We start from the raw sequence: 72089 nt of genomic DNA on the forward strand, positions 1-72089 counted from the left end.
TTTTGAGACAATCTTCGAATTTTTTTGAGGCAATCTTCATTCCTTCATTTCTACTCTCTTCCACCCTTATCATTCATTCCATTCCGTTTCATTTCATCATTTTTCTTGTCTTGACGTAATTCTTATGCTTTATCTTGCTAGTCAAACCTGGTCAAACTGGGGCATATCTTCACTGCTTGGTGATCAACCTTTGGTCTTAATCTCTTTTCTATCATCATGGACTTTACCTTATCCCAATTTGATCAAATCTATCTCATTTCTACATCTCGTCTACCTCATTTTGATCTCGATCTTGAGGGGGTAGGAATACTTTATCATTGCTTTTCATCATTGCAAATTGATTATGCTCTATATATTTCTTAGGAACATATGTGCGACCTTTTCATTTGTTCTTGATCTATCTATTTCTCAGGAGCATATGCCTGACCTTTCCATTTATTCTCGGTCTATCTATTTCTTAGGAGCACATGCTTGAACTTTCTATTTGCTCTTGATTTGTCTATCTTTCTAGGGTATATGCTTGACCTTTCCATTTTCTTTGGATCTATATTTCTCCTATTGTTTAGTCTCGTTGCTTATCAACTGCACATTCAAGGTTAGTCATCTCTTTGTGCTTCGTTCGATCAGGTTCGAAATCAAATCTATCTACTACATAGGCTTCTTCATTCTTTCACTTAATGTGTTCCTAGACCAATCACACATTGGTTAAAGAGGAGCAAATGTAATCACCCAAAAATGTCATCTAGAGTATGAGCCCCCTTTCTAGCATTTTTCGCGTAATTTATCCATTTCTTATTCTTGATCAAATCATCACTTTTCTATTTATTCAATTATAACCTTGAACACCTTATCCTAAGTCTTTTATTTAATTGAAATAACTTGCTCCCTTTTAATTAAATAAAATCCCCAATGTCCCACTTATCCTAAGTATGCACATAAAAACATTATTCCTATTTAAAAACAAAACAAAAGATATTTTTTTTCTCAAATGAGGGGCACACTTTCCAAGGTGGGTGGAATCTTTATTCTCCTCCACACATCTTTTGTCTCTTAAACACCACTATTGATCTTTCTTAGATGATATTCTTGTGAAGATGGATAACTCAAAAATCATTCTCCACCCTTGGTTTTGCCTTTTAATCTCTATCGTCCATTTTTCTTTATAAGGAGGCTCTATCCTCACTCTCTCATTCATTCTATTTTATGCTAATGTTATGTTGTAGGTTTTCTTATAGCTTCAGGAGCACTCATTTTGTATTAACATTCTCTTGCTTGCATTAGCTTAGTTTCCTTTTATGTATGGTGTAGCTCATTGAGTTTAACTAGGTAGTATTGTAACTCTTGATATTTGTTAAATTACTCTTGCATTTCATTTAGAATAGATTGCATTGCATTACATACTTGATTCTTGGATATTGACATTCTAATCTTTTAATCTTCCATTTTATGGTGCACCTTGCAAGGATTTCTTTAGATAGGTTCATTTGAGAGCCACCATCTCATAGCTCTTGCATGTCATAAATAGGAAGCTATAAGCCACTTCTTGAGATTAATGTCTTCCATGGGTTATCTCAAGTGCAATGGTTTATAGAAGTGTATCCTATTTTTGGTATACAATGTAGAACTACATAATGTGTACGAGTTATGTAGAAATTGGAGCCACTCTTTTTGCATTTTGTAACACAAACAAGCTATTTAGTGCATAGAAACCTAAGCTTGTGATGGCTTGTTAAGAGGGTTGGGAAATGACCCAAAGGCTCGAATATATCCATTTTCCCTCCTTTTTTTTTCTTCTCTTTATACTTTTTATAAAAAAAATTCAAAATGATTTCTCGACTTCATTGTTATCAAGTTTTCAAATGATCAAGTAGGTATCTCTAAAATTACCGCCATAATCTCATGTGTTTTCTCATCTTTCTAACTATATAAGTTTTTTAATTTTTGAACATTAACATGATGAACTTTAATGTTCTTTACTAGTGTCTTAACATTTCTCACAAACATATGTCTACCATTTAATACATTTTGATCTATTTGATCAAATACAAAACACGTTACATATTACTATTCTATACTTGAATCTATACACTTTAAAAAAAATTACATTTTTTTAAAAAATCATTTTGATGCAAATTATGCCTAGTGCATAAATAGGTACCAGATTTTTAGGATGTAGTCACTTCAAAAACTCATTAAAAAAATACTCAATAGAAAATAGCAAACAAATACAGAACTTCTAGATCTCACTCTAAACTACCATCCTTGGTTTTTGAAAATACTAGATCTAGCTATATCTTTTGTTGAGCACACAAAAATTGTTACATTATATTTTTCTAAAAAATTAGGAACCTTTTTTTTTGTGCATAGAGGGTTTAACTCTCTTAATATTATCCATTTAAAAAAGATTAGTAGTTTAGATACTAGATTTAGAGTACTATAATTCTTATTCTTTGTTCAACTCCAAGATTTGAGTGCACGACCTACAAATATCCCTTTGAAGTTTAGGTTTACTTGATTTCAGAAATAAAATAAAAAAGTGGCTACTTATACCCGTTTTTTACACAACATCTTGGTGCACTTACCCAAATATGCATATTAAAAAAGATAACTATCTAAAATGGCATACTCTGCCACCCCCTAACAATCCTAAACATCATAATTAGTAACCAAAGACCAACATCACTTATAAAGCATCCCTACCCAATTTCATTTCCACTCTTAACCCTCTACCTATTTGGGCATTGAATACCCAATACTATTCTATTTGTATACAAAATGACATTTCAATGAAATTGTGTGTGTGTGTGTGTGTGTGTGTGTGTGTGTGTGTGTGTGTGTGTGTGTGTGAATCATTATTAAGATACCATATTGCCATTTATTTCAAAGCCTTAAAGAAGGCCCAATGTAACCTACATAAATTAAAAAACAACTCATTTTCAGAAATATTCAAAAAATTGTATCATTGACAATTTGAAGCTTATTTTATCTCAATTGAAGATAGTAGAAATAATTTGTTCACTAATTGAATCTTGTATGTTAGTCAGTTCATATGAACTGAAAAAGAGAGAATGATAAAATATTTTTTAACTTAGGAATTAGCTTTTTAATAGTAAAATAATTCCTTATATAAATGTGGGTAATAAACACATACTATATCAAAATAATTATTTATACATTATTTCAAAATATTAGTTTACCTAGGGGCATTCATTTTTAGATATACACATATTATGTGAAATATAAAATTTAAATGCAAATAAAAAAAAAAAAAAATTGTATGACTAATCTACTGACAATAAATGTTCCAAAATGTTCAAATAACCATTTCACAACTTCCAAAAATCAATAGAAAATGAGATTGTTCAAATACCAAATCAACATTCTTAACATCATTACAAACTCTCTAGTGAATTGGGTGGCCTTATATTTTGTTGTCAATTATTTGATTAATGCATGTAGTGCATATTATTTTTGACATATGTATAATAGTAGAGGGCCATATTTGACAAACATAATGATACTTTCTAATTGATATAATCTCTCCCCCTCCCTCCCCCCCACCAACTCTCTCACAAACACATACCCACGCGCACACACATATGCATAATAACGAAGAGTCATATTTGACAAATATAATTATAAATCCCATTCCCTACCCATTGTCCCTCATCCCCATCCCTCTCTCTCCCTCATCCCTTTCCTAGAATTAGACACTGGAATCAACATTTGCAAACACTGGATTTGGAAAATTTTGCATTTGTGTCCAAAATTTCAAAATGGAATTAGAATTGTAGAAATCTATTTTTACCTTGAAATCATGTTATCAGACTTTCTACTAGCTACTTTGAATTGAAAATCAAAATCTGGTTACACTTTTTTGAGTGTCAGAAATCACATTTTATTATTTTTTCATGTCTATTTGTATAAGCTCAATTTGACAACACATAATGTCAGCCATTCTTTGACCAATGGCATCGAGTCCATTATGAGCCAACAATTAGTTACCTTACCCTTCAAAACCCTCATTTTACCCCTTATTCACATAGAACGCTCTAATCTTTGAACTTCGAGTGTTGGACTTCTGCAAGGGAGATGTCTCCATTCTTAGCTTTGAACATGGATGGAAGGACAAATGAATAAAAAATGAATCTAAAAAGGATTTGAAGAATTTGATGAGAGATGTTGCTTTGGCCCTAAGCCCTGCCCTAGCCTGCAATGCATGTAATATCCCTTGCCCAAATTGATTGATTTTAGCTCAAGGAATATTGTGAAAAACTTGTATGTTGTCTTTCAATGCTAAGAAATTAAGAATGTTTTCAAGTGATATTACAATGCTTCTTACAATGAACTAATATGCTAGGGCAGTTCTTTTGGTATTTTCAATGCATATACATGCAAATTAGATATGGAATGCATACCTACAACCAACTGACATTTTGACAAACAATTGACATACAACTATTATGCTGATCATATATGCTATTAGATGGACATTTCGTCAAACAAATGGTATGCAACATGTATCTTCTTTATTGAATTCACTCTCATGTACAATGTTGCTATGAGTTTGCCAAGACAAATGGGCTTACAATAACGATTACAGTAATGCCAAATTCTGATTCTGAATTATCATAGCAAAATCATATGCCTAAAAATTACAAAGTTAGCTACTAGTTGCACGAGGAACTTGATAATAGTAATGCCCAAGAATGGAGATGAATCAAACATAAATATTGTAACACGACATTGTTCTTGCGTACTATAGCAGCCAAAAATAAATGTATTCTTTAATTTAACCACAAATAGAACTCCTGAATTGAAGCTCTCTTGAATACCAAATTTAGTGGATATTTCACCACCTCAAATGGATGCAACACTGAAAAATTGACGTTCTCCAATGACTAACTGAAATTAGAAACCTTAGTTTCTTCTCCCAAGTTCTTATCAAATGCAATTCACAATAATCGGATGACTAACAATGAAGCTCTCACCTCTATTTATTCTTTTCCTTCACCCTTCTAAAAGGAAATAAAATACTATTTAATTGCATGCTCTAGAAACTTCCCCCTTTTCAATACAATAATTAGCTGTATTTCTAAAAAATGCACTCTTGAGAAGCTTCTCCCTTGCAATGCAATAATTAATTGTACCACTAGAAAATTAAATTAATTAAATATAAAGTAACCTTTTAATTTTAATTTATTTAATGACTTTATAAGAAATTAATTTAATCAATTTCTTCACTTAGCCTTCAGAGAATGTAAAGGCTAAGAACTCCACTGAGATGCTAAAAACATGGGGACATTACAATCTGCCCTCCTTGAAATTGCTTGTCCTGAAGCAACTTCAAGTCTGAATGCTACAAAATCTCCTCATTCTCCTATGTCTCATCCTCTATTGGCAGGTCCTTCCATTTCACCAAATACTCCCTTATAGTATGTCGCCTCAAGTTCCTTTCCCTTAAATCAATGATACCCTCTGGCACCAATACCAATTTTCCCTCATCATCCAAGGGTGGAAGCACTGTAGAAGGAACAATATGATGTCCTAGCGCCTTCTTGAGGCATGACACATGAAAAACATTGTGCACCTTGCTCTTCGCTGGCAAATCTAACTCATAAGCCACCTCTCCCACTTTCTTGATAATCTTGAATGGACCATAGTACTGTGGCTTAAGTTTCTCGACACCACTCTTCTTAAGAGTGAATTGACTGTAAGGCTACAACATAAGATACACCATATCTTCAACCTCAAAAGTCTGCTCAGTCCTCTTCAGGTTTGCATACTACTTCTATTGATCATGTGCCTTGGTTATATTATCCTTGAGAGACTTAACAATGTCTTGATTCTCTTGTAGCAAATCACATACACTAGGCACTCTATTGTCACTCAAAGGCAGGTCCATAAAATGGGTGCCTAATACCCATATAGGGCCATAAAGGGTGACATTTGAATAGACATGTGATAAGTGGTATTCTAGCAATACTCATAGAGATAAATCCACTTTACCTATGCCTTATGTTGCCCTCCTATATAATTTCTAAGATATCCCTCTACCCATTTATTCACTATCTTTGTCTGAGGGTGGTAGCTAGTACTCAGAGTGAGCTCTGTCACACACAACCTGAATAGCTACTATCATAAGTGATTCATAAAGTTGTTGTCTCTATTACTCACAATGCTTTGAGGTAAGCCATGTGATCTAAATATCTCCTTGAAGAACAACTTTGCCACCTATGTAGCAGTGACAGAAAAAAGTGTGCAAAATTCGTAAGGCGATCCACAACCACATATATGCAGTCCCTGCCTTGGGTTGTAGGAAATCCTATGATGAAGTCCATAGATAAAGACTTGCACTTCCTATTAGGAATTAGAAATAGTTGAAGTAAACTGGTTGGATAGGAGTGTTCTTGCTTATTTAGCTGGCAGGTGGGACACTCCCTAACATATTGAAGTACCTCTGCTTTGAGCCCTTTCCATGTGAAGTGCTCTCTAATCTATCAATATTTCTTGTAGAAACCAAGATGTCTTGCCATAGGTAAATCATGAAAAGATTTCAGAACCATCATCCTCACTGTTGAGCTTGGAACCAAAAATATTTGTCCTTTGTAAATGATGAGCTCATTCACAAGGGTGTATATGTTGTCTTGAATAGTTTCATCTATGAATTTGACTGCCCACACATCCTTTGCATACTCTACAAGAATCAAGTCTCTCCATTCCTCTGATATATCTGTCAATAAGCTCAAATGGGGCCTACATGATAAAGCATCAGCAACTACATTATGTCTCCCCTTAAAATATGTAATATCAAAGTCATAGGATTGTAACTTGCTCACCCACTTCTACTACCTATCATTGAGATCTCGTTGCCCCAAAAAGTGTTTTAGGCTATTATGGTTGGTTTTGATACAAAATTTTCTACCTACCAAATATTGCCTGAATTTAGCCCAAGCATGCATAATGGCTAACATCTCCTTATCATATATGTTGAAACTCCACTTTGGCCCTCTTAATTTCCTGTTTTCATAAGCAATAGGGTGCTTCTCCTGCATAAGCAACACTCCAATGTCCTCTCCGAAAGCATCACAGTGTAGCTCAAAAGGTTTGTTGAAATCTGGTAATGCTAACACTAGACACGAAGTCATCAACTCCTTAAATTTCTCAAAACACTCCTGTGCCTTAGGAGTCAACAAGAAAGCTCCATTTCTCATCAAATATGTCAAGGGTGTTGCATGACTAGAATATCCATCCAAAAACTTCCTATAGAAACCACATAATCCCAAAAAGTCCCTCAATTGTGTAAGGTTCACTGTTGAAGGCCACTCCACAATGGCACAAATCTTTTTAAGATCCATGGGTACACCTTCTATACTGATGATGTGACCCAAATACAACTCTGACATACCCAAATCACATTTTGACTCCTTTGCATATAAGGACTCTTTGCCCAATATATCCAACACTGTGTCAAGGTGAAAAAAGTGCTCCTCCCAAGATCTACTATACACCAAGATATCATCAAAGAAGACAAGTACATATTTCTGCAACTGAGGATTGAAAACCCTATTCATTGTTGCCTGAAAAGTAGCAAGTGCATTAGTTAGCCCAAATGGCATAACTACAAACTCAAAATGGCCACAATGACATCTAAAGGCTATCTTCTAGATGTCCTACTCTTTAACTTTGATCTGGTGATAACTTGATCTCAAATCTATTTTTGAGAAGAAGCAAGCTCCATGAAGCTCATCTATCAACTCATCAATCCTGGGAATGGGGTGCCTATTTTTAATTGTCTTCCAATTAAGCACCCTACAATCAATGCACATCCTCAATGTCCCATCCTTCTTCACCAACACCACTGAAGAAGTGAAAGGAGACTTACTTGATCTAATGTGGCTCATAGCAAGTAACTCCTTTATGGTTTTTTCAATTTCATCCTTCAACTTCTTCAGATGCCTATAGGGTGTAATCATGATGGGCTTAGCCCCCTCCTCTAACTCAATGATATGCTCAATACCCCTATCTGGTGGTCTACCTGGTGGAATGTCACTAAACACCTTAGAGTGTTTAACTCTTAGCACCTGAATATCATGAGTATATTCAGTCTTCTATTGTCTCTCCTATGATGGCATTAACATGCACTCTGCTACCCACTCTACCTGATCATGTCGAATAAATCTAGCCATCTTCTGGAAAGAGACCATTTTGAAATCATGTCCTTGATTGCCTTAAGAATTTGTGTCTTCCCATTCACTTTAAACGTCATCTCCATCTCCTTGAGATTAAGAGTGAACTCACCAATATCATGCAACCAACTCATCGCAAGGACTATATCTATATCTCCCATAGGCACAACATAAAAATCTGCCTTAAAGGCATAATTATTAACTTCCAAAGGGAGTCTAGTAATCTTACGATCACTATTAAGGACATAGCCATCAGCTACCCTCACTCTAATTCCCCCAAACTCCTCTATTTGTATGCCACGCTTCTCCACCAACCTAGCATCAATGAAATTATGGGTGGCACAACTATCAACTAAAGTTTTAACTCGTTGTCCAGCAAGTAATCCTCTCATTCGAAATGATCCTTCCTGCTTAATACTAGTGAGACAAGCTTCCCTAAGTTGCTCATCTCCTTCCTCATCCGTGGACTCCATTTTAGAGAAGTTTTCAGCCTTGTCTTCCTTTTTTTCACCATCTATTTCCTCTATATTAGACCACTGGTTTGAATTATCTGATTATGATTCTTCATAGTACGCCCACATAACTTTGTTAGCTCTGCGCTTTGGTCTAAGAGGATGGCCGTGGTTGCATCATAGGGTCCCTTACAATAGAAACATAATTTTTTCTTCCTTAAATCATTTAATGTTTCCCTGTCAAAAGGTGCTGAAGTTTTATCTTTAGAATTATTTTTAAAATTAGTCCCCTCTGGTGTTTTATAAAATTGTTTGTTATCCTTACTAGAAGATGCTCCTTTCGATTGAAATTTGTTTGTTGGGACTGCATGTTCCATACTTCTTGCTTTTTTCATAACTTCCTATAAAGACATGGGATCAAATGCCTTTATCAACCCTCTCAGTGGTTCGGATAGGCCCTCAATGAAAAGAACTATCAATCTACAATCTAAAATGTTTGGCACCATGACTATCAACTGCTGAAATTCACCAATGAAATACTCCAAGTTGCCTGTTTGTTTCAACTATGCTAATTCCTGGAAGTAAACCTCTAGATCTTTCTTGTCAAATCTTTCAACCAACCAATCCACGAAGTCCTAGCACTCTGTCACCTAATTATGCTGAAGTGTTACCATACCATGGTACCACCAATCATGTGCTACTCCCTCCAAATGCAATGTGACATATTTGATAGCTTCAATCTTTATCATTGGCCTCAGTATTAAGAATGTGTCAAGCTTATGAATCCAAGCTTGAGTTGTCATCTTACCACTCCCATCAAATGTAGGCATAGTAAGCTTTCCTGTAGCCCTCTTCAGATCACTATTTTGACCCCTAGGCCTCCTATCTTGTTTGAGTGACCTGTAATATTCTCTCCTCTGATTTACAAAGTGTCCAAAGGTCATCCTCTCTTGAACCTACGGTGCCAACAATTCACATTCATCATTTGCAGCCATAAGGATATCTGCAAATATCTCATCCCTAACTTCCTTTGTTGGTTCCTGTACAGGTTCCTCTTTAACAAAAGTAGGATGTGTAATATCCCTTGACCGAACTGACCGATTTTAGCTCAAGGAATATTGTCAAACACTTGTATTGTTGCCTTTCAATACTAAGAAATTTAGAATGTTCGCAAATGATATTACAATGCCTCTTACAATGAACTAATATGCAAGTGTAGTTCTTTTGATATTTTCAATGCATATACATGGAAACTAGATATGGAATGCATACCTACAACCAACTAACATTTTGACAAACAATTGACATACAACTATTATGCTGATCATATATGCTATTAGATTGACATTTCATGAAACAAATGATATGCAACATGTATCTCCTTTATTGAATTCATTCTCATGTACAATGTTGCTATGAGTTTTCCAAGACAAATGGCTTAGAATAATGACTACAGTAATGCCAAAATTTGATTTTGAATTATCACAACAAAATCATATGCCCAAAAAAATTACAATGTTAACTACTAATAGCTACAAGAGGAACCTAATAATAGTGATGCCCAAGGATGGAGATGAATCAAGCATAAGTACTATAGCATGGCATCATTTTTGCATACTATAGCAGCCAACAATAAATGTATACTCCAATTTAAGCACAAATAGAACTCCTCAATTGAAGCTCTCCTGAATACCAAATTCAGTGGATATTTCACCACCTCAAATGGTTGCAATACTAAAGAGTTGGCATTCTTCAATGGCTAACTGAAATTGGAAACCTTAGTTTCTTCTCCCAATTTTATATCAAATGCAATTCACAATAATTAGATGATTAACAACAAAGCTCTCACCTTTATTTATCCTTTTCCTTCACCCTTCTAGAAGGAAATAAAATATTATTTAATTGCATTCTCTAGAAGCTTCTGATGTAAGAGCATCAAGCTTGGATTTTGGTGGAGTTTTGTTTTTCATGGTTACAGATGTGTTTGAGACACATTGGAGAACCTTTCCTCATGATTGCATAGAGATTGGATAGATTGAGTTGAAGTTTGAGTCTTTTTTACCTTGTTGCTAGAGCTGTGTTTTCTGGTTTCTAGGTGCCTGTTGTAGGCCGTGTAACTAATTTTGCGCAATGAATGAGAGGATGCACATTTTAGGGATTGAAGAGGACCTAGAGTACTTCCTTTTATCAAAGGCGCAAGTCCTAATTCTTTATATGTTGGGAGATATGACAATTCTCTTGGAGTATCAATTTTTGATAGTTTGTGAGACAGGTTTTTGTGTGTGACTTTTGGGATGGATGCGCAGATATTCTTGATGAATCAACCTTTGTGCATTTCAGGTGTTGTAGAGGACCTAAAGTTCTACCTTTGGTTCGAAGCATGAGTTCTAATTCAATCGGGGCTAGGAGATATCATGATTTTGCTCGGGTATCGATTTTTGGACATTTAATTGTTGTTGGAGGCCGACTTGTGGCTCTTCAAATATTTAATATTAGTTTATTTAATTTGTAATTGCTAGGTCGACTTGTGGCTTAGTTGGGTATAAGTAGGGGGTCTTGTGGAGTCTTTGATTCATTCATAATGGAGTGATTCATTCATTTGGAGGAGTGAGTGTTGGAGCAACTGAAGGGTGAGTTTTCTTGAGTCTATAGATAGAGCACCAAATGTGAGACAATTTACAATAGGATTGTGATGAAGTTGTGAGTGTGTGGATAGAGTGCCGAATGTGAGGTAGTTTACACTTGGATTTTGGATAAAATTGGAGTAGAGCTAGGGCTGCGACTAGAAAACAAGGAGATTGCTTGGTGGGCTTGCAAACACAAGTTGAGATTTCCTCGATGGTTTCTTCCAAATTGCTATTATGTTATAGATCTAGACTAGCTGAGATAGTGTTTGGATTGGATCTTAAGGGGTCTTACAGAAGTATTACTTGCTTTGTATTTGGTTGTAACTAGCCTTCCCGACACATTGCATGTAATCAGTTTTATCTATGAATAAATTATTGTAATTTGGTATCAATTCTTGCATTGTTATTGTGTTTCCAATTTATGGTTATTTGCTGGGGGCTAGGACATCTCCTTTGGGGATTCTCATGCCTTGTGTTGCGTCAGCTTCCCTCTTTTCAATACAATAATTAATTGTATTTCTAGAAAACACACTCTCTAGAAGCTTCTCCCTTGAAATACAATAATTAATTGTGCTTCTAGAAAATTAAATTAATTAAATATAAAGTCACCTTTTAATAATAATTTTTTTTAATGACTTTATAAGAAATTAATTTAATCAATTTTTCCTTATTGCTTCACTTTGCCTTCGGAGAATGTAAAGGCTAAGAACTCCACTATGTTGCTAAAAAGATGAGGACATTATAGGATGTATTGGTCTATCTGCTGTTCTGGAAAGAGTTCTATGAGTTCTAGGTGATCCCACTGCACTTCTGTTATCCCCTTGTTCCAAATTTCATTTGTCCTGTGGGTTCATGCGCTCAATGATGGTGGTGAGTGCCTGCAAAGCCCGAGCCATTCACTCTTATCCTATAACCATTGCTCTAAAAAATTCTCTTATTTCCTTATCCTCATTCCTATTGTCTCTTGGTGGGCTACGCTCTTGCCTATCACCCATGGTGTCTGGCTGCCTAATAAAATCTTGTTCCCTGTCAAACAAAGCTCGCATGATAGTGAAAAATCTGTGAGAGCCAACCCTAGGTGGCTTGTGATTGCTAAACCCTTAGGATGGCAGGATTTAGCTCTGATACCAATGTAATATCCCTTGCCCAAACTAACTAATTTTAGCTCAAGGAATATTGTCAAAAACTTGTATGTTTCCTTTCAATGCTAAGAAATTAAGAAAGTTCCCAAATGATGTTACAATGCCTCTTACAATGAACTAATATGCTAGGGTAGTTCTTTTGGTATTTTCAATGCATATACATGGAAATTAGATATGGAATGCATACTTACAACCGACATTTTGATAAACAATTGATATACAACTATTATGCTGATCATATATGCTATTAGATGGACATTTCATCAAACAAATTGTATGCAACATGATCTTCTTTATTGAATTCATTCTCATGTACAATGTTGCTATGAGCTTGCTAAGACAAACAGGCTTACAATAATGACTATAGTAATGCAAAATTCTGATTCTGAATTATCACAACAAAATTATATGCCTAAAAATTACAAAGTTAACTACTAATAGTTGCAAGAGGAACCTGATAATAGTGCTGTCCAATAATGAAGATGAATCAAACATAAATACTATAGCGGGGCATCGTTCTTGCGTACTGTAGTAGCCAACAATAAATGTATTCTCCAATTTAACCACAAATAGAACTCCTGAATTAAAGCTCTCATGAATACCAAATTCAGTGGATATTTCACCACCTCAAATGGTTGCAACACTAAAGAGTTGACGTTCTCCAATGGCTGATTGAAATTAGAAACCTTAGTTTCTTCTCCCAAGTTCTTATCAAATGCAATTCACAATAATTGGATGATTAACAATGAAGCTCTCACCTCTATTTATTCTTTTCCTTCACCTTCTAGAAGGAAATAAAATAGTATTTAATTGCATTCTCTAGAAGCTCCCCCTTTCTAATACAATAATTAGTTTTATTTCTAGAAAACGCACTCTCTAGAAGCTTCTCCCTTGCAATGCAATAATTAATAGTGATTCTAGAAAATTAAATTAATTAAATGTAAAGTCACCTTTTAATTTTAATTTATTTAATAACTTTATAAGAAATTAATTTAATTTATTTCTCCAATTAGCCTTCAAAGAATGTAAAGGCTAAGAACTCCATTTGGATGCTAAAAATATGGGGACATTACAATGCACTCAAATTCATTCGCAAATACACAAAATCACCAATAATTTTATAAAAAATATTTCCATGTTTTCACGTACTTGACCTTTTCTTCCTTCTTATCTAGACTCGCATGTTAGTGATCTCTTTTGTCCAAAACCTTACACTGTGCGCTCTCAGGTTGCCACTGCTTGATCCGCAGGTAGTGGATGCAACTTTATTTGCCTTCATCTACTACACCCGAGGTCTACATCAATTATCTGCATTAAGCTCTACATCTTAATTCCAATTCTAATGTGAGCAACCAAACATAGAAATAAAATCTTCTCACTCATCTTCTAGATGAACCAAACAGTTCTACTAAAATTGCGAAAATCAATTTCAAGATTTGCAAAGTCTTAATTTTTTTTTGATGAATAGTCCCTTTCTATTAATAAACTAATATGCTTGTTACATATTCACAAAAAAAGGATCGAGGGATACAAGATCACCCCGCGAAAGTTCACACGGCAAAAGTTGGAAACAACTACTATTCACCAAAAAACATATAAGCAAATCTCTCAGAGCATAAGAGTAATACCAGCCAAAAGGGATCATCACAATCATTATAACACTAGAAATCCCTAGAATTGATAGGTGAACTAAGAACCCTTATGTTACTATCCTTCTTCCCCTTACTCCCCTCCCCAAAATTTTCACTTATTCACACATATTATTCACACATATTCTACATGTCTATTGCACACCGACATGCGATTGCTAGTCATGTGTAATACACACAACTTTTAACTATTAGTTAAAAAGGAGAACGGACAGGTAACACGACAATTTTGCACACAGACAATGTCAAGAAAAGGAAAATTTATTGAGAAAGTCCACATTCTATCTATCGAAATTGTTCCGACTCAAATATTCCTTAATAGTTTTTTTCTTCAAAAGCTAAAAAGAAAAAGAAAAGAAAAGGTGTCACTCAACCTGTGTGTGAAAAAAAGATTGGATGGGAAAAATGGACGTCTAGGATAACAATTTTGCACTCCTCTTGATGTCCACGAGTTGGCAAAAGACGCTTTCTACGGATACTTAATGATCGATTAAATCATATCCCGCATGCGACTATCAAAAACTCAAAAAGTCCCATGCAGCGGACGACTAAATCACTAGTCGACACCTCAAGAAGCCAAGCAGGGCATTGAAGATAGCTCTCGAAAAACAAAGGTTTGAAATTTCTAGATGTCCAAAACCTCTCTGCCATTCATTCCACACTGATGACAGGGATCAGGCAAGCATTTTGATTCCAAATGGGTTTCAGCTTGTCTTCCTCTATTTTTTCCTTTCAGGATTATGTCCAGTCCTGTTGTTCTAGTCCTTGTTATGTAATGTAATAGACAGTTAAAATGTGAGTAAAGGTTGTGTTTTTCCAGTTCTGTGAATGTAGAATAATAATTTATCACGCTGAGTAGTAGATACATCTATGTCGTTGTTTTCTCTTTTGTTCTTATTTTCTTGTCATAACAGATAAACCCTGTTCATAAGTCAGCGTGTAGATTGACAGGAGACAAAATTTTGAGGTCTCTTAATTGTTTTTTTCCGTTGTCTATCTTGCTTTCAAAACTGAAAAGTATGATGTAAAACTCAATTCATGTTAGATGCACAGGCTCGGGGACTCGTAATAATTGTGCTATTTCGATCTATCAAAAAAATTATGTTTGATTAAGCTCACCCAGCGAGATTAGGATTCTATTGAGATAATCCAAATGTTTTTTTAACAGATTTCGCACATTCTATATCCCTTGATTGTTTATGTTTTTAAATGTTTAGAGGCAATGTTCAAATTTACAGCCACCAAGCCTAGAAAAAGTACAATATATTTTTTGGTTATCAGAAGAATGACAAGTTTGGCAATTCACCCAACCGTGACGAGGTCGGTTTAAACTTTTCAACTGTTCAGGTAGAGGTTTCAGAAACCCAAAACGCCTATTCGTTTCAATTAGACTCTGTATCCCTTTTTTATGTCCTAGATTCTTAAAACGGGGGCAATCACTTCTGGTCTCAACGCTAGAAAGTACTATTTCATTTTACTTCTTTTCTCTACCATAGATATTGATGATTGAAGAATTTGGGAAGATCTAACAACTAACTCTTGTTAGTCTCTTTAGCCTTTTTTTGGGGATAAGCTAGGGCCCAAAGCCAAGAATTGTATTAATATAAACTAAGTTTTTAAAAAATCACATAGTTGCAGCTTTTCTAGATTTGTCAATTTGAAACATGGCTGCCAAATGATAAGCAACAAAAACCTATACGCCTGTATGTGCTCCTTGTAACAGTTTTTAAAGAGCTAACCGTCCATAGCAAGAGAAACCTTCTAGTACAACTACAATCTACCATATACAGTTCAAACTTCACCATGTTGCCATAGCAGATCAGCTAACCTAGAAACCCAAAATAGCTAACCAAGCAAAAGACCATTGGGGATGGAGGAGTCCTTTCTTAGTTCTATCCAACTCTGATTCTCTTCCATTGGTTGCAACACAGAAGGTCGAGGCATATTCTCCTGGATTGATGAAAGGCCTGCTTCATGCAATGGTGGGGAGGTCCTCCCGTTCTGCATGTTGTTTGTCATTGTAGCCTTCTTCTTCAGATGAGTCTTTGCTACCCATTCCATCCAACTTCTCATCTAATCTATACTGGATGACCCAATCCAGATTCTCCTCCAAATCGTTTCCCTCTGGGTCAGTGAGACCTTGTTTTATCCCCAGAAATTTCTTGAAAAGTTGAATAATTTCTTTCATGAGGCTTCATCTGAGCTACTAATGTTCCCACTCCCAAGCCATCAAGACAAAGAACCATTTGGGTTGTCCTTCATACATATTTCTTCTCTGTCTATTTCCTAGCCCTGGAAATCTTCCACCTGTTCTCATTACTATAGCAAAGTTGAACAAAATGGTATGGTGAGGTCTTCATCAATGTTGATAATCGCATCAGGCAGGCCCAATAGGTATTTCATTTCAAAGAGCCTCCTATACAGCTCTTCTGCAATCAATTTGTGTTCCCCTGCGACCGGAATGCAAGCTAAGAACCCAGAGCATATATCAGAATTAACTCTGTTGCGGTGGTCGGTAAAAAGAAAGTTGAAGCCCAAAATTTGTTTGATAGCATGAAAGAGTAAATGATGCTTGTGGCAGGAGACCTCTTCGAGCCTTAGGCCTGAAATTGGCATGTCACAGGCAGACTGGCGATTGACAGAATTTAGTTTAATGGGGGTATGATGTATCCATTGTTACTCCTTTGCTTGTTCCCTCCGCACTTCCTCAGCTCCCCACCTGCAACCAAGATAAACAAACAAGCTTGTGTAGAAAATGTTTGCCTGGAATCAAAAGAGCTTCCCTTCTTCTGCACTCTTCCGCATGGCATTTCAATTCAGTAATCTGTGCAGATGTTACAAGCTGGCGTGGATTAGGTGGGTTTATGTCCTTTGTGTGCTTCTGCCAGCTTGTAACTCTTTACACTCTAACTGTTTGGTTCTTTGAACAAGGAAAGTTTCCTTACTTCCATGGCTGCTATTTTGTCCAGCACCACTTGCTGAGAGATCTTTAGTATGGCTTGAGTTCTTTCTTTCCTTGACAAATTTACCAGAGCTGGGTGACATCAGTACCTTCAGTACTTGCCTTATGTCTTATTGAGTTACTTTATTGAAATAAGGAAGCCTGGAGATTTTGCAAGTTGGATCTGCCTAATGAAGCTTATCATTGCCATGTCCTGCCAGCATGGCATTGCTCTCGTCAAACAGCTTGGGGCTTGGTTTGCATGGTTTCCTTATTATGCTTTTCTTTTTGCTAGCTTGTTGACCTTTCCTGCCTAATATAATTTGAATCTCTGATATTCTGCCATTGGAAATGTGATGCCACTTTCTTATTATATTGGTTTTAATCCATTCTTACCTATAGGCCAACATTCTGAAATTCTATTTTAGCCTTATTCTCCATCATTTGGTGTTTGTATGGTGATCTGTCTGAGTGTGATTCCCTCGGCTCCCATTTTGCAATTCATCTGCCTTTGTGTTGCTTCTCTGTATATATGGTTGATTGTTACCTTGTCAAATTTGGCTTTTAAATTTAATGTTGAGTCTAGTAGCGATTGAAGTTTCCAGCTGCAGATTGTCTTTCCTCTGATTGTGTTTATAACAATGGCCATGTCTCCTTCAATTTCTATGTTTGTCAGGTTCATTCCAAGCAAAGAGATAGTCCTGTAATAAGAGCCTTGAATTCTGCCATGTTATTTGTATCTTCCTCCAATGGTTTTGAATATATGGCTATTGTCTCTCCCTGGCATGAGTGTATCACACACCTCGCTTCTCAAGCCCTGGATTCCCTATGGAAGCTCCATCAAAGTTCATCTTGAACCATCTACTTGCTAGTGGAAATCATTTACAGTTAGCTTTGTTTAATTTTTTGATTCGTCCTCTTCTACTTATCGTTTGAGGAGTTCTGAGACCTAACCAGTTCTTTAGCATGCAGTCATCCCAGCTTGTATAGAATTTTGGTGTATTGCTTTGGGCATGTATTCTAAAGTTTAATGTTTACACTATGACTACTTCAATTTTGTTAAGAAGCATTGCTTTTTCCAGGGATTTTTCTTGGAAAATTCTCCCATTTCTCTTGTTCCATAATTCCAATATCAAAATTGAGGGAGAGATGATCCATAAATTTCCATATAGACTTTCCTTAAAGAGATGGGCCAAGATTTGAATAGTGATAGGATGTCATTTGGTTATGCGGAAATCAATTTAAATTTGGTACAAAGCCACTGCTAGCATTTGGGGGGGAAGGGATGAGATAGAAGCATGTGGTTGATAGTCTCCTCGCTCTTGTATCTTAAAGAGCAAATTGAGGGATCCTGGTATCCATTTTTTTTAAAACCATTCTTCTGTCAAGATTCTGCCTTGCAATGCCGCCCATGTGAAGATATCAGCCTTCGGCATACAAAATGTGTTTTGAGGCAATCATGCTGACATGATGCTATTTTGCTCTAAGTTACTGATGCTGGTTTTGATGCTGATGTGGGTGCATGGTGCTGATGGGCAAGTATGTGAATTTTTTTTTGGGGGGGGGGGGATTTTAGATGTGTTTGGGTGTGTCCATATATAAATATATATTTTAAAAAAAAATATACGTATATGTATACTATAATTTTTGTATGCAAAGAAATGCAATATACAAAAATAAACCATTCCATAGCATGATACCTCACCATTGATAGTACAAATTGAAATAACAGTAATACTAATGCTTCACCATTGATATACAAAAAGTCCGGATGCTCTCTAGATGCACCTCGATGCTGTTTGGATTCTCTCCAGATGCTCTCAAATGCATCCCGCGCACATCCACAGGTATTGGACGAGCTTCCTGTGAGCACCGGTGCAACATCCAAATGCATCCACGCATCTGAAAGCACCAGAACTAGCATCTGGTGATTCCCTAGACGCACCGGTATCTTAGATTTTGCTTAGATACTGATTCTCTCTAGAAACCCCTAGATGTTGGTGTCGATGCGTTCTGGGTCTCAGATGCCTTTGGATTCTCCCAGATGCTTGTGGAGGTGCTTTTTGAGGCATCTTGTTGGTCCATGGATTCCTCTAAACTATAAGGCTTGATTATGACGGCTTTGCCTTATAGGTTGAGGTTACCCATGTAAAGGGTTTTATTTATGGCCAAGGCAAGTGGCATGCCACGAATTCTTCTCTAAGGTTTGGAGATACTTTTCTAAGGATCTATATGTGATGGCTGCAGAGAATTCAACTGTCTGTAATGGCAGAGAATTCAACTGTCTGTAATGGCTGTATATGATTTTGTGCATTTTATTTTATCTTTTCTATTTCTTGGCAACAATCTTTGACCATGTTGTGCAGTTTTGGAGTTGTTGATTTAAATATTAATATTGTCTAGTCAAAAGCAAGTCCTGAGGCCAGACCAAGAAAGTCACAAGTTGACTGTATACCTGGGTAGTCAAATTTAAGCAAATGAACTGTGTTATCATTGTTTGGAGATGCAAGAAGGCATACCAACTGTCTAATCAAAATTAGACTTTCTATCTAATTTATGCATGTAGTTCTCAAATGTTTTTTCTGATTCTTTTGAGCTGTCCCACCATTTCAAATTGTGGAGCCTTGCATTTTGAAGTGAGGCTTTCACCTGTAACCCATTATTTGTGAAAAGATGTGATTGAAGTCATTGTCTTTTTGGGCTTTTAAGACCTAGCTTAGGTAGCTAAGGTACTTGAACTTTTTGCTTCCAAGCCCACAATCGAATGATTTAGTTTTGTGTGTGTAAACACACACACCCACACACACACACACACACACACACGGACTCCATAAAAAAATTCTTGCATCCACATCAGCATCGACAACTCATCTATTTTGTATACCTCTCTTTAGCCATTTTAAAATTTTGTCTTTTGAAAAACTTTCCCAGTATCAGATTACTTGGACATGCGTTCTCTAATTACAAAAAGAAAGCAACCTGATTAGAAGCAATGAACAAGAGTTGTCCTTTGTGGGATGATGGATTTGTTGGTAGTGGGCCAGCATCGCTTGTAGGTTTCATGACATAGCTTAACTACCTCCTATTTTTTCTATCAGACTAGTGGTTGTATCAGTCATTAACAAGTTGATCTTTTGGTGCAACAACAACCCTTGTAAGTTGTAACAAATGGTATTAGAGCTTGGTCACAGGATTCAATCTATGCAAGCCACGACAAATGGTGTTGGGCGGGGCATTGTTGGCAGCAAGCCAACCTCACAAGGTTTGTAACATGGCTTAATTGCCTCTTGTGTCTTCTATAAGTCTAGTGGTTTTATCAGACATTAACAGGTCGATTTTTCGTGCAAAAACCCTAGCTTGCAACAGGATCTCTAGCTCAAAAGTGTTAAAGATTCTTAAAGGAATATTGTCTTTTTGTCTTGTTTGTTCCAATAGCATGCTTAAAGGAATCTTATCTTCTTTTTTTAAATTTTATTGATGCCATTGCAAATTTGGTGCCAATCTAAATTGTATACGAGATTGTCAAAAGGAAAGTTCTAGGGTACACATCTAGAGAAGTGAGTTTCTCATTTTAATAAAAGAGTGTAGAAAATGAATAGAAAAATCTTAAAACCGACCATATTGTTAATTTATGGCAATAGAAGTGATAGTCATTTCCAGTGGCCATTGTTTTATGGCATTATGTTTTATAGTTAGAAATTAATCAACAAACCAAAGAAATTAAGTATTCATTATGTGATCAATCACAAATTGATCACAACAATCAGCCATATTCAGTGTCTCTCCTCTCTTATCATGATTCAATGTGTCAATTTCATATTTTACACATAACAAGAATGTTAAGGTGTCAAATGCACTTCTTGATGGGCTTGAATAAATATTGTAACAATAAAGTCTAAGCTCAATTCATGCTCTTTATGTTGTTCCGCTTTTGAAAGCACTTAAAATGTTGGAAAGACCTTTTCCTCTGAAAAACCACCAGGCAAGCATTTTTCTCGTTGGAATTTAGATGTTACATGCAGACTTTCTAAACACAATTCATGTGAGGATGCAATATAGAAAGATTTACAATTTCTATTTGCTAGACATACAAAATATCTTCTAGAATTAAGTATATCAAGTATCCTATGCTTGGAATATGTAAAACAAACATAAACAAACAATACCAAACTCAAAAAGGATGAGTATTCTTTCCTGACACTCAAAAACAAGAATACGAACCTGCAGCATCTCTGTTATCTCCTTTGTTTTTAAGAAATTTCAACTGCCATTCTGGCAGGCATTATAGTGGAAAAACTTCTAATGGCGTACGCTTGTAGTGAAATAGAGGTGAGGTGATGACACAATCTATCACAACTGAGGGTTTAAATCCAGGTGGATAGAAACTATTCTGGTTTGCCAGAATACACCCCTTTATCAATCAAGACTAGGCTTTATTATAATCGACATCTATGAAACAAAAAAGGAATTTACTCTAATCTAGTTGGCAGTATTTCAAACTGCCATGCTATGACAATAAATTAAATCTAATAACTGGGAATATATATCTCCTTACAATTTAACAAAAGAAAATCTGTTCTTGATTATAGACTAAACAAAACAAAGGTTTCTCCTTGGTACCAGGATGCATAGATAGACATTTCTCCAAAAATAAGTGCAAGAGAACCCCATTCCAATCCTAGCGAATAGATCCTTCACACATGAGCAGAAGACAAGATGAAAGTAGGCACCATCAAAAGGTGAAGAAGCACTCCTTGAATCAATAAAAAAGCACAGCTACAAGAATCCACTCAAAGGACATAGTTTGAGCTGAAGGGGGAATATAAGGCAAAAGCACAGTCTGTGAGATATTCTGGGCCCAATCCACTAGCATAAGGGTGGAAACTACATGTTCTGGAATAAGGACAGGTGTTCATCAATATATTGAGGAGGAGGGCTAGGTTATGAGAGATTCTGGGTCCAAAAATCATTATATAATATGCTCAGGTGGCGCAGTGGGTTATTAAAAATACCTATGGATCTACCATGGAGTAAGTGTCAAACTCAAAATGGTTTAAAATGGAATGGAAAGAGAGGATCAAGCATGTATAAAGCATGATGGGATGTTGCAACTGCACTTCTTGGTTAGTTTTGACCTACTAGGGTCAGAGAGTAGGATAGTAATCATTGGAAGGTCTTCTAGTGTTACAAGGACTATGGTCAGGGACTTGGGGAAGAAATTTGCAATTTGGAGTAAACTGTTTCCCATCACAAAGAAATATATAGTTTATTATTTGTTGTATAGGCTTTTGAAGTGTAAAGCTGGATTCTAAAATTTCAAGGTGAATTGCTAAGATTTTGAAGCCCTTTATATGAAATCCCCTATGTTACCCCAGGCTTCCGGGATGGGGGGACGTGGGGACGGGGAAACGGGTTTCCGGGACGGATTTTTTTCCCTTGGAGCAGGGTACAGCAGTGGGAATGGCTATATAAAAAGTAGGGAAAATTTTAAATATACAGGGAAATTTTAAATATTCATATAAAAACATGGATAACGCATGCTTATATAAATTATAGAACCTTAACATATAATGTTTGTATTAAATAATTTAACTTTAGAGTTCACATGAGAGTAGAAATCAAACAAATTATCAAAACTGAAACATTAATTTTATGGGACAGCCAAGGGAAAGGTTTCCAGAAGTTTCCAAGTTTCCGGGACGTGGGGATAGGGTCAATTTTTTCCAGAAACGCGTCCCCGGGTAACATAGGAAATCCCAGGCCACGCTGCAAATTTTATCACTGTTTAAAACCTTTTAATAAAGAGGCTTTTCAGTGGAAGCAATTTCAATGAATTGCAGCTAATCTGAGAGAATGGGATCAGTACACCTGTATTTGTTTTATTTTGTCCCATTTATTCTATAAGGCCTTCCTAGGAGCTAATATAATTTCAATTACTATTGTAAGATGGCTAAAATAATTTGAGACAGAATGAGTTAAGAATTTCAGAAAATCTAGAGATGGCAGGGATTCAACAAATCTAAACAACTCCATACATCAACACTTTCGGACAAATTAGAGATGTAACTTCAAACACTCTAGGGCAATGTCTGGTTATAAAGATTGAAGTAAATGGTTGAAAATAAATCAATTTAGGCTGTGTTTACTGTAAGGACTTATGTTAAAGTTCTTAAAAAGAGAGTTAGTTGAGTAACCAGTTTCTGCAAATGTCTACACTGTAATGTCCCCTGTCATTTAGTGCCTTAAAAAATAATTAATAATATTGCTAAAGCCTTCTTTTTGTTAAAGTCCCCAAAGGTTAAGGCAATCAATTAAAAAAAGGGGGACAAATTGTTTTTCTTAATCACTTAAGTTCCTATTTTTCAGTCATGGATGTGTGGCTAGTTTTAAAGTGGCTTTCGAGTTGATCTTTCCTCTTTATCAACTCAAGTTTATCTCAGCCAGCTCAGACACTTTGTTGACAAGGCGTGTAGGAGTGAAATTAGAAATTGCCACTGTTTGGTTTTCAAAGTTGGAAGAAAGCAAAAGTCTGCTTTTTTGGATCACTGAGAGAGAAAATGCATGAAGATGAAAGTATTCCTGATCAGCTATTATTATTTCTTTTTCTTTACAAATCATACACCTATTTCAGAATGAAACATCAATCCCACCGTTTCTTCTTCTTAGCAGAAGTTATTGAATACACTGTGGCTGGGAGAAGTTTCTTGGAGCCTTAACAGAGGTCTGCCCACCAAGAGGAATTGGTATTCTAGTATGGTCTAATTTGGACACAAATACTTAATTCCGTGAATTCGATAGAGTCCATTGACTATTACTCATTGATGTGTGAGTTATCTCTATGTCTGTTTAAATAAATTCTTCTATTATTGTTGTGAATCAATTTGTTTCAATTAGATAGAAGAATCTTGGTTAACTTGCAATCCCCCAAAGGAATGATCATTTCATACACACTGTAGTTTTACAGCATCTAAACTCAAATGCTTGCAACTCCACACTTATCACTATATAAGATAATATCTATATCAGAAATAATTATTTTCACAAATGATTCCACTGAAATAGTCTATTAAGTATCTGAAAGTAAATTTGACAAAAGGTTTCTAGCATGGATCTCGCAAATCTAGGGTGTGAAATATTGTTACCTCTGTTATGAACTGAGTAGAATAGTTTCAATCCTACTAATGACATGTTTCTTATTGGAACATTGAGGTCTGCTGGCTGAGAAGTAGGACAATGTATTTGTGTTAATTGTTTAGATGTTATCCAAGGTTTTCACTCCGAGTTTCAAGCAATGGTTTTAAGTAAAGATTGACAGTTGTATGTAATATTGATTATGGTAGGCATTTATTTTCCTCTTCCTGATGATGGATCACTTGAGTATGTTCCAAAACATCCAGCAAAAGTTCATACAGTGCAAACCAGAAGCTTATGTCAATTTATGTAAGACAAACATAGATGACAAATTCATGGTTAAAAGTTATTGCATATTTCTATAATTTATCCTTCAAAGATAATTTTCAGGTAAAGACTTTTCAAAAGAGTAATGAATGACCATAGGCATACACACTTATAGGAGTAAAATATATCTTTAACATGAATCTCCAACATCTAAGATGGCTCCCACAATTATTTATCTTTGTATGTTACAGATCTTTCAACCAAGCTTTTCATGGCTTAGTCCACAAGGTCTGAATATCAATTTTTGAGAGATTTTCATTATCTAATTGCTTCCAAGTTGTTATTGAGTTGACACCTTTCCAGCCTCCATTGCTGTCTTTCTCTAGAGACGCAAAAACAACTCTGCTTCTCCTTGCCCATCCTGCTTTCCCATAAGCATGGTATCCAAATCCCCCAGAATAGCACAGTTCAATTCCCTTTAACTTCCCACAAAAATCATTCAAATGATCATGACCCGTAAAGGCAGCCTTAACATCCCCTGCTTCCACCATTGTTTCCATAAATCCAGAATTATATGAAGCACAGCCTACACCCTCTTGTTTTATGCCTGTGATGTTAGAACTGCCCAGCTCCTTTACTTCTGGAAGAGGTATGTGAAAATATGCAAGCCCTGGAGCAGGTTCGGATTGTGTTGGTGGGATACTTGTATAATTTTCCTGCATTTATGCACTCAAAACATCGTTAGTACCCATTATATGATTACCAACTAGTATTTTCCTGGACAAAAATACTAATAGTTTATTATAATGGGTAAATGCATTTATATGTTAATTTTTCATTTTCCCAGTAAGCTGCCAAAAATGTTGGCATTTTTCGTTAAATTCTTCAACTGTCTTTCATCCTCCAAAATTAGTAAAGAAACCTGCAGTGATAATTCCTATGTTCAACCAAGTTTATGGGATGCAGGGATGGAGGGCACATTTTGGAGATGAATTTTTTGAGGCCATTTTTAGGAACAACTGGGGTTAAGTTATATATATATATATATGAAAAAAGAAGAAGCATTCATTATGCTGATATATACAGTACAGAATCCTTAAAACACAACAATATGGTTTAGAATAGCCAAAATGCGAACAAAATAAGAGGTGCAAAACACATAGGAGAGAGGTTTCTGAAGTAAATCTATCAAACGATTTGCAGAGGTGAGCGAAGACAAGGAAGGAGAGATATTGGATGATAGCAACTCTGCCAGGCTTGATGAAGCACGGGCCCTTTGAAATTTGCTTTTTGAGGTCAACGATGAGCTCAATGTAGTCTCTTATAAGGGTTTGAGGATGTCCGTTGGCCATGTCAACTTGGATATCTCAAATGTTGTTCCACGACCTGCACTCGTGTGGAATTTATTGCTTCTGAAGTTGAAAAGATAAAGAGTATGCAGTTATTGCCAAGTTATTGGGGATTTGAACCACTTTGGATAAGATTAAATCTTGGATTGGGTAAAATTGAGCTAGTCTCTCCTCAAAAGTTAATCTTTTGGCTTTGGGGTCCTTGCAAATTGTCTTCCAATCGAATTTTGAGAGCAGCAACATGCTCAAGGGAGGGGCCTAGTTTATGGGCGATGTAGGGGTTTGTATTAAGGTTTGAATGTCTGGTGTTGACCCCAGCTTGGAAGATATTAAAGAGGTTTCTATTTGGATATGGATGTTCAAATTTCCATGAGAATTGTGGTTGGGAGAAAGTTTCAAATTGATAGGTACTTGTCTTCAAATTTACGTAGCTCTAATCCATCTCTTGGAGGACAACTACCCTCCTATGCTGATATTTGTGCAATGATAGATCTTAGTAAGCCGATTTGGCAATCAATTAGGCTTTTTTCTATCATGGTCTATCATGGATGAGTGGCTACAAGAGTTTGTTGTGGAGTTTTCCAACCATTGCCCCATTGCAAATGGGACCCCCTCTTTTGCTCCTGGTCTTTTCCTTTTGGCTTTAGTTCTTAGTAGTTTTAGGCTTGGTCCTTTGAGGTTCCCCTCTCTTGAATGAGAATTGGTAAAATTGGCCAAGTTTGAAAAGTGATGTCCATGTGGCTCTTGGAATGGAAACAATTTGCTTGTTTGAGAATTGAATGTCTTGACATAATATTTTTAGAAAGTCTATTTTTAGTAAATTTTACTGCCTTCTAGATTGACCTTATTTTGACTTTCAAAACACTTACTATTTTTAGAAAGCCTATTTTTGGTAGGTCTATTTTGGAAACAAGTGAGCTTTGGTTGATAAAGAGACAAAAGGGTATCTATTTCTATATCCAAAAGAATGAGCAAACAAGGTAGTCAATCAAAAAACGGTTAAGCCTGGAATCACCCTTGAAATATCCAAAAGTGGAAAGGCGTGAAAAATAGTTGTTGCAGATTTCTTCCATCATGGACAAAATTCATGATCACTCAAAAAATCTTGCTTTGGAGAAAAATGGTTGTTGCATAATTCTTCCATTTTGGACTAAATCCATGACCACACAAAAAAATCCTGCCTTGGAGAAAAATGGTTGTTGCGGAATTCCTCCATCGTGGACAAAATCCATGACCACTCAAAATTTCCGTTGGCAAGAAAACTAGAGATCTTGGAAAAATGTCTTTTGTAACTCTCTCCTCCATGGAAGAAAAAATGGTTAAAGTGTTTGAAAATTTCTCCTTTATGGAAGAAAAAACGACTAAGTGTTGGAAAATGTTCCTTCATGGAAGAAAAAATGACTAATTGTTGAAAATTTCTCCTTCATGGAAGAAAAAATGATTTAAGTGTTGGAAATTTTCTCCTTCATGGAAGAAAAAATGGCCAAGTGTTGGAAACTTTCTCCCCCATATCTCAAATTTCACCCTCTTCAAGAGTGCACCCACGGTTGGAGAAATGATATGATGATAAACAAAAAAAGAAAATTCTTTGAAAACATAAGAAAAGGTGTAAGAAAGTAAATTTAAAGCATTACAAATGAAATTTGTGAGGAGAGAGAAAGAGACAATTATTGGAGAAATAAAATATAGTTCTAGAGAGAGTATGTGTAATAGGTCTATATGTTCCATTTTGAATTTATTGCACAATTCTTATATCAATTATTTCTAGTTCTAGAAATTCAAGAAAGATGCTCAAGTCTTAGATTCTAGTCCCAACATCAAAGACATCCAAGTACTAAGTGATCTAGCCATAGATGTTCAAAGTTCAAAGATCAAAGTTCAAATAAAAAAATCCAAAAACATGGCGAAGGAAGTTCAATATGAGGAAATTTGAGAGTGACATAATCATCAGCAAGGAACTCTAATCCATTTCATGGAGATAAATTTCTAAGCATGTACATAGAAGATGGGAATGTTCGAGGAGAGATTTTCAAAAAAGTCAGTGAATATTGGATCTTAGTTACAAAATGACGTGGTTGGAAAGGACTCGAGTTTACTTAATGGCACCTATTAATCTCTACCAATCCATCTAAGGTCTCCAAGTCAAACTTCTCTGCATTTAGGGAATGAAATCAAGAATAATCTATTCAAGGGAGACTGAGCTATTGAGTAATGGACATGCATAGTGGATATTTATTGCACCCACCCTCTTCTTGTGCAAGCATGCATTGTGGGAATTTATTATCCACTATGGTAGTGGATTTCTTATTGTATTCACATAGTTACCTTTTTTTGCCCCAACCCTAATTAGGGCTAATGTGGCACAATTTGGGCCATCGATTATTGTAATCATTTGGGCCATTTATTGTAATTGAGGACCTATATAAAGGCCTCACTACTTATTTGTAAAGGGAGGATTTTCTAAGATTGTTGCTATGAGCTACTAAGATAATAGAGTTTTCATTGAAGTTTGGTAAATACTTGATGTGCCTTGGTGCTTGCTTGTTCTCTTAAATTCCCTCATTTAGATTAAGTTTAGTTTGGCTAAAGTGTTGTGATTGCAATGGAGAATATGATGGTGTATTGATGAATTCATTTCTTTCATACTTTTGACATTTTAGTGATTCTAAATTGTTGTGCAAACTTTGCCTAAACCCATTTCATGCATATGTTTAACTTCTATCATTTGTATACATTGTTCTTTATGATGGTGTAAAAGGTGGTTTGAAAATCTTTCGGCATAACCCTTGAAGATTGCACTAGTTCATGCGTAGTTTTAGTATATCTTGGCGAAGCGGAGCTTAGTAAATTGAGGAATTTGTCCAATAGAATACTATTTGTTATCATCACTTCTCTTAGGATTAGAATAGAGTTCCTAAGCCCTATTCCATTTCATTCCCACATACTTTGTGAAAATCCAAAAAAAAAAAACTTCATTTCAAAACCTTTAGATAGTTCCCACATCCAGTGTGGCTTGAAATGAATTCGAGTAAAGATACATAAGACCCTTTGTAATCATCAGCATATCACATCAGCCACCGAGCTTATCCACAGTCAGGATCTAACGTTGAAGGAACCTATGATTTTCTAGTAATCTTAGCATACATGAGACTTTATTCAAGAGAGGATAAGATATTTTTGTATTTTGTTCTACTATTTGGTGGGTCATAAAACGCACATCAACAAAGCTCAATTATGAATATCTTCCCATTAGATGCTTTAATTATAGGAAGGTCGGTCATATGGCCATAGACTGCTCTTAGAATCTTGTTGTTTACATTGAAGGTAGGAAAGATGGAAGGGGCTTGAGGAATAGAAATCCTAAGGACATTAGAAAAGGCACACAAGAGGCATTAAGTAAGTATGTCAACATGGCAGGTGAGCACCTCCTTAAGTCGCATAAGAAAAGAAGATTTTATGTTGGAATATGCAAGGCCTAAATGGTTTGAAAAGAAGATTCTTGCTTAAGTGCTTGGTGGAGGTAGCGTTATAGCCTTCTCAAACATCGCCCCATTGCAAACGAGGAACCCCTACATTTTTGCGCACTTAGTCATTTGCTTTTGTGTCCCTAGAAGTTGTGGCTCAATTCCCTAAAGTTACTATTGTTTTGAATGAGCATTAAATAATTTATGTTAGTCTAGAAGTGGGATGTCATCTACCTTTGGGTTCAGAGCTTTTGAAGGAATAATGAATTTGGGAATAGTGAATTTGGTCAAGTATGAAAAGGGAATTGATCTTTCAAAAGGAATGCCAAAATATTATTGATCATTTTGATGACCTTACTATTTTTGCAAACTATAATTTTTGTTAAGTTTTATTGCACCCCCAATAGGCCTAATTTTGATTTTGGAAGAACTTACTATTTTTATCAAGGTGTATTTTTATTAAGTTTAATTGTGTCCCGGATTGGTCTAATCTTGTATTTAAACAAACTTACTATTTTTTGAAGTGAAATTTTTGGAAAGTTTATTTCTAGCAACTAATGACAATTGACACAAAGAAACAAAGAAGTAACCGGTTCTAAATCTGGAAAATGAACAAACAAGGCAGTTGATCTAAAATTTTCTAAGCTTGAGAAGTTAGAACATCCTTGAAAAATGTCCAAAAGAGGAAAGGACATGAAAAACATTGAAAATTCACTACATATGGGTAAATTCCTTAGTCTCATCCCAATGAATACCCAAAGTAGAGAGACAATGAAAAACAATTAAGTACAAAGAAATTCCATTTTCAAGCCCAATAAGTGCCCAAGAGGGGGGATTACAAGATGCCGAGGAACTTGTTCAAACTAAAAAAATAGAGAGACAATGAAATCAAATTAAGTACAAAGAAATTCCATTTTCAAGCCTAATTAGTGCCTAAGAGAGAGGATTACAAGATGCTGAGGAACTTGTTCAAACTTAAAAAATCCTTCCCCAAGACTAATATGTGTCCAAGGATCTGGATTCTCTATGTCTATGTAATCACAAGGAAAACATTCTATGTTGTTAAATTTGCATCCAAGCTGGAGAAAGCAAGGAACAATCAAAATGGTTTAAGTATAAAAAAATTCCCTTCCCAAGCTTCAAGAGTGCTCATGAGCGTTGATTCCAAGCATAGAGAGAATTTCTCTAAAACACACAATTCATCCCCCATACCCAAAGTGCACCCATTGGCACTTGTTCTCTATAATCAACGAATTCCTCTAAAATGGAAAAAAATCCTTCACTACGACTAAAGAGTGCTCTAGAGAACCATGTAAGATGAGAGAAATAAAGGTATAAATCAGAGATTCAAAACCCCTTCAAGAGAATTTAATGTAGTTGAAATTAACCAATTGTTAATTCAATGAATTTTCTATATAAGAGAGGTTTCATTTCGTTTTCACACATCGAGTTGAATAATCAGAGTTTAAGGGCGTTGGTTTTGACAAGGAAGAGGCAATTTTATAGTGATTTTTAAAACCAAGAAGTTTTCTTCTTCAACCTTAAATATCATTCTGAGTTTGAAATGAGATGTACATATGCTTTTTATTATTTTAATTCTTGGACACCATATTTATTCTTGTCTTGTAGTAAAAAGGTGGAAAAATCCAAAGGATCAAGCTTGTCAAGGTAGACTTTGATAAAATAATGAGTTGGAGGGATTTCTTTCAAAATCATAGATTATATCCAAATGGGAGGAGGTTGGCGACACAAACCTAGGAGGTCCAAAAATGGATGAGCTCAATAGAAGGATGCTTGGCCACAAGGAATATTATCCAATGTTCTTAGCGAAGAAAATATTAAGAAGTGGGATTGTGGCAGCAATTGACTTTCCTCTTACCACCTAGTGTCCTAACCTAATTATAGAATGTGCAAAGCATTATAATTTAGAGCACAAGGTAATTCAGGCTCTACAAATCTCACTATCTTGCCAATTATTGAATCTTTTGGAATTTCAATGTACCAGTCAATTATGTACACTGTACATAACGAAAGAGACAGTGTTCCTTAGGGTCTATAATATTGGGATTGACAATTGTGATGAAGTTACAAAGAATAAGTGGTTGCAAAAGCCCAAGGCTCGTCATTTCAAATGTCCCAAGAAGATTTTCTAGTTGGATCTCAAGCAAGACAATGGTGACCTTGTGATCTTACTAAGTAGAATCATGACATGTCCACAGTCTTGCATTTTCAAGCCATGAATATGGTATTTTAATAAAGAAGTGACAGATGGAGTCAAGGTTGTAGATTGGACAAGAATGAACAGTAATAACTTGGACGAGCGATTCGGAAATTTAGAGCATTCCAAGGCCTTTTTATATGAGCTTCTACATCGTATACATAATGGAAAGGGTAATCGAATTTGAAGTATTTTGATGCTAAGGACCCATAGGATGTGGTTCAAAGCAATTAAAGATGCACAAATGTTATCCTCAATTGCACTTGTATAATGCGCCTGATTACTTGAGAGCCAATGACACATTTTCCATGCATATTGTCAAGTTTCTTTAGGTTGGCCTTCACTCAAAGTTGTCAAAGCAAGCAATGAAGTTAGTGAGAAAGTACAAGTCGTGGTTTATAAATTTCTCATCATTCTCTTATATCTAGCTTTAGGGATTCTCTTCTTAGCCCAACGAACTTCCAAGTTATCCAACTGGTAAAATGGTGTTTCTAGGAGTCATGAGCAATTGACATCTAATGAGAAAATAAAAAAGAAGAGGAAAGGTGGAATAGAAATCTCAATCATCATGGGAACTTCTAATGAAGTACGTCACTACCAATAGAAAAGAAGTCAATGGAGGAATTGCAGTTTTATCATCTCACATTTCATACAACAATGATGGATTTAGATCCTTACAAACAAATGAGGATTTCAACTGGTAGAAGGTACAAACATAAGATACATCTTGAGGATTATTAGGCCAATGCCAAAGATGAATTTGAAGCTAGGAAGAGAATGTATTTCAGGTTACCTCTCAGAATGATCAAACATAATCCATCTAGTACTAGATCAAGTGTTAGAAGATTCAAATATGATTTAGCTTGAGTCTAAGGAGATAAATAAGACGATATAGCCCCCTAATGGGATTGGGCCTAAAGAAATAGATCTTGATATGTTATAGACTAGTCATGAAATTCAAAAAGTGTTAGATTGAACATAAGGTCAATGATTGAAGACAAATAATGCCCCCTTACTTTAAAATCCTGATGGGACATCAAGAGCCATGAGATGGTAGAACCGAGAAATCATCAGAAGTTGGGGAAAAAGAAGATCCAACAAAAAAGAACGTGAGAAAGGGAAAAGCAACACCTAGGAAGAGTGACCGAAGAAATCTTTAGGTGATCCAAAAGCCTCCATAATAAAGACAAAGCTAGAGATAGAAGTATAATCACTTGTCAATTCCTCAAGCATACATGTATTTGATACTTTTATGGGAGAATAGATTGGGACCAATAAAAACATGCTCACAAGACCAAATCACTCTACTAGTGCATGATAGGCAAAGTATCACTACTTTCTAAGAAGTTAGCCAACAAAGTAATGAAGATCAAGGCCCTCCTACAAAAACAAAGCTCCAATTTCAAGAATCTCAAAAGGCAATGTTAGATAAAGAGTTAGTAGAGCCAAAGATTCCAATGCTAGAGGAGTGTTGTAAAGAGATAATACTGAAACAAGAACAGATACAAGTGTATTATCAACATTCAACGACTCTAGAATGGTTGAAGGAGAGGATTCAAAAGGATCTTGGGGAAGAAGTCATTCCTACAATGGAGTTATAGGAATTTTTTAACCAAATTAAAAAACTAACACAAAGAGGAACGTAAAGAAATTCTCCAAAGTTACTAGGTATGAGTTGAGATCTAGAACTTTACATCTAACAGTGTCAAAGGCTGACAAGGCCAAAGATGAGATAATCCCAAAAAAGTATTATATGACTACAACTGACTTAGGGAGTGCACCCAAGGAATAGGTGATCGAGGAATTTGGTTATTCTGCCCAGACACTAAAGAAACAAATGAAGAGAATAGATGAGAAATACTAAAAATTAAACAATGAGAACAAGGCTTTGTGTGGGTATCTATAATCATGTCTAACAAATCTTGTTGGACAAGAAGATCAAGAATTTGTCCTCCTCCCCCAGCCTACAACTCTTCCAAATGAATCAATGGATGACATTGAAAGAACATGGAAAGTTACACAAGGCACTAAAAAGTGGGTGAAGAACATTTGTGATGTTGCATATAAGTTTGTTGAAGATTTGACTCTAATGCATGGAAGAACTTTAGCTATCCTTTGCAGGATAAAGTGTGTGGATCGAATATGGGAATATATACATGTCTACTAGAACAAGACTATCCCACACTTAGAGGCTTTGATAGAGATTCCTAAGAAAACACTGATGGATGCAATTGTAATAAGAGAACGAGGCATCTAATTTCTCCTAATGGTATGGCATAATGGTCACGAGGAAGGAACTATTTGAGAAGTTTAATGCAGAATCAGTTTAACTAAGGAATCTTGATTGGGATTTGGGAACATTTAGGAAGGAATCCTCAATGCAATTGAAGTATTGTTCACAAAGAGATTAACTTATGAAGAAATGATAGAAAATGGCTTGAAGGACAGATTGGAAGAATTCTTTAGCACACATTCCTTTTCGGAAGATGAATTGGAGAATATCTTTGTATTCTCAAATGTTATGTATAGGATTTGACTTTAGTGCCAAAATGGGAGAACTTTAGCAAGTGTGAAAATGTTACAGCTATCATGGAGTTAAAGCACAAAACAGTGCCAAGTGTGTGTTGATGAGCTAAAAATAGTCATGTCTAGATTCTCCACTTTCAAAGAAAGGAATCAAGCATAATCTATTATGTGTGAAAGCATTAAATGCTCAGTGGGAATCTTGTCTCATAAATGGTCAATTCAACCCACTTTCTTGATAGTGCACAACCTCTCTTCTCATTGGTCCATATGGGTCCACTATATAAGGATAGAGAATCTCTCCTTGGCTAGACCATAATTAGGGTTGATGTGGAATAGAGAAATTCCTTGGCCAGACCATAATTAGGGTTGACGTGGCAAAATTTGTGCTTTTGATTCTGTTTAAGTCTAGGTCGTTCATTGTATTTTGGAAACTAGAAAAGGGTTTGCCCCATCTTTTATAATAGAGTGAACTTTGGGAAATTCTTGCAATAAGCTACTAGAATAAAAGTTTAGCTCATTGAACTTTTGTGATTGCTTGCTTTGTTTTCGGAGTTCGCATGCTTTCTTGTTCCTTAATATATTAGACTTGCTTTCAAAGTTGTTAGAGCAAGGAGATTGATAATGTTGTGGTGAGATCATTTTGTCATACCTCTTTGTAACTAGATGATTTCTATGCTTAATGTAAGGTTAATCTGAACCATTTATGCAGATGCTTAACTTTGATCTCTGAAAGTGCATTGTTTTTATGATGGTGTTCAGTTGTGGTGTGGAATATTTAACATGACCTTTGGAGGTTGCACACCCTTTCTATAGTTGTTGATTTTGGTGAAGAAAAGTGTGGTAGATTTCACCTCAGCAATCATTGTCTTTTAAGTTCTTAGTATTAGAATAGGACTTCTCAATCCTTACTCTCTTCATTTTGAGTACATTTTGTGAAATACTTTGAAATACTCTTCATCGCCAAATCTTTTGAATATCTCCCAAAGGCACAACTGTCAAAGTCATCTTGAAATAAATTACGTAAGTCCCCCCTTGGATTACCAACATACAAACAGGCTCCTCTCCATCACAGAGTTACATGTTTGCTGTAGGAACCTTGGAGTCATCTCTATAATCTTTTGCAGTGCAAGTATATGAAAGGTCTATGTTCAGGAGAGTATATAGTGTCTATTAGTACTTTATTCTGTGTTGGTGTGCTCGTAAATCATCCATCAACAGGTAGAAGGCCTGGATTTGTTGCTAATGCAGGAGACTAGAGTGGAGTCTTCTGTAATGATCGAGATGATTTTAAGCTTCTGGAAAAACGAGGAATGGCTGGTTGTGGATGTTAGAACCATATCTGGTATGGCTGTGGTTCAAAATAAATTTAGATTCTCGAGGGTGTTGGTTGAAGAGAGATCATTGCTTATCTATAAAGCTCAAAGATAATCAAGGGCCAAACAGTGTGGTCCTTACTAACTTCCAAGGCCCCAGTGTGGAAAGAGATAGGATGTTTTTTTGGGATAAACTGAAAGAATTTAGGAAGAGGATAAGAACGATAACTGAGTGATCAAGGGTGACTTAATGTAATTCTATACCTTCAGGAGAGGCAAGGCATCAAGCTCTAAAGCACCTTAGGCTCAATAAAAAATCTAGAGAATTCCATGAAGATTTTTCCTTAACTAATGTTATTCTCAAGTTAAGATGGTTTACTTGGAGTAATAGAAGGATAGGGGCAGAGAGTATTCTTTGTGGATTGGACAGGTTCCTTGAATTCAAGTTGATTGTCTTCTGTCTGCTTTGTTTCGGAAGTCCTACAATTTGGAGGTTCAGATCATTGGCAAACTCCTCTTAATTGTCACCCCAAATCAAAAGTCCTTAGGGATCTCTTTCAAGATTGAACTTTTTGGTATAATATCTTGATTTTTAGAATGCTTTGGAAGGATGGTGGAGTATGGATGTTAAGTGGAATTAGAAACATGTAGAGGTCATGAAACTCAAAAGAGTCTAGGAAATTGGCAAGAGCATGGAGGAGGATGTTTGGAGAGTTGTGTCGGAGTGCAGGCGGAGAAAGGTCATGATGAAATGTTGGAATCAAACCTTTATAGCTCTTGTTCCCAATAGAAAAAATACAAAATTCTTCGATGAATTTAGGCCGATTGCCTTATGTAATTGTATTTATTAGATTGTCACAGAGGTGATGGCATCTAGATTTAAGAAGTGTATAGAGCTCATCGTTTTAGAGAAGTGAATTGGGTTATTTCATAGGTAGGTGAATCATTGACGGGATTATGATTGCTCATGATCTAAGTTGCCGGTTCGGATTTTGGTATGGATGCGGGTTCGAAATTTGTCCAAATATTTTTTGGGTTGGGTTCGGATTCGTCCGTACCAAAACATATCTTTTTAAAAAAATGTGTGTGTGTACAACAACAAATAAGTCCATACACCACTCTGCTAATAGTAAAGCAACATAGGAAAATACACAACCATATCTGTGTTTCAAAATAATAGGATATTAATTACATCATTTAGCCATACATACAACATCATACACTTGCTTTGCATACATGGACATATTTCCATATCACGGGACAGTTTGAGAATGAAAGGACTCATCAAAAGATAAGTGCAGTTATCTGATATTTTTTTTTAATATTGGATAGAGGATTTCTAACCAAGCTAGATCAAAAGTTGAGATTCAGATTTAAAGCCCTGGATTCGAAGAATATATCATAGTTTTTAAAAAGAAATTCCTCTATAATCGTCGATTTGGACTTCACCAATTGTCAATTTGGATTTCCTCTATAAGAAAGCTTTCATTTTCACTCACAAACGCATAAATGACATATAAACCATATTGTTTGGCCTTTTTGGTGGTCACTTTTAGGGTTGGGAGGATCAAATAAACCAAATTAGGCAAAAAAACACTTTAAAAAAGTAAAAACAATTTGTTTTGACACCAAATTCAGCTTGGGTTCAGCTGCTGGTCAGAAATATTTTCAAAATTCGCTCTGAATTCTGCCCAGATTCCTCTGACAGAATTTGCAGTGAATATATGGCTCTCTAGGAGAATTTGGACAGAATTTGACAAGGACCAGACTTTGGACAGAATTGAACCAGACTTTGAGGGTTGCTGGAGAGAATCTGGTAACTTCTCCATTAAGACAAGGAAGATAGAAGGTATGGTCTGAAACTTGAAATTAATAAGGCCTAAAATTACATTTATTAAGATTTCCTTATCAAGGTAACAAGAAGGTTTGAGTTTATCTTGGAGTGATATAATTGGGTCGATTGAATCTCCACTGTCTTATCCAGGGCCAATCATTGGAGTTGCTCAAAAATTCGTCAATGCAGTTAGGTCTTTGAGGCAAAGTGATCCTTTGTTCCTATTTTTTTAAGTGTAGAAGTTCTGGGTCCTGCTATCAAAGAGGAGGTAGAAGTGGGCTAGCTGAGGGGGCTTCAAGTTGTAAGCAGTGTCCTCAATGTGACTCACGTGCAGTTTATTGATGATAGTCTGCTCTTCAAGAAGGCTTCGGCTAGGGAGCCAAGATGAATAGAAATGGTGCTTCAGAATTATGAGTTGCCAGCTTGTCAAATGATTAACACTAATATCAGTCATTCCCTGAATTATAGTCACTGATTTTTTCAATAATTAAATTGTAAGTTTTGTCAATGCCTTTTAGTGCCAAAGAGAAAAGAATGGGATTTAAAGTTCGGCTTAACATGGCAAGTTATAAGAGTGCCAAGTAAAACATGACAAGTATCAAGTATGTGGAAAAACAGAGTAGGAAGCAAAATATAAGTGCTAGAGTACTAAAGTTCAAATGATTAGTACAAAGCACTTTTTATCCTATCGAATTACTGATAGAACCATTTATTGTGAGAAGCAAGAATTGTGAAATCAGTACCAGTTTCAATTGGCCAAATTAATAGTACTTTAGGAGCAATCCTCAGCGATAATTGAGTACTCCCTAGGCTGAAGAGTTCCTGCTACTGATGAAGAAGCTAGTAAGAATCAAACCGGTTGCAAATACACGTACCAATTTGCTTATTATTGTTGATTCTAAAATTCTGTGTGTTTTTCTCCCATTACAGGTTGATGTAAAAACTTAGAATTGAGGACATGCTCCAGCCGGTCCCCTGATGGAATCATTAAAAACATAACTATGATGAGGCAGCATGAGACAATCTTGTCAAGGCAGGGATTGTTAAGTGAATCCATGCAAAATCACCTTCTTCACTATGGATTAGACAATTTGTTGGGTAATGGAAAACAAGGTATACAACACATATACTCACAATACAAGGTGGAGCTGTTTCTGCATTGTTTCACAGTTCCTAACTGGTGGTTTATTGTGGCTGGCACATTTTTCATTAACCAGGATGTGACAACTAAATATCTGTAAATGCCTTGCGTCAAAGGGTTTAAATTCCTTCCAAACAGTTTGGATTGAATTTGATTAAGTCCACGAGTTACTAATGCTGGTTTAGGCAATTCTTTAACCCAAAATAGTAAAATGCCCATATCTCTCTATATAAGTTAGAGCTTGGCTGACTAGATTCAATGGAATCATTAAGAGCCCCAGTTTTAACACGGTAAATACCTAAATTAGCAGTATGTATATATGATGCGGCCCTGGGACTTGAAACGTATTCCAAGTATTTCTATTTTCTCTGAAAAGAAGTGATCAGTCTGATAATTAAGATGGCCTAGTTTACGAATTGACAAAGGTGAAGATACTAAACCTCACTTTGTGGCTACCATCGAACATCAGGTGGACCGCAATGCTAATGCCAGGGAAAACAAGATACTATAAAAGACAATATTCGGTAAGAACATATGCCTCAAATTAAAATTTTATAATAATAGTTGGAAACAACTGACACGCCAAAATCCAAATTGTGCTAAATACAGAGATTCTGGAGAAGATTACCTGTAATTTGGCTGAGGTTTCTTTGAACCAGGTTTGTTGAGAGGGCTTGATCCAACCATAGCCACTTATACTAGGATCAGTTGAGTAGTCTCCACTGTCAACAAAATACAGGTTGAGAACGCTTTTGCCCTGCAGAGCCGAACCTGCCACTCCCATTACTTCCAAGTTATAATTTCCAAAACCATCAATTTCATTATGGGTGTCAGGATTAAGCTTGGAGAGTGTGTAATTCATGGACACAATATGCTTCATCACGCCTTCCCGGTTTAAAGTAGCTGATTCCTGGTCATGATTTCCCAAAACAGCCGCCCACGGAAGTTTGGCTGCGACTGCTGCGTCAAATGCTGCGTTGATAGAAGCCGCAGCATTTGATGTATCCAACCCATAGATATTATCGCCTACTCATCACACCATCAATACAAATTTTAACATCTTACCCAAAATGATGAAGAAGAAAAATGTAGGTTGCAAGTTCGTCTAAGTACCTGTGAAAACAATAAGATCTGGCTTCTCTGCTTGAATCATTCGATTGACAAAAGCAGTTGTGTTGAGGTCAGAACAGGAGGGGTACTGAGAGGGCAACACATTTAAACACTTAGTGCTTTGGCCATTTGCATAATGCATGTCTGCTACCTGCAAGCGTAAACATGGCACATTTAATTCATGTTTAAAACTATTTTAAACATATAAGGCAGGGTGCAGGATGTGTATGATTTGCCTGTAAAATTTTCAACTCCCCATTGCTTTTAAACCGGAGAGGCAACGGTGTTGCTTGTGACACCACCCACCCAATAAGGCAAATGAAAAAAAATTTGCTCTGCATATTTTTGGCAGCCATTAATCATAAGCCCCTCGACCCGCTTGTGATCAGCTATACGTGGTGAGGTATGGAACAAGGGGCATTTGTATGTACAGAGGTCTACGCATATTGTGAGTATGGATAATAAAAAATCATGGCGATGGATTTGACAGGACCTGCCTAGGAGTCTCATTCGTTAGAGATTGAATCCGATATTTTAAGCAACGATCAGGCGATTAATTCGAAAGTATAGTGGTAATCTTTGGTATCGCCTATCATGATTATGTTGTGCCGCGACAAATGTATCGAAATCTTCTGAGAAGACAAGAAAATGGGCATTATCTCCTTGATGGAACAGTGAAAACAGCTTTGGTGTGTCCGAAAATATCGGGTTCTACTGTGAAGGAAAAACCCAAGAGACTCTAGATTCTACATAGCCAAATACGCTCAAATTGTCTTTGTTAGTCAATGTTGGTGTGGAGTTTTCCGAATCGCCTTTTATCTTGATCTAAATTTTATAACTGATTATATTTCTTCTATTTCTCTTGGTTGCTACGACCCAATTAATTAAAACGTGAGCTACTTCAAATTATATATCAAGGTGGTAAATTTGAAGGCTAATTTTAATAATTTTAAATGTTATTTAAACTGTGTAAAAAATAATAATTTTGCAGTCTTTGTTTGAATCTCTTAATTTTAAAGAGAGTTCCGTACTCGTAATTTAACAAATTTTCAAGGATACTAATAATTACAACTTATTCTTTATCAATCTTAGAAAGTTAGAACATATGTTCAAAGGTGGATAAGTTTCAAATCTCGAATTTTAATTAAATAAAATTTACAGATCACAGTTCATTTCTGGCCACAAATTCAAGCATGCACACCTACATATATAAGGGTGAATAGAAAAAATGACATCACTTAAGTATATTCCTAACATTTACATAACAATATAATTAAATTAAACACAAAGTACATACTTTTAATCTATTTATATTCACATTTAATTGTTCAACAAAGTACATACATTTAATCTATTTATATTCACATTTAATTGTTCATAGTTAAACTATCATATCAACCCATTAATTATTTTACACAAAGCATGTAATCATTCATTAACCTCCATATGAGCTTAATAAAGAGCTTAGACTAGTTGATGGAATTTGATGTAAGTTAAATAATGTGTATTTGCATGAGGAATGCAAGAGGGTGGTATAAATCATTGTTTAATGTGATGTCTCCAATGCTATTACATAATATTTTTATTTTTATGATCGACAATTAATGTGTTATTTCTTAGGCTCACTCTCATTTTAATTTTTTTAGCTTGTTGGTCTGGAAACATTTTTTTGTAATCCTTTGGGAAGCTTCTACGAAGCTCTTTATAAGGCCAACTTGTAGGTTCTTGTAGGCATGTGATTTGGATTATTTCTTTTGTATCGTGAATTCTTGTTGGAGTTCTAGGTCTCTCGCCATTATGGAAGTGAAAGATCTTCTCTACTTGTCTCTCACAGTTTTAGTGGGATTCATCCCTCACCCTATTCTATCCTTTATGCTACTTTGCTTGGATTTACATCTTTCTCTGGGAATATAATCGTGTGTCTCAACGACAATTTGTTAGATCGTTGTGTTTGGCATGCATTTTGAATTTGACAAATATTTGGCATTTAGTGATTAATATTTATTTTTGCATAGTTGAATCTCACACCAACGCTCTCTTGTTCAGTGTCCCACTTCCATTGTGTGTTGTATCTCTCTGTACAGAAATTTTTTGGTCATATAACTCCTCCAACTTCATTGTACATTACTTCTTACCTTATCTTCATTTGGAAAATTTGGTCTCCTTCCATCACCTCCCTTTCCATACACAATCTCATATTCCCCATACTCCATCAGAGCATATCTCCTTCACTGTATAATTCCACTCTCCTTCCACCTTCACTCACACCTCTCTATCTTTTGTACACCTTCCTCTCCCTCCATACCCACCATCCCCTCCCTTCGTATGCAACACTTCATTCACGATACTCTCTCCTTCGCCTATAATTAGTCATACGATCTAACTCCACACCAAATGCAAAAATCAAGTACGACTATTTTTCCCCCCACCATACACCAAGAGGAACTCTTGGTACATTACAATAGTATCAAAGCTGGTGATCTTGCAAGCTTGTTGGTAACATTGGATGTTGCGAAGATCTTGATCAGTAGGAAGGATGGGTGAATCAAGCATTGAGATGATGCAACTTCTAAGGGAGCTAACAAGAGGACCAAAACAAGCGAGTGAAACTTTTCTAAATGAATAATAGAAGCTTGGTGAGACCTTGGTGAAAGGGCAAAGATCAAATTGGCGAGACCCTTTGACTTTTGATAGAAGGAAGGATAAATGGAGGACACAATGGACATCATGATAATTCTATCTATTGGAAATGGAGAGAGTAATTGAGAGGGGAGGGATATTTCAGTTACTACAAAACAAGACCCTTGTCCCTAGATGTCAAATCAAACTTTTCATTGATCATGCAATATTGTTTAGCTCGATTATAACTAATTCAATGTTGTAACTTGGTTAACATAGCAATCTTATGAATATTAAATTGTTTTAACCTTTAGTAACTTAGTTGCAGAAACATAAAGCATTAAGCAAATAATAGGAACATAGATAACACCAAGATTTAATGTGGAAACCCAATTTGGGAAAACCACCATGCAACTACTCACAATATTTTTCACTCTTATGAAGTGAGCCTTGTTAAGAGCCAACCCTATTAAAGGTTACAATACATACTGTTAAATATGACCTTGTTAGAGGATTTAGATCACCCTATTAGGAGTGGCCTGATTAGAGGTCTTCAAACACTTTAATCTTAAAATGTCACCTTGTTAAAGGATTTATAAAATGACTGATAAGTCAACTCAATTAAGAGATTTCTTTACTGCTACAATGGTTAGAAGGTAACAACAATTTATGAAGCAACTTCCTTTGCAGATTCAAATCTCTGTTTTGGCTTGACCTCTTGAAACTTACTAGTCAAAATAATCTTTGCAGCTTATCTTCCATACTTTTACGCTTTGCCTTCGCTCATATATCCATCTTATTTTACTTATTTCACTTATTCCACTTACATATTTATCCTCACCACTTGACCTTTCATATATATCATAAACTTTGATGGGCTAGCCTAAATACCTTTTCAAATAATCAATAAACATCCAAATAGTCGGCCTTAAACAATTAATTATAGGCAATTTTATTTTGTTGTCACTCAGTCAATACTAGGATTGAATGTTTGGTTCACACTAGAAGTCCTTTGATACCCAACTGCTCAATTAACACTTCAAGCATGATATCCTTCATTAACTAACTGCTCAGTTAACATTGAAATGATCTTCATTATTTGATTGCTTGGTCAATACTAAAACTACTTGGTTAATACACCAATCCTTCATTTCTCGATTACTACTGACATTTGTGTAACATCAATGACAACATAGAATTTAAGAATTGTTTCCAAAAAACTCCCTCTTTGGCATTGATGACAACACAACATGTCAACATAAAATTTTAAAAGCATGAACAATTAAATAATATCTTTAGTTTCATTCTAATTCTCATCCATACCAACTCCCTCTATGATTTTGTCTAGACTTATCTCAGCTGCTTCCAAATTGAATTCTCCCTCTTGTGTCTAAAATAAATTTGTTGTGGACTTTTGTCATTTTCTCCCTCTTTGCTGTAGATTCCATCAACTAAATACAAAACTCTCCCTCTTTCTCTTTGACTTCAACTCTCTCTTGTAACTCTCCCTTGTTAACACTAAACTCTCCCTCTTTGACATCAAATGCCAAAGGATACAAGCTTTGAAGTTGTTATGAACCTTTGCACTAATTCATATGCAATATGCTTTGCATTTCACCCCTGAAGTGTGACAATCAGCATCAACTTGGTAGATCTTCAATGAAACTTGGTTGATACACCACTATCTTTTTCTTTAGTGAGCATCAAATAGGGAAATAACCCCTAGTGTACCTCTTAGATACATAAATACATCCTTAGGTAAAGCCTTAGTAAATACATCTACTATTTGCTCCTTGATGTTCACATATTCCAATCTCACCTCTTTGTCTTGCACTAATTCCATTAGGAAATGATACTTGATTGCAATGTGTTTTGTCTTTGTGTGCATCACTAGATTTTTGGATATGTTGATTGCACTTGTGTTATCGCAATAGATAACCATTTTCTCCTTGATCTCCTTCTTCATACCTAATAATAGTTGTTTGATCCATATTATGTTAAAACAATTGACTACTATAGCAACATACTCTGTCTCTGTTGTTGATTCAGAAATACAATTTTATTTCTTGCTTGTTCAAAACACTAATATCTTTCTAAGAAAGAATGCTCCTCCACTAGTGTTTTTTATGTCATAGATGCTTCTTGTCCAATTTGCATCACTATATGTTCTTAACTCAAGATTTCCTCCTTTATTATACCATAAACCATATTCTTTAATCCCTTTTAGGTACCTCTGAATTCTTTTTACTATCATCATGTGATTTTCTTTAGGATTTGCAGAAAACCTTGTAACTATGCCAATTACCAATGCAATATCATGTCTGATGTTTACTATATACTAAAGTTTTCCAATCATTGATCTTTAGGTAGTCTGATTTACCTCCTTTGAATCACCATTCTTTGAAAGTTTATGTCCAGTAGACGTAGGTGTTCCAACTAGTTTGGAATCTTCAATTCCAAATTCTTTTAATGTTTTCCTGATGTATTTTGATTCAGTGATGAATACACCATCATTTATTTGATGAACTTGTAGACCCACAAAGAATTTAATCTCTCCAAAGATAGACATTTCAAATTCTTTCCTCATTTCTTCAGCAAATGATTTGCATAGCATCTCATGTTCTCCAAATATGATATCATACACAAATATTTCTACTAGTAGTATCTTGTCCTATGGTCCTTCCTTTATATACAAATCGCTATTATCATTTGTCTTTTCAAAACCAATTCTTACTAGATATCCATGTAGTCTTTCATACCATGCTCTAGGAGCATGCTTCAATCCATATATAACTTTGTGAAGTTGACATACAATATCTGTTTTGCTTGGATCAATGAAACCTTCAGGGGGTTCAATGTAGGCTTCTTCTTCCAAGATTCCATTTAAGAAAATTGAGTTTACATCCATATGATATACTTTGAATCCATTTTGTGCAGCATATGTTAGTAGTATTTTGACTCCTTCAAGTCTTGCAACATGAGAAAATGTTTTCAGATAATCAATACCTTCTTCTTGTGCATAACCTTTCCTTGTTTCTTATTACTTCCCCTTTCTCATTTAACTTATTTTTGAATATTCATTTTTCACTAATTACATTCTTGTCCTTAGGTCTAGGTTCAAGAGACCGGGTTTTATTCTTTTTTATTTGCTCAATTTTTTCATTCTTTGCCTCTATCCAACTTTCATTTTCTAAAGCATCTTTTACAGATCTAGGTTCAAATTCACTAAGCAAACATGTACCTTTTAATTTGTTCCTTGTCAGTATGCCATCTATCTCTCCTCCAATTATTTGTTCAGGTGCATGATGTCTTATGACAAACTTTGCAAGTCTTGGATCTTTCTTTCTTGATTCTGAACTAGGCTCACTTGGTTCTCCATGATCTTCAACCTTTTGCTTGGGCTCCTCTTGTTGATATTTCTACAACTTGGGTTGCATTGTATGTGACTCGGGTTGCACTTCTTGTGACTACAACTTAGATTGCTTTGACTAATCTGGGTACACTAGGGTTGCACTACCATAGATTAGCTAGGTTCACTTTGTTGTTGCATGGTTGTAACTGATTGTGGTAAAGTCTCAGGTTCCTCTATTGAGATTGTGTGTTGCACACTACATAATATTGTTATATTGTATTATTTTATTTTATTATGTAATGTTACACCTAGATGGACATGCAACATGTAAAGATTCCCATGAGATATACTTGATGAGTTGTATTGTAACATTATGATAATATTTCATGTAATTATTTAATATTAGGGAAAAGATTTAAATTTTCAATATTAAATGTGGGGTCAATGGATTAGGTGGCACATGATTTTAGCACATGGTTTATGTAGTTCTACTTGGTGGTTTTGTGAGACTTGCTACTATATAAGAAACCACAAGGGTAGTTGTAGAGACAAGTGATAAAGAAGAAGACAAAAAGAGAAAGAGTTGACCGGGACAAAGCTTGTCAGGTTAACCAAGGGAACATTTGTAAAGGTTGGAAGCATGATGTGGGATATGTGGATTCATGCTTGTTCACATGGATTGCTTGGTTGTGGCTATGGCTTTGAAGGCTCCCATGGTTGTATTGCAATGGTATTTTTGCTAAATAATACATGGTGATGGATGCTTTAAAGGCTGGGTTTTTCCCTCAATGAAGGTTTCCTAAGGTATATCTTGTGTCACATTTTTTGTGGGTATGCTATTTATTCTCTTACATGTGGATTTCAATTACATATTTATTTTAGCTCTATTATGAGTTATGTGGAAACAATTATATTCTTTGTTCCAAGTTTCCTTACAAGTGGTATTAGAGCCTAGTTTTATTATTGTAACCCTGGATTGAATCCATGGAAATGCATGAGAAGATAAAATAAAGAGCAAGATATATGAGTTGTTTATTGTAGATCTGAGGGTTTTGGGTTTGTTGTTATGATGAGATGTTGGCATATTTTGGGCATGTGAAATTGTTGGATAAAAGGGTTTTTTTTTTTAATGTTCCATTTAAATGAGGGTTTTGAGAGGAGCTTGTAGAAATGACCTCCTGGGGAAAAGTAGACCTCACCATTAGATTTGGGTCAACATTTCTAAAAATTTTGATATATAATATTTCCTAGTTTGGCCGTGTTCAAAGGAAAAAAAAAGATTTTTAGTTTCAGCCCGTGATGACTGTCAAATTTGATCTTTTCAGAATTTTCATCACACAAAAAAAAAATCGCAATGAAATGGTAAAAAGACTATCTTAGTAAAATAACCATAATTTTCTCTCAAGATATCAGATTCTAGACTTCTTATAGGCCTTGAAAAGCTAATTCAGAGCGCTACAACTTGGTTAGGTTTCATTCTATGATTTTGATTTTTTTAAGGTTTTAAGAGCCCAAAAGTTAGATATTATTTATTTTGAGCACAAATTAGGGCATAACTTGGGTATATAGAGTCAAATTTTGAACTTTGAATAGTCAACAGGAAGCTCTTGGAGAGCAGATTTGTCATGATTTATTTGGTGATATATTAATCTGAACAATTTATGGTATATATTGACTATGGTAACATTGTGAGTTTATGACATTGTATGTTTGGAGAATTAAGATTTGATGTCATTATATACTCAGTTTATATTTCAAATTGGTCTCATAATGATATGGTTATCAGTATTTGGTTTTGATATGTATGATAGCTTGTTGGGTCTACAAGTTGTGTAGTGTTGTAAGTGGTGTATACTTACAGGTTGTATTTATGGGTTGGATATGGGTTGTCTTTGCTATTGATCTTTCATTATTGATACATATTTAGATTGATGGCTTGGATTTGGGTCGTCTATGCCCTAAGTCACATGATTTGATAATTTTTGAGACTTTATTACCAAGTATAGTCATGGTGGAGGATTATGGTTGACTATTTTATGCTGACAGATTGGACACTTTGAGAGTTAGTTGCTCGGTTCATGAATGTGATTATGGTATCATGGATTTTGACATAACATAATTGGATATACAGGTACATCCTTGATGTTCATTGATTTGGTTATGGTGGCATATTTTCTTAGTTGAGGATCATGGTTATTTGGTTTCTTTTGAGGAGCTCATGATGTGCACTTTAAGTTCTTCGATGGTTTAATGTCTTGGTTAATTCTCATGGTTAGAGGATAATTTTTTAATCATGATGTCATGAATAGCTTGGATACATAGTTTAGTGGAAAATTGTCACAGTGATGAGGTGATAGTGTAGTATTAGTTCTTAGTTTAGTTTATAGACCTGAAGGATCTTCATGTGGGAGATGGGTTTTATGGTGCCATAGGTGACTTGGTACCATGGTTGAGTGGGAGTTGTTGGCAATGATATATTTATTGAGATTTTGCAGATGTTGGAGGTTTTTGTCTTAAATCCTTTTGTTGCATAAGCATCTTTGACATTTGCATGGTGCATTTTTTATCTTCATGTTGTGTGAAGATGGTTAGATCTTTAGGACTTATGGGGTTCTTGGTTATCTTCATGGTGTGTGGAGATGGTTGCATCTTGAGGACTAATGGAATTTTTGGCAAAGGTGTGGTTTGTGCTTTCATTTGACATGTTATCCTTGGTGTTAAGATGGTTTCATTTTTATGTCATGGTATACTCTTGATACATGCTTAGAGTTTTGATATGTTATAATATGTTCATATGAAGCATGTTATCTCTTTGATTGAGATGGTTTATATCATGTTGTCATGTTTATGTTCTTGAGGCCATGGTTGAAATTTTGACATTGATCTTGGTTTAGTTTCTTGACATTGAGTGCATTGATCATAAGCTAGATACTTAATGACATTGCTATGTTACATTTGAAGTTAGCATGGATTGATTGGTTATAGGTGCTCATGGATACTTAGAGATGGTGGTGATGCTAATTTCTCTTAGATTAGAGAAGTATTTTTTGGGATAGTTGATGGTTTCAGCAGAAGAGTCCAAAGGGCATTCACCTGATATGGACTTGAGAGGAGATTGTTTTTAGATGAGTCTTGGTTGGAGACTTGAGTATTTTGATGAACATTCTCATTCCCCACTCTTGGTCTACTCAGTGATTTACTGCTTGAGAGCTATAGCCTATTGTTTCTCTTAGGTGCATTATGTTTATGCTTGTCTTTCATGGATATGAATCTTAAGCTACGGTACATGAGTTAGTTTTCGAGGGTTCATTTGAGAGATGGTTTAGCATTGGTTATCTTCATTTGTATATGTTGTTATGCTGATTGAGTTTGGAAGATGGTTTTATATTGGGCATATTCCTTGGTTTAGGAATAGTTTATGAGATTTATCTTCTTGTGAGTATGGTTTGGGTGTTTTTGAGACTTCTTAGTTGGCGTTTTATGGAAGAGATCATACTTGCATAGTTTACATCTAGAGGTGTGTGTGTGTGTAGAAGGACATGACATAGGTTATGATTTGCATGGTTTCTCTTTGGTCTTGGTTATCTTCTAGGATGTTTGTTTTTTCTTACATTGGATTTGAAATTGGTTGAAAATTGTGATCATTGGTTTGTGCTCATGTATGTCATGTGAGAGATGACATAGTTATTCTTTTATCTTTTTCCTCTGTTGGTTGTGGAGAACTTGAGAGATTGTTAGAGATTTCTTATGAGAGTTGTTCTTGTAGGTTATTGGTTTATGTGTTGTGGATGTTCTTGAGACTACATGGATTGACTTCTTTGAGATGTTGTGAGTAGATTGGTTACATATTTGACATTATCTTTTACAGTGGGAGCTTCTTAGTATATATGTGGTAAGTATTGCTCTTGAGGCTTGTGATTGCAGGTTATAAATTAGATATGTTAATGATGTGAGATTCATTTGGTATACCTTTGGAGGTATGGATAGTTGGATGGGTTGGCACTTGTTGTGGGTATTATTTTAGTTATAGATATTTTGACAATTACGGATACATGTGATTACCTTTGGACTAAGTTTTTTGTGCTTGGCATTTCAATTGGTATAGGATTTTATGATCTTCTAATGCAACAGGTTGGGTGGCTTTCTCTTTGGATGGCTTCTATGTATGTTCGATGGTAGTGGCATAATAAGAGGTTAGATTATTCATGTTTGAGATGTTGGATACTCTGTTTCTTTGTGGGTACTAGGATAGAGCATTTCGTGTACTTTGATCCATGATGGTGGATGTGCTACGAGGGATTGTTCCCTTGTTCATTTATGTGGCTACAAATTGACCCTATGCAATGTATACAACAAATGGAAGATTGTCTAGATAATGGGTGTTGCACACATTGCATAATATTGTTATATGGTATTATTTTATTTTATTAGGTAATGTTGCACCTAGATGGTCATGCAACATGTAAAGATTTTTATGGGATATACTTGATGAGTTGTATTGTAATACTGTGATAATATTTCATGTAATTATTTAATATTAGGAAAAAGAATTAAATTTTCAATATTAAATGTGGGGTCAATGAGTTAGATAGCACATGGTTTATATAATACCACTTGGTGGTTTTGTGAGACTTGCTACTATATAAACAACCACAAGGGTAGTTGTAGAGACAAGTGAGAAAGAATAAAACAAAAAAGAAAAAGAGTCGAGTGGACAAGGCTTGACAGGTTAGCCAAGGGAGCATTTGTGAAGGTTGGGCACATGGCATGAGATGTGTGGATTCATGCTTGTTCACATGGATTGCTTGGTTGTCATTGTGGCTTTGAAGGCTTCCATGGTTATATTGCAATGGTATTTCTACTGAATAATACATGGTAATGAATGCTTTTGGAGGCTGGGCTTTTCTTTCAATGAGGGTTTCCCAGGGTATATCTCATGGCACATTTTTTGTGGGTATACTATCTATTCTCTTGCATGTGGATTTCAATTACATTTTCATTTTATATCTGTTATGGGTTATGTGGAAATGGTTATATTCTTTGTTGCAAGTTTCATTACATCCTCTTTATAGTAAACAAACTTTCTATAATCTTCAAGTTCATTGTTTATTTAATCTTTATTTCTTTTTACAAACTCACCAGTCTTCACATGTGCACTCTCTATGACTTTGTGTGTAGTAAGATTCAAACATTTGTATGCTTTACTTTTAGTTGAGTACCGTAGGAATATACCTTCATCACTTTTTGCATCAAATTTTCCTTTCCTCACATCTTTCAATATATATCATTTCTTTCCAAGTACTTTAAGATAATAAACATTGGGCTTGTATCCATACCATAATTCATAAGTTGTTTTGTTTATGCCTTTCTTTAGTTGAACTTGGTTCAATGTTGGAACCCTTATGTTGATTGCTTCTCTCTAGAATTTTGGTGCAACATTTTTCTCAGCCATTATTATTCTTGCACACTCCATGATGGATCTATTCCTTATTTCTACTATACTATTATGCTTTGGTCTCCTAAGTGTTGATACCTATCATTTGATTCCTCTTTCATTGCATAACGTATTGAATTCATTCGAGATGAATTCACCTCCTCTATCTAATCTCAGGCATTTCAAATTCTTCCCTAATTGTTTCTTAACTCTAGCCAAATACCATTTGAACTTTTGAAAACTATCATATTTATCTCTTGAAAACATTACAATCATCATCCTAGAATAATCATCAACAAATAGAATGAAGTATATGTCTTCACGGTAGCTTTTTATACCTATTGGTCTACAAAGATTTGTATGAACTAGTTCCATAACTTCTTCGTATTTAAAAGACTTAATTCTAAAACTTCTTTTACTCATTTTTCCAATTTGACATTGTTTACACATCCCCATCTCAGGTTTCTTCAAATTTTGTATGCCTCTTACTCTTTTGTTCTTGCTTATGGTAACTAGGTTATCAAAGTTAACATGACATACCATCTTATGCCATAGCCAACCTTCTTCTATCTAAGCTAGCAAACTTGTACTTTCAGTGAGATCTAGGTAAAACAAGTCACCTTTTGTTTGATTACCAGTCCTAACCAAGTTTACTTTTTCATCCAATTGTTTAGCTTTGTTATTCATGAATTTTACCTTATATCCTGTATTGTTCAATTATGTCTTAATACTTCAACCTAATGGACATTTTCACATTTGATTCCTTCAGTTAATGTTATGATTCATTTTCCTTTTACATAACATGGTTCATTGTTTTCAAATCTAACACTTCCACCATCATAGTGTTTTGAATGTTCAAATTTAGTTTTATCACCAGTCATGTGACGAGAACAACCACTATCATGATCCGTGTCTCATTTTTGCTAACATGAGAAATACGTGTCATATTTTCATTTTCCTCATTATTATATTCATCCTTAACAACAATGTAGACTACTTCTTCATTATCATCACTATCAGAATCTTTACCTTTGTAACAAGATTTATTACCTTTGTCTTTGTAGTTCTTGTTGCTCTTGAAGTATTTCTTTCCTTTGAACATGTTATATCTAATGTCATCTTTATCTTCTTTGTTTAGACATCTTGTAGCAATATGACCAACCTCTTCATATGAGAAACAAATTAATGAAATCTTGCCTCTAAATTTTTCTTTCCCTTTTGATACTCTTTTTGTTAGTAGGGCTTCAATGACTTCAAGGTCTTCATCTGATTCATCTTCTTCTTCACTGTCAACCTATTTTCCTTTTGAGTTTCCTTCTTTTCTGCCAAGAGTTAGTTTCGCTTTGAATGTAGATTCAAAGTTGTTAGAAGTAGGAGCATAGTTATCAAATCTATCCAATTCAAAAGAAGTCAATCTTCCCACAAGTGCATTCGAGGTTATAATACCTTTAGGATTGCATCTCATTTATTGAATTGATGAAACTCTAATTGCATAAATGTGAAGAAGAGTTCTAATTACCTTATTGATCACTATTTCATTAGTTATTAATCCTCTTGCAGCTTTGATTGCACTTACACTCTCTTTGATTCTTTCACTGTATTGGACAATGTTCTAACCTTCTTTATTTTCATTCCATCTAACTTTCCTCTTAAACTTTCTTCCTTAACTCTTTGCACATTTTTATCACCTCCATAGACTTTTTGTAGCCTTTCCCACATTTCAAATGCAGTAGGACAATCTTTAAGCTCACCAAATTTAGAGTTGTTTAGAGTCAAAGCTATATCAATCATCATTATATTGTGATCATTTTCTTCTTTCATCTATTCCACAATCATAGGTTTAGGTGGTGGCACATTTTTCTTCCAAGTAGAAAAGACTAATATCACTAACGCTTGATAGGTGTAACTTCATCAACTCTTGCCATGCTGAAAAGTTGTATCTCTTAAGTGTAGGAATCTCCATTCTGTAAGACATGTTGATATTTAGCTTAGGTCTTTGAAACCTTTCCTGCAAGCCCTAGATGCTCTGATACCAATTGTTGGAAATGAAGAGAGTAACTAAGAGGGGAGGGGTGAATCAGTTACTACAAAATAATTCCCTTGTCCCTAGATGTCAAATCAAACTTTTCACTGATTATGCACTATTGTCTAGCTCGATTATGACTAATTCTTGTAACTCGATTAACATACAAATCTTATGAATATTAAATTGTTTTAATGTTTAGTAACTTAGTTGTAGAAACATAAAGCATCAAGCAAATAACATGAACATAGATGACACTATGATTTAACATGGAAACCCAATTTCGAAAAACCACCATGCAACTAGTCACGATATTTTTCACTCTTCTAAAGTGAACCATGTTAGGAGCCATCCCTATTAAACTTTACAATACATACTATTAAGTACAACCCTGTTAGAGGATTTAGATCACCCTGTTAGGAGTGACCTAGTTAGAGGTCTTAAAACACTTCAATCTTAAAATGTGACCTTGTTAAAGGGTTTATAAAATGACTTTTAAGTCAACTCTATTAAGAGATTTCTTTATTTCTATATTGTTTACAAGGTAACATCAATTTGACCTGATTTATGAAGCGACTTCCTTTGCAAATTTAGATCTCTATTTTGGCTTGGTCTCTGGATCCTTACTGATTAGAATAATCTTTACACCTTATCTTCCATACTTTCCTTCTCTGTCTATGCTCATATATCCATCTTATTTCACTTATTCCACTTATACATTTATCCTCACCACTTGACCTTTCATATATATCATAAAATTTGATAGGTCATCTTGAATACCCTTCCAAATAATCACTAAATATCCAAATAGTCAGCCTCAAAAAATTAATTATAAGACAATTATATTCTATTGCCACTCAGTCAATACTAAGGTTGAATGCTTGGTTAGTATTAGAAGTCCTTAGATGCCCGACCACTCAGTTAACATAGCAAGCAGGATATCCTTCATTAATCGACTACTCAGTTTACACTAAAATGATCTTCATTACTCGACCGCTTAGTCAATACTAAAACTGCTTGGTTAATACTGCCAGTCCTTCATTTCTCAATTAATATTGACATTTGTGTAACATCACTAACAACATATAATTTAAGAATTGTTTCCAACACTATCAATGAGAGGATTTACACAAAGTGCTCCCACACATGACTAGTTATGTTGACATTTGCTCAATAATTAGACTAATGTGGGGAACAAGAGCCTACCTTCCTTGAGATGCAAAATTGGTTATGAGAAAACTGGTTTGATGTTAGATTTGGAGTAGAATTATCCTTTAAATATTATGTGGATTTTTGGATGATATATTCTAGGAGGCAGGAAAATTACAATGATGACATTTAACAAAATATTGGAAAGATAAACTTATCATGCTTTGATGGATCTGGCCATACATCAACATGAGCATGGGTTTCGAAGGTTGATACATACTTCCATCTCAACCCCATGCTTGAAGAATAGACAATCAATTTTGTGACCCTTCACCTAGAGGGAATCACTCATGAATGGTGGCACCATGGGATGGTCACCTTTGGTCATGATCGAGTCACTTCATATGCTAACTTCACGAAGAGGCTTATTGACTACTTTGATGAAAAGGATCAAAATCTCAACTTCAAAGAGTTGGCACAACTAAATAAAATTATCGGTAGAGAGCTACATCACAAAATTTTAGAGGCTATAAGTACTATTGATAAACATTTTAGAGAGAAGACTTGTTTTATTCGTGGATGGATTGACCGAGCCCTTAAGGGTTGCGTGAAGGGTTTTAACCCCAATACACTTAGAAGTGATCAAGAATGCATGAGTGCTATTAGTTGGCTATGAAGATTGAAGAGAAGAAAAAGAGAAAGAATGATCGGTCTTCCAAAGGCAGAGGTAGAGGAAGAGACTAGAGAGGTCATAGAGGTGTTTACCAAGGAAGAGGAACTAAAGCAAGAAGCCAATGTGAGTCTAAATCCCTAGAGCATGGGAGTGAAACTAAAATAAGAGGAAGCGATGTAAGATGTAGAGGATCTCAAGGAGTTTCTAATAGAGGAAGGGGTTAATGTAGAAGCAACTCCTATTTTTCTAGCATGAAATGCTATAGTTGTGGACACTTGGGTCATCCTACTTATAGGTGTCTAGAGAAAGCATCCTCTTCTAATAGTGAGAAAAGGATTGGGTATGTTCAAGAAGACACATCAAGTGTCAAGTCACCTGAGATCAATCATATTGAGTTAGAAATGGGAAAAGACCTAATGTTTAGGAGGGTTTTGATCAAACAACCTATGAAGGAGGAGCCAAAGTAAAGGAGAGCCTTATTCAGAATAAGATGAAAAATACTTGATAAGGTGTGCAAGGTTATCGTGGATTCAAGGTCCATAAATAACATCATCTCTAAAGAGTTAGCGAAGAAGCTCAAACTTGAGAAGATACCCCATACCAATTCTTATAAGGTGACATGGTTGAACAAAGGGAAAAGTGTCTTGGTAAATGAACAAGCATGGGTGTAATTCTATATTGGTGGATATAAGGATAATTTTGTTGATTTGTGACATCTTGCCTATGGATGCATGCCATCTCCTATTTGGCAGACCATGATAGTATGACAGAGGTGTCATTTATGATGGGAAGGAGAATACCATTTCTTTTAAAAAGGATGGTAGGACATTCAAGATACAATCACTGATGGAGGATGAAGAACCACAATAAAAAATCCTAGTGTATTGTTGAGTAGTGGCAAATAGTTTGTCAACATTATACAAGGAGGTGGTGAAGGATATGCTATCATGAATCTAAGGAGGAAGAGAAGATCATACCAATACCTATACCAGAGGAGGTGCAAAATTTTCTTGGTAAGTTCAAAGACATCATTAGTGATGGGACACCTACAACACTACCTCATAAAGGGCTATTAGATATTAGTTTGAATTTATCCTAGGAGCCTCATTACTTAACAATGAAGCTTGCAATCTCACTCTAGAGCAAAATCAAGAAGTGGCTAGACAAGTGCAAGAGTTACTAGACTAGGGATTGATAAAGAAGAGTATTAGTCCTTGTGCCATACTAGTGATATTGGCATCCAAGAAAGGTGGGAAGTGGATACTTTGTATTGATTATAGGGCTATCAATAGGATTAAAATCAGATATAGGTTTCCCATACCTAGAATTGAAGATTTATTGGATTGTATAAGAGGATCTAGGTACTTCACTAAGTTGGATTTGAAAAGTGGCTACCATCCAATTAGGATTTTAGAAGGAGATGAATGGAAAACAACATTCAAGACCATTGAAGGGTTGTATGAGTGGAGAGTTATGTCATTTGGGCTTACAAATGCCCCTAGAATATTCATGAGGTTAAGGAATATTGAATTGCTTAAGGACTATGTTAGCAGGTTTATAGTCGTATACCTAGATGAAATACTCATCTTTAGCAAGACTAAAGAGGAACATATGAAGCATTTTGAGATTGTGCTCAAAAGGTTATAGGAGGAGAAGTTTTTTATTAACTTGGACAAGTGTGACTTCCTCAAGCAAGAACTAGTATACCTAGGGTTTGTTGAATCACAAGGTTCATTGAAGATGGACCCAAGCAAGGTGGAGGCTATCTTGAATTGGCCAACACCAACCATAAGTACAAAGGTAAGAAGTTTTCATGGGTTAGCTCAATTTTATAGAAAGTTCACTAGAAATTTTAGTGGTAATTGTGCATTAGTGTTGGACACCATTAAATGGGGATTGAAGACAAAGTTCAAATGGACTCTTGAGCCAAGAAAAACCTTTGAAAAGTTGAAGCAAGAAGTAGCTACCCAACCTATCCTAATGTTACTTAGTTTTGACAAGTTGTTCACGTTGGAGTGTGATGCAAGTGGAATTGCAGTAGGGGTAGTATTGAGGCAAGAAGGAAGACCCATAGCTTTCTTTCGTGAGAAAATTAATGAAGCCAAGAAGAAATACTCTTCCTATGACTTGGAGTTATATGCTTTAGTGCAGTCACTAAGGAAATGAAGACATTATATCCTACCCAAAGAATTTGCAGTGTTTACTGATAATCAGGAACTTAGCTACATCAATACTCAGGAGAAGTTGAGTAATAGGAACTTGAAGTGGATGGATTACTTACAAGAATTCAGATTCACTATAAAGCACAAGAAGGGACAACTGAACAAGGTGGAAAATGCTGACAGTACAAGAGGTACAATTGTAGGCATTGGCATAGAAATTTTCAAGGATCTCTACAAGGATGATGAATATTTCTCTAAAGCCTACAAGGTAAGTGTTGATTTCCAAAATAATTTCCATAGTTAGTTCTCTAAGTACACTCTACAGAGTGGCTTGTTGCTTAAAGGAAATCAACTTTGTGTGCCTCAAGGTTCCATGAGGGAGAACCTTATTCAAGAGAAGCACAATAACAGTCTTAGTGGTCATTTTGGTGTGATTAAGACATTGGAGTTAGTTCAAAGGTTCTACTATTGGTCAAAGTAGCCAAGAGATGTTAGAAGGTATGTAGAGAAATGTGTGGTATGCATGAAAGAAAAAGGGGCGTATAATAATGCAGGTTTGTATCAACCCCTACCTATTCTTGATAGGAAATGGGAATGCATCAACATGGACTTTGTGGTAGATCTTCTTGAGACAAAAATAGGGTTGGGTAGTATCTATGTGGTGGTACATAGTTTTAGCAAGATGGGTTATTTCATTCCTTGCAAGACTACTCATGATGCTAGCTACATTTCCCACTTGTTTTTCATGGAGATTGTAAGAATCCATGGGTTGCATCGAAGCATAATCTTTGACAGAGATGTGAAGTTCACAAGTCATTTTTGGAAGACTCTATGGAGCAGGCTAGGAACTAATTGATCATTTTGTTTAGCTTACCATCCTCAAACTAATGGTCAAACTAAGGTGGTCAACAAAGTATTAAGGAACCTTCTAAGATGCCTAAAGGGTATGGAAAAACATGAGATCTGATCATCCATCAAGATGAATATACCTATAATGATAGTGTGAATAGGACAATATAGAAAAGTCCTTTTGAAATAGTGTATGGTATACACCCTAGAGGAGTGTGTGAATTCATAGATCTAGGAGCTATGGAGTATATGAGTGGCCATGCAGAAGATTTCTCTTAGACCATGAAAGAGATACAAGAGAAAGTGAAGAAGACCATAGTAGAGGCTACTCAAAAGGTGAAGACCAAGGTGGACATGTCAAGGAAGGATATACAATTTGAAGTGGGTAAATATGACACGGTTCACTTAAACAAATCAAGACTACAAAAGAGAGTGTCAACCAAGTTGCAGATGAAGAGAGTGGATCCATGCAAGGTATTGGAAAAATATGGACATAATGCCTATTAGGTGGAGCATCCCATAGATCTAAACATTTCACTAGTGTTCAATGTGGCTAATTTTGTCAAATATAAGGGGCCAATGTCAGATATAGGTCATAATAGAAAATGGGTATTGGAAGATGTCAATAATGTATCCCTACCTCCCAAAGTGAGCCAACAAGCTAAAATGATCTTGGAATCCAGGGTCAAGAAGTCTACAAGGCACATGATCTACATGGAGCACCTAATCTAGTGAAAAGGACAACTAGAAGTTGAAGCTACATGGGTAGAGAAATAAAATTTTAAAAAGTTGGGCATTGACATGTCACTAATTTCTCCTCATGTTCCTTGAAAGATGTGGAGAGGGGAAGAATGGTGTAGGAGCACATAAAGATTGCTTGGAAATATGAGGTTCCTAATTTTGGTTATGTAAGTGTAAGCCTTAGGGAATTTTGGATGTGTAAGATAAGGTCATGTTGACCATAGGTGGAGTACATTGGAAGGTTTTGTTCATAGGTTTTTAGGCATTTTCACTAGGTGTAATTAGGGGCTAGGAAGTTGTAAAGCCCTTTGATTGGCACAAGGCATTGCAATGATGTCATCATGAGGTAATTAGGGTATAGGAAGAGTTAAGATGTGGTTTTGACCATAGTTGGGGTTTATGGTGAAGTTTGAGAAGTTAGGAATGTCATTTGACCAAATCAGTCAAAAGGTGCAAAAAGTTGTAAAAGTTGCATTGAGCAACTTTGCAACTTTTAAAAGTTGCTTGAGAATTTTTTTGTAAATTAATTGCAAATAATTGGGAAGGAGTTTAAAGGAGTTTATAAGAACCCTATCAACCTATATAAGTATAGAGAGGACCTATGAGCAGCATTAGAAGTTCAATGTATGTAATGTGAGTTTTTGCAATCAGCATTTGAAGCATTTTTCTAAGCAAATTCTTAGTTTTTGATGACAATGGTTAGTTAGGTGTGCAAGATCCATACTATTACTTGAAAATGTTTTATTTTTCATGTTCTTTTGAATTTGTGCATTGGTAGATATGATTTTTGATTAGTTTTATTACCTTTTATGAAATTCTTTTGGTTCTATACTGTCACTCATTTTGTCCAGGCAGTTCTTGAAGATGGGGCTCTAACTCACTTCCCCACAACCCAATTTGCATAGCCTCTTGTGGAAAGTGAGGATACTCCATGTACATCATGTGTAGAGAATCTAGGTCCCTCAAATGCAAAGAAGCCATTTTTAAAGTCTTTCCCTGGGTGTTCCTATGGTGAGTTCGGCTAGGGAAGACCACATTGAAGTTTGCAATGCTTGTAGGGGAGAAAAGATAGAGTCCAAATTACTTTTTGACATTGAAGGAGAAATATGTACCATCATCCCATGAAGAAGAGAGGTTCATACCAGTCCTCCAACAATCCTAAAACTCGCTTGTTGGACCAGTCAGTTAAGGCTAAAAAGCCCTATCTTCACCTAATTTGGGTTAGGGTAATGAATGGGAGAGTATGACCCCAAGACCCAAAAATGCTTAAGGGAATTCCAAACTGACCAAGAAACCTAAAAAAGTTAGCAGGGTCACTTTCAAAGGCATAGGAAAAAAATCCTATTTTCTTTCTATAGGAGACCTAATTGGGGCTCTTGTGACGGAAGTAAGAGATCAGATGGGAAGATGAACTTGGTGGGATGTCAAAAATATCCAATTGATTGAGTAGAAGTTATTTTTAATGCCTCCATACCCTTGCAAGGCCTAGTTCAAGATTTCGAGGTTGTGAGCCTTCAGGCTTGCTTTAAGGGCTAAGGTGAAGGAATGTGAATGCATCAAGTTTTGGCTTGATAGAGTGATCTTTCTTCATAGTTGGGTTGGCTAGGGAGACCAATGGACCCTTAGACACACTAGGGTCCTATAGGTGACAAGTGGTGAGGAAGAGTCACCCCAAAAATCATGTAAGAAGACTATGAGAATGAGTCAATGATTAACTCACCCAACCTCCCTATTAGTATTATATGTGGAAGAAATAAGATCATATGTTCACTATTAATTATGTTTCATATATAACGATGATAGATGGAAAGATGTAACTAAGATCTACAAGTAGGATAAGAGTTTGAAACTTGAGTTTGCACACCTACAAAACCCAGATATACTACAATTCATGGAACATGAAGAGTTTGAAGAAGCATACGAGATAAAAATAGTGCTTAGTAGAATAAATGACTCATTATTTTGGATAGGAGATAATCCAATTATTACCACAAAGGAATTGATTCACCTTTCTACTAGATTGAATAATACTTATAGAATACATGTTACCACTAAGATGACAAAGAGAGAAGTTGAAGTAAACATCGCTACTAAGTGGGACAAGAGAGCTATGACTCTATATGATGTGAGACAATAATATTTTAGAATAATTGCTAAAATAATAGGGTAAAAGATGCACTATAAACACATGGAAGAATTCATTTTTATCTAAGGTTATACATACAACCTACAAAATGAGAATGGAGAAGGAACACTTTGATATTTGTGAGATACTGAGACAACTACTTGAGAACATAGGAAGAATTAAGTATGGTGAGAATCAACCATTCAGATTTGGGCCACACATATTTCACATATTCCTTCACATCATGTACATGTTTTTAAATATGTACACTCATCAATAGACAGATGGAGAAAAAATCAATGGCATTGATCATTCAGATTTATAACACGTAGTGTAGAGGAAATGTCATTTCAAACTTTGTTGGAATGTTTAAAGGCTTTGAGAGAGAGATGAAACAAAGATACTAGATATATAGATCTATGGTAGAGAAGTATATAAAGACCATTTTCTTCATGGTAGAAAAATGTTACTCATATGGATGTTGTTGAGCCTAGGCAAATATTTAATCATACACTTAGATATGAGTTTGATCAGGATGTGTTGAAGCAATATGCAAAAGTGATGCTTGCATTGCCTAGGGATAAGGAAGAAGAGATACAGGGTAATTATAAAGAGAATTTGAGTTAGGTCAAAGAAGAACTCTACTAAAGAACAAGGAAGATTAAAGTGAAAAATATAGAAATAAAAGATTGAATTAGTAAAAAGTAATACTAAGATATTGAAAGGGGAAGGAAAGATACCTCAATGGATAAACTAGAAAGCACAACTGCTAAACCTGCAAAGGAAATAGAAATAGATAAAATTGAGATGTAAGACACTTGACATGAAGTCTAACATTGCCTATGTTCACTATTAATTTTGTTTCATATATAATGATGACATATGGAAAGATCTAACTAAGATTTACAAGTAGGAAAAGAGTTTGAAAATTGAGTTTGCACACCTACAAAACTCAAATATACTACAATCCATGGAATATGAAGAGTTTGAAGAAGCATATTGGATAAGGATAGTGCTCAGTAGAATAAATGACCCATTATTTTGGATAGGAGATAATCTAATTATTATCACAAAGGAATTGAATCACCTTGCTACTAGATTGAATAATGCTAACATAATACATGTTGTCACTAAGATGGAAAAGAGAGAACTTAAAGTAAAAATCAGTACTAAGTGGGATAAGAGAGCTACGACTCTATATGACATAAGACAACAAGATTTTAGAATAATTGCTAAAATAATAGGGTAAAGGATACACTATAAACAAGGGAAGAATTCATTTTATCCAATGGTATACATACAACCTACAAAATGAGAATTAAGAAGGAACACTTTGATATTTGTGAGATATTGAGACAACTATTTGAGAACATATGAAGAATTAAGCATGGTGAGAATCAACCATTTAGATTTGGGCCACACATATTTAACATATTCCTTCACATCATGTACATATTTCTAAATATGCACACTCATCAATAGACAGATGATGAAAAAATCAATGGCATTGATCACTGAGATTTATAACATGTAGTATAGAGGAAATGTCATTTCAAAATTTATTGGAATGTTTAAAGGTTTTGTGAGAGAGATGAAAAAAAGATACTAGATACATAGCTCTATGGTAGAGAAGTATATAAAGACAATTTTCTTCATAGTAGAAAAAATGTTACTCATATGGATGTTGTTGAGCCTAGGGAAATATTTAATCATACACTTAGATATGAGTTTGATTAGGAAGTGTTGAAGCAATAAGTGATGCTTGCATCACCTAGGGATAAGGAAGAAGAGAGATGGGGTAATTATAAAGAGAAGTTGAGTTAGGTTAGAGAAGAAATCTACTAAAGAACAAGGAAGAGGAAAGTAAAAAATATTATGGAAAAGATAGAAATAAAAGATGGAATTAGTAAAGAGAAATATTAGGATATTGAAAGGGGAAGAAAAGATACCTCAAGGGATAAAATAGAGAGCACAAGTACTAAACCTACAAAGGCAATATCAATAGAGAAAATTGAGGTGCAAGACACACTTGATGTGAATTCTGAAATGACTCCTATAGTGAAGTCTAAAATGACTCCTGCTATAGTGAAGTTAGATAAATCTATAGAGAAGACATCTACTCGATCTACAAGGTAGAAGGAAAAAGCCCAATTCACAAGCCTTAAAAAATATAAGGTAGAAAGTAAGAAGAAGGAAGACAAACGAAAAAATCAAACAAATTAAATTATGAATGTGAAGTTTTCGTAACTTCTGAGATAGCAAAGGTTAGCATCGAAGAAGAGAGCGAGAAATAGAAACAAAATGTCAAAAATATCACAACAAGGATCGAGAGTAAAGTGAAATTAGATCAAATTAGGAAGTACTTCTTAAGCTATGATGAGAATTATTAAATAATTATTGAAAATTTCATTATAAAGTACTTAATGAATTTCAAGAGGTATCTTGTAGAAATCAAGGTTAGTATTCCAAACCCTATATTTGATAAGTTGGATGTAAGAAGGAAATGCACCTTGGAGGAAGATAAAAAGATAAGAGAGGAGGGCTAGGTGGTCGATTATTGTATGGCCCCCTTTTCTAGTCCCCCTACAATTCTATGGGCCGCAATGCCCTACCCCTACTATTGTGCTAGTGTAGGCAAAGGGGTAGCATCTTCTTCATGAAGCATCTCATGAAAGGTAGCCCTTTTCCCTTGCATACCCCCTACATATTATTGTACAAAAAATTGATAAAGTTTAAGCGCATAAAGAAGAATCTTCATGAGAAAGAAAGGAAGCATTAAGAGAGGCAATATAGGCAACATTCATTTTCAAATTAGCTCAAAAGCTAGTTGCTCTATATCATCCAATATCTACACACTTATGATGAAATGAAGAAAATTGTTGAAAAGTACATACCTAAGATGAGCACTAAGATGAGGTTAGTCAACATTATGGTAGGACAATATGATGAAATTGCAAATGATATAGAGAAAGAATTTATTGAAGTCCTAAGTGAACAAAGTTCAAGTATAAACTCACTAAGCCTGCACAAAGATCAATTGGTATAACAATAGGAGAGAATTTATCAAGGCCACTAAGGATGTGAAAGACACCAATTAGTTCTATAGAACTATGAAACAACTATATTTCTATGTGACCGGTATCCTAGTTACTCTTGATGTATCCCCTAAAGATAAGAAATAAGAGCAAGATACATCTATGGACAACTTGATGAATAGTGAGAATACTTAGGAGATTATAACAAAGGTTGTAAAGAAAGAAAATCATACCGATGATGTTGAAGATGAATATGAACAATATAAGGACCAATGATGTAAGGATGATATTGTGATAGAAATAGAGCTTAAATCTATGAAAAATGAAGGCACACCTTCATTTATCATAGTAGATGATGGTACTTAACAGGTTATTCAAGAAACTACATTATCAAAACAAATGAGAGATATGATGGTGAACAAATAAAAGGTACTTTTTTCAACACCTATTACACCTACTTCATCACTATAGTACTTGTTGGAAAGTCATCTTAGTAAAAATATTTCTATCTTGGTAAAGGAAAATATGGATGAGAATGCACTGATGAACATATAAATGATAGAATTTCTAAAGTAAAAGAGAAACTAGAGAAGAAATCTGAAACACATGCCAAAAATTTAAAATAAGAACTTGTTAGGTTGTAGGAGACTTTTCTAGTAGAGTAGGAACTATAAAGTAACAATATAGAAAATTTGACAAAAGTGATAGAGGAATTTGGTAAACACTATAATACACTTGGAGAATCTGCCAAGGCAAGAGTTGAAAGAGAGTTTGAAGCAAAAAAATTTCACAAAGTGTGTGAAAATGTTGCACATGATGTCCAAGTAATAGATGAATGCATCAAAGATATAAGAGGTCATGTATAAAAGGGTAAAAAAGTCTATATTACTTTCACTAATTAGTCAAGTATGTTGAAGATGTCACCAAATGTATTAAAGAAGATGAAGAAAAGTTAGAGAAGCTAGATGGTGAATTTGAGAAGAAAGAATAAAGTGCGATAGATATGGATAAATTTTTATTTATTTTTTGATGTTATCAATATCCTATAGAAGGAAAGGGACAAAATGGTAGGATGGTTTGAACTATTGCTAAGTCTTTAAACATCCAAACTTGAAATGATGTAGAAAGAACTAGAGTTATTGGTCTTCAAACATGACTTATTAGATATTCAATCCACTTGATCTAAATGGAGAAAAAATTGCAACATATTCTATTCATTGCATTATATATAGTAGAAAACATGAAGAGGATTCGAGATAGAGAGTTTGAGACTTTGAGGATAAAATTTTCAGATGTTATGAGGTATGTATAGACATAAGCACTACAATTATGACTTGTATATAGTTCACTAACCTTTTCCATTGATGTCAAAGGGGGAGTTAAGGAAGTGAAAAATATGCAATTAATTATCATAAACAAGGGGGAGTATATTATGATCTTGCATAACCACGAATAAAATATGGAAATTTTGATATGGATAAAGCTTTTGATTAGTTTTATAATCTTGGTGTTTCGAGACTCAACCAATTTTTATCTAAGTGTTGCCATCAATTCCAAAGTGGGAGACTGTTGTGAAGTATTGATGCATGGATATATTAATTTGTTGAAAAAATCTTATTAGGTAAGGTCACATGAAGTTAAACTTTAGTTTTGGTCTTGGTTGTTATATATCTTTCCTAAGTATAAGCCAGGAGTCGATAGAAGGTAAAGTATGTTCAATGAGTATAAGTTTATAATTGGCATGTGTTTTGGATGGAAAATGTGAAGACATGTTATTATCACTAATTGCATAGTGCATGCAAAGAACAATTAATCTAAGGAATCAAATTCTACCATCAATTAAATTACTTGGGAATGTAGGGATGCCATCTTAGATATTGTTGGTGTAAATAAGTATTTGGTTTTACACTTAAGTTTACTTAGGTTAATGCATTATTTGGGTGAAGCACTTAGGAGTTTGCGTACTCTTATGAGTTGTCATGTTGACAAAACTGGAGTAAGCAACTCTAATTTAGCACATGGTGTCTACAACACTAGAGTTTGCATAATTAATTGAGTTGTCATGTAGACAACATAGTTATTTGCACTCCTAATTTAGCACATGGTGTCTATAACATAATTTTGTGTGCTACACCATTGTAGGCTTATCCTCTCATCATTGCACTTACTTCTGTGCTTAATGGAGGATAACCCATATTTGGTGAACATGTTCTTGGTTGTATGACTTATCATGTTGTTGAATTCTATGCATTCTAGAAGCATTCCAAAGGCCTTTATATACAAGCACTCCTAGTGTACTTTTATCAATATTGAATGAATATTAAATCAATATTCTGCTCATACTCTTTTGGTCTACTATTGTGCTTGTGCTTGAGTTCCTTAGTCTTGGGTGAATTTTTCCCTAAGGAAAATTCTTACAGATATTAATCCTTAGTTAGTATATTATGATAATAAGTTTTTATTAAGTGTTTACATGTTTCATCTTGAAGGTTGACTGGACAAGTTGGAACATGTGTACATATGAAGTCATTTGAATACGATAAGGACAACTATGCTATTATTATGTTATGCGAGATTTATGTATGATGATATATTGATGTATTGATGGTTAGATGCAATAATATGTTTCATGGTCATGATCAAATGTGAGAATACAAAAGGACTAATCCATTATTGAAAATATCAATATAGTTAGTTTTGGTATAGTATCTGTATCTTTTGTATAGATTGTATATCATTGTATGACAAATGAGCTCCTTTTTTAATATAACTCCTAACAATACCAAGGCCTCTAACAAGGTCTAGTCCTCTAACAAGGATCGATATACTAAATGTATATAATAGACTCCTAATAGGGTCAACACTCCTAACAAAGTATTTTGGATTAGTGTATTATCTTGTTGATACCATCCCCACTAGCATTTTCCCTTGGCCATGTCTTTCCTAGTTTAAAAATATGGTGTTATGAGTTTCGTTATGTTATGTTCACTTTTTAGTTAACTCATAATGCAAGTAAATGGTTATCTGTTGAAATATATTATTGGGAAAAAATTGTTGGAATATTGATCCACCCCCACCCTGTAATCACCTAAAAATGGTCATCTAGACTATTAGCTCCCTTTTCAACATTTTGGCTAAATTAATTTAATCATTTACCTAGACCAAATTGCTAATAATCAATTTATTTGATTATAACCTATAGTTTGACTATGCTATCCTAAGTTCATTATTTGATTAAAAGAACATGTCCCCTTTTAATTAAATAAAACACCCCATTCTTCTAACCCACTTAAAGTGCACACATAAAGTCCTTTTTCTATTTTACAATTAAAAGAAAAGGCTTGTGAGACTTTTTTCTTATGTGACAAGTCAACTTATATTCTATTGGTTGACTTGTGTGTGCACATAGATCACTTCTCTTTTCGAATTCCATCGTTGATCATCCACCATCTTCATCTTGATCTCTACCATTCGTATGACTTTAAAAGGGAGAGAGCTTTCCCCCTCAAAGGATTCATCATTTGAATATTGTTATGCTGTAGGTTTTTTAACAGGTTTCTTTGGAGCTTTGTGGAGAACTTCTATTTCTTGTCTACATTCTCTCATCCATGGCATCATGGCATTCTAGCTTAGCTTAACTTTCATTTTTACATGTAGCTTAATCTCACACAGCTTAATAATGGTATTGTAACACTCTCATACATGTTTTAGCATAGCTCCACTTTGAATCTCATTCTATCTTAATCTTCATTTGCATTGCATTCTTGAGGAACTCTTTGGGACATTTGCATTCTTGCATCTTGTCTTTGGAACCTCCCATTGCATGGTTTACTAGCAAGAAGAGTATCTCTAAGGCTCATCTGAGAGCTCTTAAACTTGAAATACATTCTCTTGCACTCCATGGATAGGGAGCTCTAAACCGGCATCCAAGCATTCCAACTCATGGAATTGTTTGGATAGAAGGGTTTAGAGTGTGACACAAATCAAGTGTACATTTTTGGCGCCCACCGTGGGGCTTGAATCAAGTTTTTAGCTCCATTTGCTTTCATTTTTTATCTCTAGTTTTTTACAGCAGCATATTGGATCTAATCAAGTGCTTTTGTAGAATTGTCACTTTGATTTTAAGGCCAACTCATAAGTAGATTGGTTTGAAGGCCAAAAATTTAGTTGGTTTAAAGATTTGATCATATCTTTTAAACCACTTGGAGTTTAGTTCTAAATTTTTTTTTGTAGGTTTAGTATTTGTCCAACATATTGCAGACCGATTTTCAGAGCATTTTGATGTGATTTGCGCGATTTATGATTTTTTTTTTTTTTCATAAAAAGCCACTTCTGATCGCAAATCAGTGCATTTTTTATAAAAAACTTACATTTTCAGAAAGGTTTTTGAATTCTAAGAGGGTTACTTTCTTTGTGTTTTGACTTTTGAGGTCATACTAGGGATCGAAAACTCGATTTGATAAATCTAGCCTGTTTTGACAAAATCGATCTCTAGGGAGCAAATGAAGAGATTTTTTTGAATTTTTTACATTTTTGGAAAGCTCTCTGATTTTTAATAGGGGTCTCTTCTTTTTATTTTTATTTTTGGATACAAAATCATAGCAAACAAGTCCAATCTTTTTGACTACGTCAAAATAAAAGAGTAAAAATGAGAGCATTTGTGATTAACTTGCACTTTCTTTGCATACATTTGATTGGAAGATAATTTGGATATTTGAGGAAACTAACCACTTTTTATTGTAGTATTTTATGTTATTTCACACTAACTTGTGGTGCTAACAAGTTGTGATTTCAGGTTGCCATCATTGTGAAAAAAAAATTGAAACATTGCATAAAAAGAACGCATGTCAAAGCTTCAAATGCGCAAGGGCTACTAACATTGTTTGTAGGGCTGCCCAAAGCATAAAAATAAAAAATTTCTTACTTTTTTGTTTTCATATGTGGCATTGAATAATTGTTCATTTTTTATAGGCACATAAAATTTGTGATTGGAGTCTTTTGGTAATAGGAGAGTATGCTCTTCACCCTTGTGGTGAATCAGAAATCTTGACTTGCCATTTGGTTTCAAAAGCAAGGGGTAACTGAATCTTCCTGATGTGTTTCGGAGAAAATGATTGGAATAGGAGAGTATGCTCTTCACCCTTGTGGTGAACCAGAAATCTTGACTTCCAAAAGTTGATCCACTTTGTGTGGTTAGAATCCTTTAGAGGGCCTGCTCTCGGACAATCTAAGAGGAACGACCCAAGTGGGGACAAGCAGATTACTCGGCTCTTCCAACCCACTATAAACTCAAGGCTACCAAGGACACAAAACTTTAGTAGACGTAGTGTTTGTCTTTGTCTAGTGTGATCACTTATGGGATTTCGACCATAGGGAAATCACTAGGCAAGAATGCTTAAGGTACTCTTGTGGTCGCGAGATCGGTTACTCATCGCAAGGTGAGGTGTCTCGTAATTGGGAGCAAGAGGAACACTATGAACGGAAGCCCTATCTAAACACCCTAAGTTAGTAACTACCTTTTTTAGCCACTCAACTTCTTGGTGCAAGGATCGATCCTAGTGGACTACTCGGATCACCCCAAGATTTTACACTCACCATATGTGTTCCCTTGGTTGTGCTTATGGCACTTCCATGACAAAGCCAATACCTCTTGTGGGCAACCAGTTGGTGTGAGGAAAAGGAGCATCAAGTGTGGGCCAAGTTGTTGAGTAATGAACCATAACTTTTAGGTAGATATTGCTTGATGTGTTCTCGAATGTGCTAGACCTGTGAAAATCTTTGGAACATACACATGATGATAGTTATACGGCTTTCTTTTAAGACCTCACATATGCTTGTATCATGCAAGGTTGCTTTGTCCCTTGCTTGATTGTTTGAAGACTACTCCATGTGTCACTATCTTGCTTGGAAAGAAATTTCTTTTGAACATCAAACTTGCTATGCTATCAGCTATTGTCAAACTTTGTCAACCAAGTCAAAGCATCAAGTCTTAACATTTTTCTTGTGTTGCTTGCTAAGAGGAGTCTCATCATTTGACTTTTCTTTTATATGCCTCTAGTTCTTGAACATGCTTAAAGTGACTCTTTGGTCTTGGTGCTCTTGGTCTTTCTATCTTCATGGTCTATGCATGCTTGCTAGTTATCCTTTTTCTAAAATGGTTACCTTGATTTCTTGACTACACTCTTGGGTTGGGAAAGTTGTTCACTTGTCACCCTGCTTGCTCTATTTATTTGGCTATTTGGGCATCTTTCCTAGCTATTGACTTGAGTCATTTATGTCGTAAGTTTCTTGGACATATTGTTTGACAAGTCACTTTAATCTCTCTCTACTATCTTGGCAAGTGAACACTCTACCTCCTATAGTTTCAACATCAAGTTATCTTCCAGGCTCTTTTATGCTTGGCTTTGCATCTAAAACTATGGGATCTAAACCTTGTGCTACCAAACTTCAACTGAATCTAGATGATCATGATATCCTCCATGTCACTAAAGAGTTTCAAGATCTCTATGTGCAATATAAAGAACTAGAAGAGACAAATGATCTTTCTTACCTTCATCTCTCTAAGAACATGATAGAAATGAAGTCTAAACTTGAGAAAAGGTTAGAGGAGAAGATTGCATTATTACATGAATCTTCCTTAAGGCCTTTACATGCATGTGAGTCACCTTCTTTGAGGTCATCCTCTTCTTCTAGGTCTACATGCTCTACTTTAAGACATCAAATGTCTTCATCTTCTAGATCTAAAGACCTCTTTAGAGAACAAGCAAGTGATACCTCCTTTGAGCCTATGCTAAAATTTCATGATGGACCTATCTTTGACCAAGCTAATGATGAAGGCATGGATGCATACCATTCACTTGAGAAACAACAAAAGGACTCTAGACATACTTCTAATAGAACTTTTGCTCCCTTGGAAGATTCTTATGATGACACTTTGCAAAAACTTCTTGGCAATAAGATCATCATCTTACCTAAGTCTAGCTCATATGGAAACCCATTCTTGGATATCTATTGTGCTTATCATCAACATAATGAGCATAGTACTTCAAATTGTATAGAGCTGAAACATAAAATCCAAGATCTCATTGATGATGAGATTGTTGATCTTGGAACCTCTAGTGACTCATGTGCTGAGGATACTTCTCTTGAGCAAGATTACATTGATGAACCTATGTCTAGTAATGGCTCCATTACATATTCCACTTCTTCCAACACTCATGCATCTTCCAACACTCCAAAGCTTTCCCACATGCCTCTATCAAAAAAGGAACCTAATGCTTTCCACATTGACTATGCGTACCCTCAAGGGCTACCTCTAAAAGAAACTCAAGCTAACCTTCACTTGGCTACAAACCTTTTCCATGCTACTAATCCTAAACATCCTCAACCTTCATGCACTACTATGCCTAATCCAAGCACTACTCCATTCACTCTTCATTCTCCCTTGTCCTTAGAAGTGGCTCCATGTCAAGAGGACTCTCAAAAAGAAAAAGCTATAAATGTCAAGAAAGATCAAGATCAAGCACCCTTTCATCTCTTTCAAGATTTTTCCCCTCCATATCCTATAGCTTGTCCACCTCCTAAGTATGATGAAGATACCACTTCCATTATCTCCCTTGAGCTTACTGAAAATTATGAGAAAAGTTCTCTTTATATGCTATCCAAGGCTACTTGTCAAGATCAAAGCATCCCATCATGTTCTACTTCTCCACATCCACTTCAAAACCGTGCTCAAGCTTCAAGTGCTCCTATTAAAAATGTTGCTCCTGTCAAAGCTACTCATGAGTCTATTGATGGCTTTGACCACGTTGCTCACTCTAAAGATGTTGATGTCCCTTTTCACTATCCATTTGCATCTCCTAAGTCTATCCTTGGTCCTTATCCATCAAAGCTAAAGCCTTCAAACCTTCCATCTATATTGGGACATTATGTTCCTTCATCTCCTACATTTTCCACTCCTAGCTCTCTCGTCATACCTCAAGATCAACAAAGACGCTCATCCTTGATGAATTATCACCCATCTATCCACCTAAACCAGTCATATCAGCCTTATTCATCCACAAATCCCAAGTCCTTTGGAAGTGAGAATAAACATAAGAATCCATTGAAAAATGAAGATCACTATGACCCATCTAATCGACATGTGAATGCTAAGAAGGAGAATTCACAAAAGAGACCGTAAAGGTCCACTACTCAAAGAGCTAAACAAAGAAAATATGGGTTCCTAAATCCATCATTATACAAAGGCACTCTCAAGCACCCAAAGAACGAGGAAAATCTAAATCTATATGGATTCCCAAGTCTCTTTTAAAAGGCTTGAATATTGAAAATACTTCAAAGTTGACATTCAAGCTTCCAAAGGCTTCCATTCCATCTTCTTGCAAAAATCTTTCTAAAAATATTTCCACTTTTTTCCAAATCTCTTCTACCACCTCATACATCTAAACCTCAAGCTACTTCATCCATGATTCCTCCATCATTCCAATACCCTTCAAGGTGTGTGCCAATGTTGATCTTGTCCAATATTTCAGCTACCCTCATGAAATCCTCTAAAGCTTACACTTACTTTCTATA

At 35.3% G+C, this 72089-nt stretch overlaps 1 protein-coding gene across 2 annotated transcripts; it reads right to left on the reverse strand.

Annotated features, from left to right (window-relative positions):
- Positions 1-24467: 24467 nt before the first annotated feature.
- LOC149547754 (putative inactive purple acid phosphatase 29) lies at positions 24468-40188 on the reverse strand. Of its 2 annotated transcripts, none has more exons than XM_089791819.1 (4): positions 39847-40188; positions 39357-39504; positions 38872-39269; positions 24468-25114 (listed from the first exon to the last, which is right to left on the reverse strand). In XM_089791819.1, the coding sequence occupies exons 2-4, from the start codon at positions 39493-39495 to the stop codon at positions 24668-24670; spliced, it is 984 nt and encodes a 327-aa protein (XP_089647945.1). In that variant the 5' UTR covers positions 39496-39504; positions 39847-40188; the 3' UTR covers positions 24468-24667. The 2 variants fall into 2 exon arrangements, with proteins under 2 accessions (XP_089647945.1, XP_089647944.1); XM_089791818.1 differs by lacking the exon at positions 39847-40188 and adding an exon at positions 39590-39750.
- Between the last annotated feature and the right edge of the window lie 31901 nt (positions 40189-72089).

The sequence above is a fragment of the Cupressus sempervirens genome, chromosome 7 (genome assembly GCF_028749045.1).
Source record: "Cupressus sempervirens isolate cs-2001-9-10 chromosome 7, ASM2874904v1, whole genome shotgun sequence".
NCBI lineage: Eukaryota > Viridiplantae > Streptophyta > Pinopsida > Cupressales > Cupressaceae > Cupressus > Cupressus sempervirens.

Excerpts from the sequence above, each read along its gene's own strand:
- LOC149547754 (XM_089791818.1), bottom strand. The coding sequence starts at position 39,709 with ATGGCTGCCAAAAATATGCAGAGCAAATTTTTTTTCATTTGCCTTATT. Across the intron at positions 39,505-39,589 it reads GGGAGTTGAAAATTTTACAG|GTAGCAGACATGCATTATGC; the intron begins GCAAATCATACA and ends TTACGCTTGCAG. Across the intron at positions 25,115-38,871 it reads AAACCTCAGCCAAATTACAG|GAAAATTATACAAGTATCCC; the intron begins GTAATCTTCTCC and ends GCATAAATGCAG.